Here is a 72,089-nt window from a genome sequence, read left to right as displayed (position 1 = left end):
ATTCAACATGTGGTTTAGCTCGTTCACATGGCCGTCTGCCCCCATTAATAAATGCCCGTTATTAATCTGTTTGATCATTTTTCAAACAGGTTGCAAATATCTGTAAAATAATCTCATTGATGTCAATGGGATTTATTTACAATCCTTTATCATCCGATTGCACCCATTTTGCTTCCTGTTCCGTTTTTTGGGACGGGAAAAAGAAGTTGCATGCAGTATTTTTTCTCCTGTCAAAAATAACAGAATAGAAATGAATATTATAAATTTAACATTGATTTCTATGGCAAACGGATGAGCCTTTAACCTCTTAAGGACCCAGGGCGTATGGATACGCCCTCACACCCTGGGCCTTAAGGACCCAGGGCGTATCCATACGCCCTGGCGTTTTCCGGTCCCTGCCGTGCGCCGGGCAGAGATCGGAACCGGATGCCTGCTGAAATGCTTAAGCAGGCATCCAGGGCAAACGCCGAGGGGGGCCATGTAGGCCCCCCATGTCGGCGATCGCCGCAAATCGCAAGGGAAATCGCCATTGCGATCTGAGGCAATACCGGGCTGATCGGGTCTCTGGGACCCGACCGCCCGGTAATTTTGCATGATCCCGGCTGTCACAGACAGCCAGGACCATGCTAACGTATAGGAGCGAGGTGGCAAGCCTCCTCCTCCTCCCATACCCTGCGATTCTTCGGTTAGTTAACCGACCAATCGGAGGGGGGGGGGGTTACTTCCTCCCGCCCTGCCCGGCCCCTTGAAGTCCGGAGAGGACGGGAGGATGAACAGAGGACGCGGCGGGGGATGGGGGAGTGCTGGGGACCGGCCCCGATACTTACCTTGTCCCTGAAGACCCGGATCCAGACGATGAAGATGGCGGCGGCGGCGACAGGTGAGTTCCTCTTCGGCCGCGGTCGGGCCCTTTACAGCAATGCACGTCGCCGTAAAGCGACATGCTTTGCTGTAATGGGACCCTGTATACTACAACTCCCAGCATGCCCAGACAGCCCTTGGCGTCTGGGCATGCTGGGAGTTGCAGTTTTGCAACATCTGGAGGTCCACAGTTTGGAGACCACTGTGCCCTTCCAGATGTTGCAAAACTACACATCCTCAGCATGCCCTTACTGTCCAGGCATGCTGGGAGTTGTAGTTCTGTAACATCTGGTCCTTCAGATGTTGCAGAACTACAACTCCCAGCATGCCTGGACAGTTTTGGCATACTGGGAGTTGTAGTTTTGCAACATCTGGAAGGGCACAGATTGGGAACCACTGTATTAGTGGTCTGCAAACTGTAGTCCTCCAGATGTTGCAAAACTACAACTCCATGCATGCTGGGAGTTGTAGTTCGGCAACATCTGGCTCTAAAGATGTTGCCGAACTACTACTTCCAGCATGCCTGAGAATGTTTGGGAGTAGTGGTTTTGCAACAACTGGAGGCACACTGGTTGGGAAACATTGTCTGTTTCCTAACTCAGTGTTTCCCAACCCGTGTGCCTCCAGCTGTTGCAAAACTATAACTACCAGCATGCACTGATAGACTGTGCATGCTGGGAGTTGTAGTTTTGCAACAGCTGGAGGTCCCCCCCTGTGAATGTACAGGGTAAATTCACATGGGCAGGTTCTTACAGTGAGTATCAGGGTGCAAGTTTGCGATGCAGCAAATTTTGCGCGGCAGCTCAAACTCGCAGCGGTAAACTCGCTGTAACCCCCCGCCCGTGTGACTGTACCCTAAAAACACTACACTACACTAACACAAAATAAAATAAAAAGTAAAAAACACTACATATACACATACCCCTACACAGCCCCCCTCCCCAATAAAAATGAAAAACGTCTGGTACACCACTGTTTCCAAAATGGAGCCTCCATCTGTTGCAAAACAACAACTCCCAGTATTGCTGGACAGCCGTTGACTGTCCAAGCATGCTGGGAGTTTTGCAACAGCTGGAGGCACCCTGTTAGGGGTATTCCATGCCAGTGATTCCCAATGTCCACCCCTATGCAAATCCCTAATTCAGGCCTCAAATGCGCATGGTGCTCTCACTTTGGAGCCCTGTCGTATTTCAAGGCAACAGTTTAGGGCCACATATGGGGTATCGCCGTACTCGGGAGAAATTGCCTAACAAATTTTGGGGGGCTTTTTCTCCTTTCACCCCTTATGAAAACGTGAAGTTGGGGTCTACACCAGCATGTTAGTGTAAAAAAATAAATTGTTTACACTAACATGCTGGTGTTGCCCTATAATTTTCATTTTGACAAGAGGTAAAAGGGAAAAAAGCCCCCCAAAATTTGTAATGCAATTTCTCCCGACTACGGAGATACCCCATATGTGGGCGCAAAGTGCTCTGGGGGTGCACAACAAGGCCCAGAAGGGAGAGTGCACCATGTACATTTGAGGTGATATGCACAGGGGTGGCTGATTGTTACAGCGGTTTCGACAAACGCAAAAAAAAAAAAAAAACACATGTGACCCCATTTCGGAAACTACACCCCTCACGGAATGTAATGAGGGGTGCAGTGAGAATTTACACCCCACAGGTGTCTGACGGATCTTTGGAACAGTGGGATGTGCAAATTAAAAATTCCGTACAGCCCACTGTTCCAAAGACACCAGTGGGGGTAAATGCTCACTGTACCCCTTGTTATGTTCCTCAAGGGGTCTAGTTTCCAAAATGGTATGCCATGTGGGGGGTTTTTGCTGTTCTGGCCCCATAGGGGCTTCCTAAATGCGACATGCCCCCCTAGCAAAATTTGCTCTCAAAAAGCCAAATATGACTCCATCTCTTCTGAGCATTGTAGTTCGCCCGTAGTGCACTTCAGGCCAACTTATGGGGTACCTACATACTCAGAAGAGATGGGGTTTCAAATTTTGGGGGGTATTTTTTGCTATTAACCCTTGCAAAAATGTGAAATTTGGGGGGGAAACACATTTTTGTGATTTTTTTTTTTTTTTTTTTTTTACGTATGCAAAAGTCGTGAAACCCCTGTGGGGTATTAAGGCTCACTTTATTCCTTGTTACGTTCCTCAAGGGGTCTAGTTTCCAAAATGGTATGCCATGTGGTTTTTTTTTTTCTCTCCTGGCACCATAGGCGCTTCCTAAATGCGACATGCCCCCGAGCAAAATTTGCTCTCAAAAAGCCAAATATGACTCCTTCTCTTCTGAGCATTGTAGTTCGCCCGTAGTGCACTTCTGGTCAACTTATAGGGTACCGCCATACTCAGAAGAGATGGGGTTACAAATTTTGGGGGGTATTTTCTGCTATTAACCCTTGCAAAATGTGAAATTTGGGGGGAAACACACATTTTAGTGAAATTTTATTTTATTTTTTTACATATGCAAAAGTCGTGAAACACATGTGGGGTATTAAGGCTCACCTAATTCCTTGTTACATTCCTCAAGGGGTCTTGTTTCCAAAATGGTATGGCATGTGTTTTTTTTTTGCTGTTCTGGCACCATAGGGGCTTCCTAAATGCAACATGCCCCCCAAAACCCATTTCAGAAAAACGTGCTCTCCAAAATTCCCTTGTCGCTCCTTCCCTTCTGAGCCCTCTACTGCGCCCGCCGAACACTTTACATAGACATATGAGGTATCTGCTTACTCGAGAGAAATTGGGCTACAAATATAAGTATACATTTTCTCCTTTTACCCCTTGTAAAAATTCTAAATTGGGTCTACAAGAACATGCAAGTGTAAAAAATGAAGATTTTGAATTTTCTCCTTCACTTTCCTGTGAAACACCTAAAGGGTTAAAAGGTTGACCGAATATCATTTTGAATACTTTGGGGGGTGCAGTTTTTATAATGGGGTCATTTGTGGGGTATTTCTAAGATGAAGGCCCTTCAAATCCACTTCAAACCTGAACTGGTCCCTGAAAAATTGTGAGTTTGGAAATTTTGTGAAAAATTGGAAAATTGCTGCTGAACTTTGAAGCCCTGGTGGCTTCCAAAAGTAAAAACATGTCAATTTTATGATGCAAACATAAAGTAGACATATTGTATATGTGAATTAAAAATATATATATTTTGAATATCCATTTTCCTTACAAGCAGAGAGCTTCAAAGTTAGAAAAATTCAAAATTTTCAAATTTTTCATAAAATTTTGGGATTTTTCACCAAGAAAGGATGCAAGTTACCAAAAAATTTTACCACTATGTTAAAGTAGAATATGTCACGAAAAAACAATCTCGGAATCAGAATGATAACTAAAAGCATTCCAGAGTTATTAATGTTTAAAGTGACAGTGGTCAGATGTTCAAAAAATGGCCGGGTCCTAAGGTGTAAAATGGCTGGGTCCTTAACAGGTTAATGTCATCCGTTTGCACCCAGTTTATAATATCCATTATTACTTCGGAGCATGCCTCAGAAGAGGTGAAATCAGAAGACTCCTGCAGTGTTGTGGGACTACTACTACTCCCATCATGGAACAGACTTGTTTCCATGATGGGAGTAGTAGTTCCCCCAGCTGCAGGAGTCTGCAGGTGGCTGGGGAGACTACATTAGTGCTTGTACTACTAACCCCATCATGGAACAGAGTCTGTTCCATGTTGGGGGTAGTAGTACAGGGGCTGAGGGATTGATCGCACCTGGTCTCACTTCTGATTATAGTATAGAGTGTTTTTACCTTCATTTTTAAATCACCCACCGGGAGCCCTGAATGGGCGTTACTGAGGAGCCAATCAGGGCTCCTGTCAGAGTTTTTAAAATGAAGATTGTGAGTGGCAGCTGGTGCCATATCTATATTAAAAGCACTAAGGGGGGCAAGATATATAGCGCAATATATCTAGCCCCCTGATGCTTTTATAATATACCTTCCTACATTTATAATGTACCCCCGCAGCACATTTATAATTTACCCCCCAACAGTGCATTTATTATTGAGGTGTCCCGGTACAGGACCTTGTCTTGTCTCAGTCTTAAGTCCCCTCAGTTAGAGTCCCTCCATTCCACAGGGCTCTCCTGCAGGGCATAATGCATTGTACTCGCCTCGCATGATGCATTATAAAAGGTTTAGTGTATATTGGTTGTTATTCATAAAGTTATGTACAAAGTCATATAAATGTATAGGATGTTCCTGGATCATGTGATAATGTCATGTGATGTACCCAGAGTTCTCTGGGTTCAGGACCTCCAGGCTTGTCAGCTGTAGTCCAGCCTCTTTAGTATATAAGGGGCTGTAGTCTCTTAATTCTCTCTCTTGGTTCCTGCTCTGATCTCTTAGTTCCTGGATTTCAGCACAGCACCATCAGCATATCTCATGGTACCTAGGCCAAAGCCTACGGAACCAGCAGCCACTACAAAACCGTGAGTTACCAAGCTCGATCTACAAATTCCTAGTGACTACTATTCAACTCAAATCCTGTAATTAGTAGCACAGTGGCCTGCTTAAATCTCAAGACTACTAGTACCTGCAAAGCCTGTGAGGAACCTGCATCCTGGTTACCTCAGGAGAAACTGTATATTTGTAAAGACTGTTTACACAAGAATTTAAGTGTGGTGTCCCGGTACCGTATTGCATACTGTACCTAGTGTAGAGGTCCCCAAAGTCAGTAACTACGTTCAGGTAGGGTTCCTCAGGTGGGACAGCCCCTAGTCACCTCTCCTCAAGTCTATTTCTCTAATGTTAATATGTGTATGTAGTCAATAATAATATATATTTTATAGTAATGTATAGTACTTACCTTATTTAGCGTCGCAGGACCTTCGGTCATGTAACCATGCTAATAACCTCTATGGTATGTTGGAGGACCTTTGGAGGTCCTTGGGTTATGTATTACCCACAAGTCTTTGTAATGGTGATTGACATCAGTATGGACCAATTAGAACTAGTCCAGCCCCTGCCCATATAAGGGAGCTGCGTCCAATTACAGTGATCCCTCAACTTACAATGGCCTCAACATACAATAGTTTCAACATACAATGGTCTTTTCTGGACCATTGTAACTTGAAACCAGACTCAACATACAATGCTACGGACAGTCCAGATCTGTGAAACATGTCAATGGCTGGAAGAACCAACCAATCAGAATGGGCAATTGTTATGCTATGCGCTCCGGCCTCACACGCTGGCCGTGAGCGCATGGTCTCCTTACCTTCTGCTGCCGACGGGGCTGGGAGTCGCAGTGCGGGACGCACCCGCATGCGAGCCCCAGTCCGTCACTCTCCGGGTGTTTCCCCTGCCTCTGCTTCCGCATCTCTGCTTCAGCACGTGTGTCTCTGTCCCTTAGGGCATGCGCGCGCCGGAGCTTTAAGATTTAAAGGGCCAGTACGCTCATTAGTGTAACCACCTGTGTCTTGTTGATAAATTCCTCCACCCTCCTCAGTTCTCTGCCGGATCTTTGTTGCCTTGTGCCTAGTGAAAGCGTTCCATAGTATTGCCTTGCCGTGTACCAGATCTCCTGCTCTTGTGACCTTGACCTTGCTTCTCTGCCGCCTGCCTACTGAACTTCTGCTACGTCCCGACTACGCTACTGTGCTGCCTGCCCTGACCTACAGCTATCCTGACTACGAGTTGTCTCATCCCTTCTGTGCTTCGCATCTCCTCAGCCGCCTGTGTGGTCGAGCCATGCCGGGGGTAGCGACCTGCTTTGCGGCAGGCTCTGGTGAAGACCAGTGGCACCTTAGACTCCGCTCCCTGGCACGGTCCGAGTCATCTGCCACACAGGTCCAGCGGATCCACATACACCGGAGTTCCTGTCTTCAGAAACGTGAGTGTTAAAGCAATTTACTGGTAAAACACCTGTATTACTGAAGGGTATGCACTGACTGATGTCTGGTAGGGCCCCCTACAATACAGGAGGTATTACATGTTCTGTACACTTTAGGGGTACAGAACATGTAATGTAACAGGGTTACCTGCTCCTTTGGACACCAGGTGAGGGCGTCTCCATGTTACTTTTTTTAGGACATTGCCTGTACTGTACAGGACCTCAAAGAAGCTCCTGTCCTCTACATAGACCAGTGTTTCCTAAGCAGTGTGCCCCCAGCGGTTGCAACAGCTGGAGGCTCCCTGCTTGGGAAACACTGACATAGACAGTGATCTACAGCTTCCAGCAGCTCTTTCTTACTTTTATATGTAAGGACTTGCTTTATCTATATTAGTTATCTACTTATTTTTCTTTAATTCTCACTTTTTCTATTTCTGGATGACATTTTGCTAGCGTGACTACTGGACCGCAACTAAACCCCTAAATCCACTGGAACAGCGCACAATACTAAAAGACTCTAAATGCTAAAGTCCCAACCTTGGTCAATCTCCAAGGAAAGCAGTTGTTATGCTTAGAGACTGTTCTGTTATTGAAGCTTCCAGAAATTCTTCAGTAAAAGTTAATCCTGTTTCAGAAAACTCTCCAGTTGTGGACAATCTATTATTATATAACTCCCTATCGCTCTTGGGAAGGGTGGCGGTAGGAAAAGCGTTACTGAGGAGCCCCCAACCTGGCGTCACTAATAGCAAGGGTTAATAAGCACCCTTTAATTACCGCACAGCTATGCTCCCATACCCTACATCCCCCAGGCTATCACATAAGTAAAAGTTCCAGTTATCTCATAAATCCTGCTATGGACATTCCATTTATTTTCCTGCCGTTTTTGGTCCGTTGTTGGCAGGGCCTTCTATACAAAACCACCGCATCCTGGCGTCATGACAAATCAAGGGTTAACACCACCAGACCCTGCTGCACTGTTGCAACACCCCGGCACCACAAATCTTTTGGCGTCCTACGAACAGGATACAGGTGTGTGTCTTTAATAACTTTGCTTCCCCGACCACCCGCAACGAAAAACGGTGTATACCGTTATTGCAAGAGCCATTGTCCTCCCCCTATTCAGAACTGTGTATAAAAAACTGTCCGGGAGTATCGCAAGTAGCGATTAAAATTGTGCCCAGAAGTGTACGGGACTTTATTGCTGAAATTGTGCTTAGCCGGGGCACAAGAAAAAGTAAAGGGGGAGGAATACTGTATTGTGGCCATGTGTAAAATCAGGAACAAAGCCATTTTACATGCTCCGTTGCAGACCGTACCTGAAGGGGTTAAAGAAGGACCCTAGAAGCACACCAAAATGTCCTGCGCTGGTCTGCGTCCCGCCCCTGGGTGTGGACATTGTGTAGCTGTTCCTATGCCAAAGTGGAACTGTTATCTTTTGTTTGTGTTTGCCGGGGGACAGGAAGTCAGAGCTGCACCGATGAAGTCCTTCCAGCTGGTGGCCATTTTGTTGAAGCCTTATATAAAAGAAGCCACGCGGCCAGATCTATACAGTCCGGAGATGTCAGCAAGGTGTACGGAGATGGCGGAACCCACCGCAATATGTGAGGAGAGCAGCAAGATGGTGCCGGAGCAGCGGAAAGTTGCCGCGGCCGCTGAGCAACTCTTCCAAGAACTTGGAAGTAGTTGTCCCTTGGGGTTGAGGAGGCCTGCGACCTGCCCCTGCTACCAGAGGATGACGAGTGGTCAGCTACTCCAAAAGGGGCATCACCAGGGACATCAGCGGCGGCATCACCAGTGAGACTGTCCCCTCACCACAGGACATGAGGATCCTGGGCCGAGATTCCTACAGAAGAATCCGATGTAGGTACACTGGCCGAAGCCGCCTTTTCTTCTTTCTCAAGCCCAGAGAGAGTGATACCTTTGTCACAAGTAGCTCCAGCCAGTGCACAGCCAGCGATCACCCCCTCTCCCAAAATGGGTGTTCGGCAATGAACCTGCACTTATACAGTACATGTGGGATCACGTCCTTCCCCAGCCAGGGAAGTCCCATCCACCAGTCCCCACAGCTGAGGCAGAAAGGGCCCGCAGGGAGGCCGAAATCACCGGCATTATTGAGAAGTTAAAGGCCAGACATAGGGAGAGATATGGGCCGAAACGCCTCCCTTATGAAGTCCAGGCAGAGCAACATAGGGACACTAAAAAGCTGGAAGCTCTATATATTCGCATGCTTGACTATCCTCAAGAGGGTGAGCCACCCTTAGAGCGCCGACACGCCACAGTGCTCAAATTTGACAAAGCAAGAGGCTTTGGTACCCTCCAGGACTGCCAGCATGGAGGGACCATATCGGTCAACAGAAGGGCCGTTCAGCAGGACTACCTGCCTAAAAGATACCACTCCCAACAGCAAGGGGAGATTGTGGAGTACACCCCAGTCAAGAGTCTGCTGGGTGAATGGGCTGCAGCCGTAACTAGGCCCAAAAATCCAACGCAAATTCCATTCACCTATTTTCCATCTGATGATTGGGACGCAGATCCCCACGGGATTCGGCCGAAGAGGTCTACAGATGCCACTGTTGAGGAGGAGCAGTACCTGGCTGAGGTGCCCGTAATGGCTCTAAAATACCTGCAGAAACCAAGCTACATTTAATTTTTAATGGAGAATGTGCCCAGACCTACTCCCCCAGAGGAGGTGAGGCCTACTCAGTGGACACCAACATATGTGCCTAGGCCTACTCCCCCTGAAGAGGTGTGGCCTCATCTTCCGGCACCGACTGCTGTGCCGCGGCCTACTCCACTCAAGGAGGTGTGGCCGGACCCACCGATACCTACACTTCTTCCTGTGGCCTCAGCTGCCGAGGTCAACGTGGTGGTAAATGTAAACCCCACTATAGCCCAGTCAAGGCTAACCAATGTGACATATGGGATACTTATGTCACTCCTATGCGGGAACCCCAACCTCGTGCTCCAAGATACGTGTCCCAGGGATGGAAGCGCGCCGACCGGCGGGGTTGGGAAGCCAGGAAGAATATCTTCTGACATTATGTTGTTGCTTGCCATTAACTGTGTGGTACACCAGTACCTTTATTGTTTTACAGGTTTTCCAGTTTTGTAACCCGTTTAAGAGGAAGTGCCTGGCAGGACTATGCCAAGAAGTTCACCTGTCAAGCAACGTAACCACCATAAGTTTGTGCCCGGCCCCTGGCCGAGAGACTCCTTGCCTGAGGAGATCCTAGTAAGTTTGTACCAGGCGTAGCCGTGCCTTCCTTCAGAACTCTATGTAGGTGGACTGTCGAGCCTTACATGACCATTTATGTAAATAATATAATGATAATATATTTTTGTGCTCAAAAATTGGCACACCAACAGCAGGTAAATATGACCTGTATATCTCAAGTGTTCTGCTGCTGATATGTAACACCTGTATTCCAAACAAATAAAATGTCTGGTTAGAGTGCAGAGGTATAAAATTCCTGTACATAAGTACAAAATTCCTGTACGGAAGAAAATAAAAAAATATATAGTATATCTTCCAGGTGTTATAGTGTTTAATTAAGGGGCCCTCCCAGCTCCTCTGGGAGCAACAGTAAACACCACCCTTCACTAGCGCCGACAGGGAAACATACCAATGCGATATCAAGACTGACTTCACATTCATAAAAGTCCAGTACACAAGTGATAACATATGCTCACAAGAAGCTAGATCTTCCCCAGGAAACTATAGACCGGTAAGTCTAACGTGCATTGTGGGTAAATTGTTTGAAGGACTTATAAGGGATTACATACAGGAATACATAGGGGATAATTGTATTATAAGTGATAGCCAGCATGGGTTTACTATGGATAGAAGTTGTCAAACCAATCTAATTTGCTTTTATGAAGAAGTGAGTAGAAGCCTTGACAGAGGAATGGCTGTGGATACAGTGTTTCTGGATTCTGCTAAAGCATTTGATACTGTCCCTCATCTGACAGGTAAGATAAGGTCTTTGGGTTTGGAAACTTTAGTTTGTAACTGGATTGAACACTGGCTCATGGATCGTACCCAGAGAGTGGTGGTCAATGATTCGTCCTCGGTTATTAGCGGTGTGCCCCAAGGTTCAGTACTGGGACCGCTGTTGTTTAATTTATTTATCAATGATATAGAGGATGGCATTAACAGCTCTGTTTCTATCTTTGCAGATTACACCAAGCTTTGTAGCACGGTACAGTCTATAGAGGATGTGTATAGGTTACAAGATGACTTGGATAGACTAAGTGTCTGAGCATCCACTTGGCAAATGAGGTTCAATGTGGATAAATGTAAAGTTATGCATCTGGGTACTAATAACATGCATGCGTCGTATGTCTTAGGGGGGATTAAACTGGCAGAGTCACTGGTAGAGAAGGATCTGGGTGTACTTGTAGATCACAGACTACAACATAGCATGCAATGTCAGGCTGCTGCTTCCAAGGCCGGCAGGATATGGTCATGTATAAAAAGAGGCATGGACTTGAGGGACAGGGACATTGGTACGGCCTCGCCTGGAATATGCTGTTCAGTTTTGGGCACCAGTCCATAAAAGGGACACTGTGGAGTTGGAAAGGGTGCAGAGACGCGAGACTAAACTAATATGGGGCATGGGACATCTTAGTTATGAGGAGTGATTAAAGGAGTTACAATTGTTTAGTCTTGAGAAGAGACGTTTAAGGGGGGATATGTATATAAGTATATCAATGGCCCATACAAAAAATATGGAGAAAAACTGTTCCAGGTTAAACCCCCCCAAAGGACGAGGGGGCACTCCCTCCGTCTGGAGAAGAAAAGGTTTAGTCTCAAGGGGCGACACGCCTTCTTTACCATAAGAACTGTGAACTTATGAAACAGTCTACCTCAGGAACTGGTCACAGCAGGAAAATTTAACAGCTTTAAAACAGGGTTAGATACATTCCTGGAACAAAATAACATTAATGCTTATGAAGAAATATAAAATCCCATCCCTTCCCCAATATCGCGCCACACCCCTACCCTTCAATTCAGTGGTTGAACTTGATGGAAATATGTCTCTTTTCAACCGTACTAACTATGTAACTATGTAAGAAAAAATAGGTATATGACTATATCTCACAAACAAAGAAAATGAGTCTTAGGGATTGTAACATGTTTTATCTCAGTCCATACCACTGTAATGCACAAATGTCATGCACTAATATGTTCTTTTATCTTTACGTGTTCAGGATGCTTTTTACTGGCCAGAAGGTATTCCTGTAGCTAACTAAAAATACACATATCCAGTAAGGTAACAGTATGCTTAATTGTTATCTAGTTCCAGAGTACAAGGGGTAAGTGTATAGTACCGATAGACCCTAGTAGCTAAGGCATTGGGCAGAAAGCCTCAGGAAACCTAATCCGCAACCAGTGTATAAAAAATTGAAATAATGTGTGGTATTATTTCAAATGTATGTAAACAAAAAGGTAACAGTGAGATTAATTACAGTATGTAGAAACATTACAGTCATTATACATACTTCCAGTCAAGTATCAGTCAGAGATTTTCTAGTCAAAAGTCTATGTCAGTCAAATGTCAGACATCAATCGAACATCTTATGTCAATAAAATTTTCAGCTATAGACAGATGTGATAGCTATGATATAATTAAATTTCATGCACAGTCAGTAAATGCATAATCTCATAACTTAAAATAAAATAGAGATACCAAAGGTATAAAATTATACTCATTCTAACCAGTATATATTCTTTGTAAATAGGGAATAAGATGATCCTGTTCGTAAGTACTAGTATCATCCTGTTCTCAAACGATATTATATCCTGTTCAGGTTATATCCATTTCATGAGTCAATTCCAACCATCCCGTTTGTGTATCAGTTTTAGAGCATGTATCGACATTATCTAAATGCACAGAGACTCTATATGTATTCTCCATCATTTTGTTACCTTCAGCCTGAACTTGGACGTTTGTATTAGTGCTTCAGGACTGCATCCGGCGATATTGCCATTCCGTCCCTCTACCTCAGGGGACCTACGTCAAGGATGACTCATTTTAAGTAAGGGGGAGTGCGGGAGACGCTGAATACAATTACCCATACCTTGTCCGGATCTGCCCCGCCATTCTCCCGCAATTGTAGTTTTATTATCTGTTGAAATCTTCCTGTAACTGGCACTGGCGGGGCTTCGGCGCTTAACTGGCACTGACGTCAGCGCCGCTTATGAATATCCATCCCCCTCCCTCCAGTTCTCCCTCTCTTTGCCGCTCCTAACTGGGGGGATGAATATTCATAAGCGGCGCTGATGTCAGTGCCAGTTAAGCACCAAAACCCCACCTGTGCCAGTAACAGGAAGATTTCAACAGATAATAAAACTACAATTGCAGGAGAACAGCGGCGCAGATCTGGACAAGGTAGGGCTCATTTTAATCAGCGTCTCCCGCACTATCCACCAGTACCTGTGGATAGTGCGGGAGAAAACAAGTGACAGTTTTCCTTTAAGTCCCCTCAGTTAGAGTCCCTCCATTCCACAGGGTTCTCCTGCAGGGCTTACCCTTTACTCGCCTCGCATAATGCATTATAAAGGTATAGTATATATTGGTCGTTATTCATAAAGTTATGTACAAAGTTGTATAAATGTATAGGACCTTCCTGGATCATGTGATAATGTCATGTGATGTACTCAGAGTTCTCTGGGTTCAGGACCTTCAGGCTTATCAGCCAATGGGCTGTAGTCCATCCTCCTTAGTATATAAGGGGCAGTAGTCTCTTAATTCTCTCTCTTGGTTCCTGCTCTGATCTCTTAGTTCCCGGATTTCAGCACAGCACAATCAGCATATCTCAATTCATCTTACCTAGGCCAAAGCCTACGGAACCAGCAGCCACTACAAAACCATGAGTTACCAAGCTCGATCTACAAATTCCTAGTGACTACTATTCAACTCAAATCCTATAATTAGTAGCACAGAGGCCTGCTTAAATCTGAAGACTACTAGTCCCAGCAAAGCCTGAGAGGAACCTGCATCCCGGTTACCTCAGGAGAAACTGTATATTTGTAAAGACTGTTTACACAACAATTTAAGTAAAAGTTCCAGTTATCTCATAAATCCTGCTGTGGACATTCCATTTATTTTCCTGCCGTTTTTGGGTCGGTTATCGGCAGGGCCTTCTATGCAACACAACTGCATCCTGGCGTCACGGCAAATCAAGGGTTAATACCACCAGACCCTGCGGCACCGTTGCAACACCCTGGCACCACATTATGATATGTCACCGCAGCGCTATGTGTGCAAAGAATTCTATCAGCATCGGGCCAGCAGCCGGCCGCTTCACTGGCAGATGCGCTGCTGTTAGAATATTTTTCACACATAGCGTTGCAGAGGCATATGTATATAGATACGCTGGGGGGGGGGGGGCAGTCATATAGCGTTGTGTGGGCCCCCCAGTGCTTCTATATACATATGCCCCTGCAACTCTATGTGTGAAAAGTATTCTAGTATTCTATGATAGAATTCTTTTCACACATTCACACATAGCACTGCGGTGGCGTATCATAATAAATGCGCTGCTGGGGAGTACATTATAAATGCACTGCTGGGGGGTACATTATATATGTGCTGCTGGGGGGTACATTATAAATGCGCTGCGGGGGGTATATATATATATTTATAAATGCGCCAGCGGGGGTCATATCTTTAAAAACTGTGCTGCGGGGGGCATATTATAAATGCGCTGAGGGGCTATATGTCTGTCCCCCCCCCACAGCGCTTTTAATATAGATATGGCCCCCGCTGCCACTCACAATCTTCAATTTAATAACCCCACCGGGAGCCCCGAATGTCTCCTCGGTATCGGCCATTCAGGGCTCCCGGCGGGGGATTTAAAAATGAAAGTAAAGACACTCTATACATCACAGAGGAGCGGAGCATGCCGCCCCCTCCCCTGCTTAAGAACTTCTGATCGCATCGGGTCTTAGAAGTGAGACCCAGTGCGATCAATCCCTTATCCCCTGTACTACTACCCCCAACATGGTACAGACTCTGTTCCATGATGGGGGTAGTAGTACAAGCACTAATGTAGCCTCCCCAGTCGCCCGCAGACTCTCGCAGACAGGGAACTACTACTTGCATCATGGAAACAAGTCTGTTCCATGATGGGAGTAGTAGTAGTCCCGGCTGCGGGAGTCTGTAGGTGGCTGACTTTTCATACTAACGGATAAAAATTGATGCAAAAGGATGCCACAGAATGTAATCCGTTTGTATCAGTTTGCATCCATTATTAGTATGGTCCGTTTAGGAGGCAGTGACGGGAGAAAAGCGGGACGGAAGTAAACGGCTGTGTGAATGTTGCCTTACATTAAATATTTTGAACACTCCTGCACGCAGCAGAGTCCACCTTCATTATGTGTATCCTAAATGGTTAACAGTGTCCTATGTTATTTATTAATTTGCCTTTATAATGCTCATATGCCTTTAAATGTTGTTGCCAAGTCATGTAACCAGGGAAGGTGTCAGTGACCAGGTGACCTATGGGAGTCCTCCAAATTGCTCACTTATATACTTGGGAGGAGTTAGTTGGTTGAGTCTTAGTGCATGCTGAGTACTGTACAGTCAAAAGTGTCTGTTTTCCTAAGGGAGACCTAGGCCTAACCATGCAGCCACGCTTCAATCATCAAGTGCCCCTTCAGGTGAACGTCAAAGCCTGGTAAGCAACCACAGGGGTGAAGTCTAGTCAGTCATAGTCAAGTCAGTCAAGTCTGCTAAAGTCAGCGTAGGTCTGCATAATTCAGTCCAAGTCCACTACAAGTCCCAGCGAGCCCGCAAGTCTCCTAAGTCACTAGTCATCTCCTTGGGCCTAACTGAGCTGTAAAGACTATTCCATCTGTGTGCTTCGGTAGAACTGCCGTTGTTCTGTAACTTTGCATCGGAGTGATTAATTGCCCCGCGCCTGGCCCAGGAACCATTGGCCATACTTCAGGTGGTGTAGAGGATAACCACGCCCTGGCATAAGGAACACAAGGGTTTAATGCCATCTTCCCCTAGGGTAATAACGTCTGCCCTTTCACCGTACCCTCACCACATGTTTATTTGTGAGCATCCTTTTTTTTTTTACTTTTTAACCCTGCCTATACCTATGGGGAAGGGAGGGAGAGAGAGAGGGGGGGGCAGTGCAGCTCTGCATATACCTATGGGGAAGAGGGGGGGGGGTGTAGCTTGGCATATAACTATGGGGAAGGGGGGGTGTAGCTCTGCGTATACCTATGGGGAAGGGGGGGGTGTAGCTCTGCATATACCTAAGGGGGGGGAGGTGTAGATCTGCATATAGCTAAAAAGGGGGGCGGGGTGTAGCTCTGCATATACCTATGGGGAAGGGGGGGGTGTAGCTCTGCACATACCTATGGGAAAGAGGGGGGGTGTAACTCTGCATACATCTATGGGAAAGAGGGGGGGTGTAGCATAGCTCTGCATATACCTATGGGAAAGAGGGGGTTACCTGGCTACCTATCTACCTGCCCTTTTACTGTGCAGGACACCAAGGAGGGCATTATTACAGTTTGTGGGCCTATAGATGAAAAGATTGTGTAGAGGAGGGGAGGACACTGAAAAAATGCAGAGTCTTATTTTTCCTGCAGATGTTAAGAGATCCACATGGCGGTCTTATCCGGATGGAGAAGAAAAGGAAAGAGGATGCCGCTGATCAGAAAAAACTTAATTGCGAGTCCCAAAATTTAACTGTAATCACTTAAATGGTATACACATCCTGTGTACAGCTGATATATACCACCATATGGTCCTGTATATAATCACTTATACAGATCCTGTATAGTATACTGGTCTGTGTATAGTGGTTTTATTCAGTAAAGTATGACGGTATTATCCAGTTATTGTGTGGTGGTATATATTTACTCCTTGTATACCAGTATGATTGGTCATGGAAATGTATCTACCTTAAAGTGTTTCTTACATATATACATTTTTGTTTATTGTGCGTGGGATTTGGGTGGAATAGGGGCGTGGGAGAAGATTGACGAGCTGCAGAGACTAGCAGGGGCCCTTGCCTTTTTTTGGTGTTGTCAGTCCGCCCCTGGGGGGAGGGGAGGGAGGGGGTGTAATTAAGGGGGGGGGGGGGAGGAGGTGTAATTAAGGGAGGGGGTCCGTGCAGGATCCGCTGTATGTTCTGTGATCGCTGCTCCCGCCTGCAACAACCTCATTACTGCCAGCGCACACAAGTTTTTTTTTATTATTGCGTACTGCAGGATCCCAGTCCCGATGCAGCGCTCTAATCCAATGAATGAACGAAATAATATATTCTAGGGTTTAAACCCCTTTCATGTACATAATGAGTGTGGTGAGGTAATAAAGGGCAGGTTCAGGAGCTAAGCCAGCATCATATGTGGCAGGTACCAGCTGCATATTACAGCTGACACTCATTGGTAGCTGCTGGTATTGTACTGACAAAGTAAAGTCGGTTGGGAGATTTATTAAAACCTGTGCAGAGGAAAAGTTGACTAGTTGCCAATAGCAACCAATCAGATCGCTTCTTTCATTTTTCAGAGCCCCCCCCCCCCTTTTTTTTTAAACAAAAGAAACAATCTGAGTTGCTATGAGCAACTGGCCAACTTTTCCTCTGCTCAGGTTTAATAAATATCTCCCACTATGTCAATTTTACCAAAGTGTAAACAATATAAAAATTCGGAAGCCTCCCCTTCCACGAGTTGTATAAGCATGTTTTTCTTTTCAGGTTCACCCAACATTTTGGCACAGTTAAAATGGGTACATTAATAGAAAGGACTTGTTTTTTGCTGGACAAGTTGTACTTTTTAATGATGCCATGTTGGGGTTAATATTACGCTGTGTATGGTAAAATAAAAATAATTATGCAAAAACTTTTTATTGGTGCCATTTTGGAATATGTATAACTTTTTTATTCTCTTTTTTTTTTGGGAGGCAGATTAACAAAATACTGCAATCATGGCTTTTTTTATTTTTTTACAGTTTTCAACTTGGGGGAATAAAATCATTTAATTGCTGGGGTTGTTACAAACGTGTGATACCAAATACGTGTATTTTTATATGTTTTATGTATAAGAATGGGATATAAGGGGACAGCCATGGTAAGCCTGGGGGCCATCTAAAGGCCCCCGGCTAACATAGAAATGGGAGCCAGGGTTCACAGGAGCTGGGGCCAATGATGGAGGTTAGCAGCACTCTTCACATGCAGAGGTCATGATATGACTGCAGCACGTGAAGTGTTAAACTACTGGAGCGCACCTGGTAGGTAGAGCAGGAACCCAGCTATCATACTGATGGCCGAGCTCTTGTGATCTTCACACGGGAGAACCGTGCTGCCTTAGGCTATGGTAAGGCGGTGAAATGTCCGCACGGTAAATTTCCGTGCGGACATTCCACCAACTGTGGAGCGCTGGCATGACATGTTGGCGCGGACTCCGCAGAAAGAATAGACATGTCTATTCTTCCTGTGGCCTCCGGAATCGGGATAAAATCAGGAATATCTACCACTAAAATTCCACCATGTCCACAATGCAGCAAAATTCCATTGAAATCAATGGTACTCTACTGCTACGGAATGTCTGTGTTCCGAGATAATACGGCGAGCTAAAATAAATACCCTTAATTATCACCATAAAAGGGGTATCAGCGGTCATTAAGATGTTAAAGGTGAAAACAAAAAAATGAGGTTATTGATGGATCTATTAGATGGATGCTATTTTAGAACACAGGTAATGGCTGCTGTTGTTCCCATCTGCAATACCCTCTGGTTGACATATATGTCGGGAGTATTTCCTGGTGTAACTTTTAACACATGTGACGTAAAGATTCCCAAAGGCAGTGTTTCCCAACCAGTGTGTCTCAAGCTGATCGGGGCATGATGAGAGTTGTAGTTTTGCAACAGCTGAAAGCAACCTGGTTTGGTAACACTGCCCTTAGGCTATGTTCACATCACATTTTCCCTGTAAGTTTTGGGTATAGGTCAGAAACCTGTCAAAAAGGGTCGATGACATATAGGCTGAGTTTCTACTTGTTTTTTTGTTCTGCGTTTTTTTTTTTAAAAAGAATGCAAGTAAAAACGCCTGAAAAAACGGTACCTTGGCAATTTTTTTTTGTTACCCAAAATTAGTTGGGTACCAAGAAAAAAAAAAAAAGGATGCAGTAGTGATGGAAAAAATTTTATTTAACAAAATTTATATTTTATAACAAAATTTTAATTAACTGTTAATAAAGTGTGTGTGTTTCACTTTTTTTCTCTCTATTTTTAATTTTTTTTTAGGTAGTACTACTACTCCCAGCATGAAACAGACAGTTCCATGATGGGAGTAGTAGTACCTGTTATAATAGACATATCGCCCCGGGTGTCAGTCGTGACACCCGATGCGATCGTCCATAATATAGCAGAGATGCAGAGCGGCTCTATACAGCGCTCACATCTCTGCTCTGTACTCCGGCCAGTGATGTGAATAGAACATCACTCATTCATATTTTCCACCCAGAGTGGTGATTGGCCGGATGGTTGCAGCCAATCACAGCTCTCAGAGGGAAATATGAATGAGTGTGTGGCCGGCCGGAGTATAGTGCAGAGATGCGAGTGCTGTATACAGCCGCTCCATCTCTGCATTAGATAGGATGATCACAGCGGATGTCAGTAGTGATACCCGCTGTGATCTGTTCTTACCTGCAGGTACTACTGTGATAGCCTGGGGGGTGTAGGGTATGGGGAGTGTAGCTGTGCGGTAATCAAACGGTGCTTGTTAACCCTTGCTATTCGTAACGCCAGGGTGTGAGCTCCTCTATAAAGCTTTTCCTACCGCTGCCCTTCCCAGGAACGATAGGGAGGTAGATGATAATATGTTTGAGGTAGAGAATAATAGATTGTCCACAAACGGAGAGCTTCTGTAAACAGCATTAACTTTTACTGAAGATTTTCTGTACACTTCATTAACATAACAGTCTCTTAGCATAACAACGGCTTCTTTTGGAGATTGACAATGGTTGGGACTTTAGCATTAAGAGTCTTTTAAGGTATTGCGCTGTTCCACTGGATTTAGGGGAATTAGTTGCGGTCCAGTAGTCACGCTAGCATTAGCAGGAATTAGAGTAAAACTCATGATTTTTGGTTCTGCTGAGGCCGTAGGTTTTGAGGCCTAGCATGTCTTTGAAAGTTGCGTAGCACACCGTCCTGTTAGTCCGGCATCCACGAGAGCAGCAACCCAAGAGAACAATAATTGGAAGCAGCTCCCTTATATGGGCAGGGGCTGGACTAAAGCTAATTGGTCCATACGGATGTCAATCACCATTACAGAGAATGCTGGGTAACACGTGACCCAAGGACCTCCTAAGGTCCTGCAACATACCATAGAGGTTACTAGCATGGTCACATCACCGAAGGTCCTGCGACGCTGAACAAGGTAAGTACTATACATTTCTATAAAATATGGATATAATTATTAATATATACATTTATTAACATTACAGTAAGACTTAAGGAGAGGCGACTAGGGGCTGTCCCACCTGAGGAATCCTACCTGAACGTAGTTACTCTGACTTTGGGACCTCTACACTAGGTACTGGATACAATACCACCTGGCCAATCACAGCTCTCTGTAGGAAATATGAATAGGTGTATATATACGGCAGTGCAGGAGACCATAGAAGAGCGCCCGCTGCATCTATTCATTATACAGGAGGATCGCAATGGGCGATTTGTCAATTAGTACAGGTACTACAACTCCCATCATGGAACAGTGTGTTCTATGCTGGGAGTAGTAGTACTACCTAAAAAATGTAAAAAATAAAGAAAAAAAGTGAAAAACATACACACACTACATTTTTCTTATTGTCGGCTACATTTTTAGGTCCCCGCCCGCCCACATAAATTGATCCCTGTTTTAAAAATTAATAAAAATGTTGTTATAAAAAAAGATACATTTCGTTAGATACTATTTTTTCCTTCACTACTGTATCTTTATTTTTAATGGTAGCCTACGAAATTTTATTAAAAAAGATATCTCCATCACTTTTTTTGGATAGCTAAAGTCCAAAAAAAGAATAAAAAATGGCAAAGTTAAAACCCACATATCGTTTTTCTTGGCGTTTTTTTTCACTCTCATAGACTTCTATGGAAGAAAAACGCCACGATTTTGACTAAAAAAAAATCGTCAGTGGCTCAACATGCTGCAATTTTGGAAAACCGCCAAGGAGCTGAAAAATGCCACAAAGGAGTGAAAAAACGCCAAAAGGATTAAAAAAACGCCAAAGTGAAAAACACCAAGTGGAATAAGAAATTAGCGATTTCTCATTGATTTACATCTAACATCTGTCCGCACCGTTTTTTGGCCAAAAAAAAAACGTCATGCGGCAGAATTGGCGTTTTTCTTGGCATTTTTCCACAAAAAAAAAAAAACACATGGAAACTTAGCCATAGAGTGGAGTACTGACAGGGGCCCCTTGTATTTAGCATGTAACTAGATTTGGTCGATTTTCTGAACTCATTCATTGTGGTGGAATCAGTGTGGTCTGCTGCGCTTTGAGAGCCGAATGGACCACATATAGGGGGAGATTTATCAAAACCTGTGCAGAGGAAGAGTGGTGCAGTTGCCCATGGCAACCAATCAGGTTGCTTCTTTCATTTTCCACATTCCTCTAAAGAGGCCTGTGGAAAATGAAAGAAGCAATCTGATTGGTTGCTATGGGCAACTGCACCACTCTTCCTCTGCACAGGTTTTGATAAACCTCCCCCATAGTCACTGATACCAATGGGCCTGCACCCAGTAGCATCCATCTTTAACCGCGTACTAGCGCCTAAGCCAGAACCAAGAGTGGAACTCAGTGTCATGAAAACATCTGCACGTCTTAAGTGATATGGATTCACTTCCAGTTTTGACATTTCAATAGAGATAAATCCAGCCAAAATTGGAAGTAAGGCCATGATATTGTCCATAGTGATGACGCTTCACGTGACCACCTGTAAGAAAAGACATAAGGACTCAGCTTGGTATAAACGGCGTCGGGCGATGTTTGTTCAACATTAAACCGGTATTAATAATCCTATTGCCAAGTATTACTATGCCCGCGTGTTATAGCGCCATCTAGCGGCCAGCACGATCATTTGCGCTAGAACTTGAGGAACAGCCGGGAGAGCGAAGGGGAGGAGCGGTTCGGTTTCTGCATATGTTCGGAAATCTCACCTCACACCGGTCAGTGTTCCCGCTGTGAGGTGAAAAAATCAAACCCGTGAAAACATCTGCCGAAGCTAGAGCGGGGAGAAGCGAGGGCAGAGCCATTGGTTTGATTTTCACACCTCCGGTCCTACAGTTCTGTGTAGTGTGCGCTGGAGCAGGATCACCATAGTGACTGTATCGGCAACCTGCAGCCTCTCAGTCTCGGAGGCGGAACGTAAACGAGGTGATACCGGAAACCGGGTAGATGGTGGAGCGCTAGAATACTGGGATGAGCCGGAAGTAGGAAGAGATCCAAGCGTGATTCTACTGGGTGTATAGATTCTTTCCCCAATAAGTGTCGGTGCTTTGATGACTGTGAGTGGGTGAGGGCTCTGTACTGAGTACACTGATGACTGTGAGGGGATGAGGGCCCTGTACTGAGTACACTGATGACTGTGAGTGGGTGAGGGCTCTGTACTGAGTACACTGATGACCGTGAGGAGGTGAGGGCTCTGTACTGAGTACACTGATGACTGTGAGGAGGTGAGGGCCCTGTACTGAGTACACTGATGACTGTGAGGAGGTGAGGGCTCTGTACTGAGTACACTGATGACTGTGAGGAGGTGAGGGCTCTGTACTGAGTACACTGATGACTGTGAGGAGGTGAGGGCTCTGTACTGAGTACACTGATGACTGTGAGGAGGTGAGGGCTCTGTACTGAGTACACTGATGACTGTGAGGAGGTGAGGGCTCTGTACTGAGTACACTGATGACTGTGAGGAGGTGAGGGCTCTGTACTGAGTACACTGATGACTGTGAGGAGGTGAGGGCTCTGTACTGAGTACACTGATGACTGTGAGGGGGTGAGGGCTCTGTACTGAGTACACTGATGACTGTGAGGGGGTGAGGGCTCTGTACTGAGTACACTGATGTCTGTGAGGAGGTGAGGGCCCTGTACTGAGTACATTGATGACCGTGAGGGGGTGATGGCTCTGTACTGAGTACACTGATGACCGTGAGGGGGTGAGGGCTCTGTACTGAGTACACTGATGTCTGTGAGGAGGTGAGGGCCCTGTACTGAGTACACTGATGTCTGTGAGGGGGTGAGGGCCCTGTACTGAGTACACTGATGTCTGTGAGGGGGTGAGGGCCCTGTACTGAGTACATTGATGACCGTGAGTGGGTGATGGCTCTGTACTGAGTACACTGATGACCGTGAGGGGGTGAGGGCTCTGTACTGAGTACACTGATGTCTGTGAGGAGGTGAGGGCTCTGTACTGAGTACACTGATGACCGTGAGGAGGTGAGGGCTCTGTACTGAGTACACTGATGACTGTGAGGAGGTGAGGGCTCTGTACTGAGTACACTGATGACTGTGAGGAGGTGAGGGCTCTGTACTGAGTACACTGATGACTGTGAGTGGGTGAGGGCCCTGTACTGAGTACACTGATGACTGTGAGTGGGTGAGGGCTCTGTACTGAGTACACTGATGACTGTGAGTGGGTGAGGGCTCTGTACTGAGTACACTGATGACTGTGAGGAGGTGAGGGCCCTGTACTGAGTACACTGATGACTGTGAGGAGGTGAGGGCCCTGTACTGAGTACACTGATGACTGTGAGGAGGTGAGGGCCCTGTACAGAGTACACTGATGACTGTGAGGAGGTGAGGGCTCTGTACTGAGTACACTGATGACTGTGAGGGGGTGAGGGCTCTGTACTGAGTACACTGATGACTGTGAGGAGGTGAGGGCTCTGTACTGAGTACACTGATGACTGTGAGTGGGTGAGGGCTCTGTACTGAGTACACTGATGACTGTGAGGAAGTGAGGGCTCTGTACTGAGTACACTGATGACTGTGAGTGGGTGAGGGCTCTGTACTGAGTACACTGATGACTGTGAGGGGATGAGGGCTCTGTACTGAGTACACTGATGACTGTGAGAAGTTGAGGGCTCTGTACTGAGTACACTGATGACTGTGAGGAGGTGAGGGCTCTGTACTGAGTACACTGATGACTGTGAGGAGGTGAGGGCTCTGTACTGAGTACACTGATGACTGTGAGGAGGTGAGGGCCCTGTACTGAGTACACTGATGACTGTGAGGAGGTGAGGGCTCTGTACTGAGTACACTGATGACTGTGAGGAGGTGAGGGCCCTGTACTGAGTACACTGATGACTGTGAGTGGGTGAGGGCTCTGTACTGAGTACACTGATGACTGTGAGTGGGTGAGGGCTCTGTACTGAGTACACTGATGACTGTGAGGAGGTGAGGGCTCTGTACTGAGTACACTGATGACTGTGAGGAGGTGAGGGCTCTGTACTGAGTACACTGATGACTGTGAGGAGGTGAGGGCTCTGTACTGAGTACACTGATGACTGTGAGGAGGTGAGGGCTCTGTACTGAGTACACTGATGACTGTGAGGAGGTGAGGGCTCTGTACTGAGTACACTGATGACTGTGAGGAGGTGAGGGCCCTGTACTGAGTACACTGATGACTGTGAGGGCTCTGTACTGAGTACACTGATGACTGTGAGTGGGTGAGGGCTCTGCACTGAGTACACTGATGACTGTGAGGGCTCTGTACTGAGTACACTGATGACTGTGAGGAGGTGAGGGCTCTGTATTGAGTACACTGATGACTGTGAGGAGGTGAGGGCTCTGTACTGAGTACACTGATGACTGTGAGTGGGTGAGGGCTCTGTACTGAGTACACTGATGACTGTGAGGGGGTGAGGGCCCTGTACTGAGTACACTGATGACTGTGAGGAGGTGAGGGCTCTGTACTGAGTACACTGATGACTGTGAGGAGGTGAGGGCTCTGTACTGAGTACACTGATGACTGTGAGGGGGTGAGGGCTCTGTACTGAGTACACTGATGACTGTGAGGAGGTGAGGGCCCTGTACTGAGTACACTGATGACTGTGAGGAGGTGAGGGCCCTGTACTGAGTACACTGATGACTGTGAGGAGGTGAGGGCTCTGTACTGAGTACACTGATGACTGTGAGTGGGTGAGGGCTCTGTACTGAGTACACTGATGACTGTGAGTGGGTGAGGGCTCTGTACTGAGTACACTGATGACTGTGAGGGGGTGAGGGCCCTGTACTGAGTACACTGATGACTGTGAGGAGGTGAGGGCCCTGTACTGAGTACACTGATGACTGTGAGGAGGTGAGGGCTCTGTACTGAGTACACTGATGACTGTGAGGAGGTGAGGGCTCTGTACTGAGTACACTGATGACTGTGAGGAGGTGAGGGCTCTGTACTGAGTACACTGATGACTGTGAGTGGGTGAGGGCCCTGTACTGAGTACACTGATGGCTGTGAGTGGGTGAGGGCCCTGTACTGAGTACACTGATGGCTGTGAGGGGGTGAGGGCTCTGTACTGAGTACACTGATGACTGTGAGGAGGTGAGGGCTCTGTACTGAGTACACTGATGACTGTGAGGAGGTGAGGGCTCTGTACTGAGTACACTGATGACTGTGAGGAGGTGAGGGCCCTGTACTGAGTACACTGATGACTGTGAGGAGGTGAGGGCCCTGTACTGAGTACACTGATGACTGTGAGGAGGTGAGGGCTCTGTACTGAGTACACTGATGACTGTGAGGAGGTGAGGGCTCTGTACTGAGTACACTGATGACTGTGAGGAGGTGAGGGCCCTGTACTGAGTACACTGATGACTGTGAGGAGGTGAGGGCCCTGTACTGAGTACACTGATGACTGTGAGGAGGTGAGGGCCCTGTACTGAGTACACTGATGACTGTGAGGAGGTGAGGGCCCTGTACTGAGTACACTGATGACTGTGAGGAAGTGAGGGCTCTGTACTGAGTACACTGATGACTGTGAGTGGGTGAGGGCTCTGTACTGAGTACACTGATGACTGTGAGGGGATGAGGGCTCTGTACTGAGTACACTGATGACTGTGAGAAGTTGAGGGCTCTGTACTGAGTACACTGATGACTGTGAGGAGGTGAGGGCTCTGTACTGAGTACACTGATGACTGTGAGGAGGTGAGGGCTCTGTACTGAGTACACTGATGACTGTGAGGAGGTGAGGGCCCTGTACTGAGTACACTGATGACTGTGAGGAGGTGAGGGCTCTGTACTGAGTACACTGATGACTGTGAGGAGGTGAGGGCCCTGTACTGAGTACACTGATGACTGTGAGTGGGTGAGGGCTCTGTACTGAGTACACTGATGACTGTGAGTGGGTGAGGGCTCTGTACTGAGTACACTGATGACTGTGAGGAGGTGAGGGCTCTGTACTGAGTACACTGATGACTGTGAGGAGGTGAGGGCTCTGTACTGAGTACACTGATGACTGTGAGGAGGTGAGGGCTCTGTACTGAGTACACTGATGACTGTGAGGAGGTGAGGGCTCTGTACTGAGTACACTGATGACTGTGAGGAGGTGAGGGCTCTGTACTGAGTACACTGATGACTGTGAGGAGGTGAGGGCTCTGTACTGAGTACACTGATGACTGTGAGGAGGTGAGGGCCCTGTACTGAGTACACTGATGACTGTGAGGGCTCTGTACTGAGTACACTGATGACTGTGAGGAGGTGAGGGCTCTGTATTGAGTACACTGATGACTGTGAGGAGGTGAGGGCTCTGTACTGAGTACACTGATGACTGTGAGGGGGTGAGGGCTCTGTACTGAGTACACTGATGACTGTGAGGGGGTGAGGGCCCTGTACTGAGTACACTGATGTCTGTGAGGGGGTGAGGGCCCTGTACTGAGTACACTGATGTCCGTGAGGGGGTGAGGGCCCTGTACTGAGTACATTGATGACCGTGAGGGGGTGATGGCTCTGTACTGAGTACATTGATGACCGTGAGGGGGTGATGGCTCTGTACTGAGTACACTGATGACCGTGAGGGGGTGAGGGCTCTGTACTGAGTACACTGATGTCTGTGAGGGGGTGAGGGCCCTGTACTGAGTACACTGATGTCTGTGAGGGGGTGAGGGCCCTGTACTGAGTACATTGATGACCGTGAGGGGGTGATGGCTCTGTACTGAGTACACTGATGACTGTGAGGGGGTGAGGGCTCTGTACTGAGTACACTGATGTCTGTGAGGAGGTGAGGGCTCTGTACTGAGTACACTGATGACCGTGAGGAGATGAGGGCTCTGTACTGAGTACACTGATGACTGTGAGGAGGTGAGGGCTCTGTACTGAGTACACTGATGACTGTGAGGAGGTGAGGGCTCTGTACTGAGTACACTGATGACTGTGAGGAGGTGAGGGCTCTGTACTGAGTACACTGATGACTGTGAGGGCTCTGTACTGAGTACACTGATGACTGTGAGGGCTCTGTACTGAGTACACTGATGACTGTGAGGAGGTGAGGGCTCTGTACTGAGTACACTGATGACCGTGAGGGGGTGAGGGCTCTGTACTGAGTACACTGATGACTGTGAGGAGGTGAGGGCTCTGTACTGAGTACACTGATGACTGAGGAGGTGACGGCTCTGTACTGAGTACACTGATGACTGTGAGGGGGTGAGGGCTCTGTACTGAGTACACTGATGACGGAGGAGGTGAGTGCTCTGTACTGAGTACAATGATGACTGTGAGGAGGTGAGGGCCCTGTACTGAGTACACTGATGACTGTGAGGAGGTGAGGGCCCTGTACTGAGTACACTGATGACTGTGAGGAGGTGAGGGCCCTGTACTGAGTACACTGATGACTGTGAGGAGGTGAGGGCTCTGTACTGAGTACACTGATGACTGTGAGGAGGTGAGGGCCCTGTACTGAGTACACTGATGACTGTGAGGAGGTGAGGGCCCTGTACTGAGTACACTGATGACTGTGAGGAGGTGAGGGCCCTGTACTGAGTACACTGATGACTGTGAGGAGGTGAGGGCTCTGTACTGAGTACACTGATGACTGTGAGGAGGTGAGGGCTCTGTACTGAGTACACTGATGACTGTGAGGGGGTGAGGGCTCTGTACTGAGTACACTGATGACTGTGAGGGGGTGAGGGCTCTGTACTGAGTACACTGATGTCTGTGAGGAGGTGAGGGCCCTGTACTGAGTACATTGATGACCGTGAGTGGGTGATGGCTCTGTACTGAGTACACTGATGACCGTGAGGGGGTGAGGGCTCTGTACTGAGTACACTGATGTCTGTGAGGAGGTGAGGGCTCTGTACTGAGTACACTGATGACTGTGAGGAGGTGAGGGCTCTGTACTGAGTACACTGATGACTGTGAGGAGGTAAGGGCTCTGTACTGAGTACACTGATGACTGTGAGGGCTCTGTACTGAGTACACTGATGACTGTGAGGGCTCTGTACTGAGTACACTGATGACTGTGAGGAGGTGAGGGCTCTGTACTGAGTACACTGATGACCGTGAGGGGGTGAGGGCTCTGTACTGAGTACACTGATGACTGTGAGGGGGTGAGGGCTCTGTACTGAGTACACTGATGACTGTGAGGAGGTGAGGGCTTTGTACTGAGTACACTGATGACTGTGAGGAGGTGAGGGCCCTGTACTGAGTACACTGATGACTGTGAGGGGGTGAGGGCTCTGTACTGAGTACACTGATGACTGTGAGGGGGTGAGGGCTCTGTACTGAGTACACTGATGACTGTGAGGAGGTGAGGGCTCTGTACTGAGTACACTGATGACTGTGAGGAGGTGAGGGCTCTGTACTGAGTACACTGATGACTGTGAGGAGGTGAGGGCTCTGTACTGAGTACACTGATGACTGTGAGGAGGTGAGGGCTCTGTACTGAGTACACTGATGACTGTGAGGGGGTGAGGTCTCTGTACTGAGTACACTGATGTCTGTGAGGAGGTGAGGGCTCTGTACTGAGTACACTGATGACTGTGAGGGGGTGAGGGCTCTGTACTGAGTACACTGATGACTGTGAGGGGGTGAGGGCTCTGTACTGAGTACACTGATGTCCGTGAGGAGGTGAGGGCCCTGTACTGAGTACATTGATGACCGTGAGGGGGTGATGGCTCTGTACTGAGTACACTGATGACCGTGAGGGGGTGAGGGCTCTGTACTGAGTACACTGATGTCTGTGAGGAGGTGAGGGCTCTGTACTGAGTACACTGATGACTGTGAGGAGGTGAGGGCTCTGTACTGAGTACACTGATGTCTGTGAGGAGGTGAGGGCCCTGTACTGAGTACACTGATGTCTGTGAGGGGGTGAGGGCCCTGTACTGAGTACACTGATGTCTGTGAGGGGGTGAGGGCCCTGTACTGAGTACATTGATGACCGTGAGTGGGTGATGGCTCTGTACTGAGTACACTGATGACCGTGAGGGGGTGAGGGCTCTGTACTGAGTACACTGATGTCTGTGAGGAGGTGAGGGCTCTGTACTGAGTACACTGATGACCGTGAGGAGGTGAGGGCTCTGTACTGAGTACACTGATGACTGTGAGGAGGTGAGGGCTCTGTACTGAGTACACTGATGACTGTGAGGAGGTGAGGGCTCTGTACTGAGTACACTGATGACTGTGAGGAGGTAAGGGCTCTGTACTGAGTACACTGATGACTGTGAGGGCTCTGTACTGAGTACACTGATGACTGTGAGGGCTCTGTACTGAGTACACTGATGACTGTGAGGAGGTGAGGGCTCTGTACTGAGTACACTGATGACCGTGAGGGGGTGAGGGCTCTGTACTGAGTACACTGATGACTGTGAGGAGGTGAGGGCTCTGTACTGAGTACACTGATGACTGTGAGGGGGTGAGGGCTCTGTACTGAGTACACTGATGACTGTGAGGGGGTGAGGGCTCTGTACTGAGTACACTGATGACTGTGAGGAGGTGAGGGCTCTGTACTGAGTACACTGACTGTGAGGAGGTGAGGGCTCTGTACTGAGTACACTGATGACTGAGGAGGTGAGGGCTCTGTACTGAGTACACTGATGACTGAGGAGGTGAGGGCTCTGTACTGAGTACACTGATGACTGTGAGGAGGTGAGGGCTCTGTACTGAGTACACTGATGACTGTGAGGAGGTGAGGGCTCTACTGAGTACACTGATGACTGTGAGGAGGTGAGGGCTCTGTACTGAGTACACTGATGACTGTGAGGAGGTGAGGGCTCTGTACTGAGTACACTGATGACTGAGGAGGTGAGGGCTCTGTACTGAGTACACTGATGACTGTGAGGAGGTGAGGGCTCTGTACTGAGTACACTGATGACTGTGAGGAGGTGAGGGCTCTGTACTGAGTACACTGATGACTGTGAGGAGGTGAGGGCTCTGTACTGAGTACACTGATGACTGTGAGGAGGTGAGGGCTCTGTACTGAGTACACTGATGTCTGTGAGGGGGTGATGGCTCTGTACTGAGTACACTGATGACTGTGAGGGGGTGAGGGCCCTGTACTGAGTACACTGATGACTGTGAGGAGGTGAGGGCCCTGTACTGAGTACACTGATGACTGTGAGGAGGTGAGGGCCCTGTACTGAGTACACTGATGACTGTGAGGAGGTGAGGGCCCTGTACTGAGTACACTGATGACTGTGAGGAGGTGAGGGCCCTGTACTGAGTACACTGATGACTGTGAGGAGGTGAGGGCCCTGTACTGAGTACACTGATGACTGTGAGGAGGTGAGGGCCCTGTACTGAGTACACTGATGACTGTGAGGAGGTGAGGGCCCTGTACGGAGTACACTGATGACTGTGAGGAGGTGAGGGCCCTGTACGGAGTACACTGATGACTGTGAGGAGGTGAGGGCCCTGTACGGAGTACACTGATGACTGTGAGGAGGTGAGGGCCCTGTACGGAGTACACTGATGCCTGTGAGGAGGTGAGGGCCCTGTACTGAGTACACTGATGACTGTGAGGAGGTGAGGGCTCTGTACTGAGTACACTGATGACTGTGAGGAGGTGAGGGCTCTGTACTGAGTTCACTGATTTTTGTGGTAATTTCACTATCTACAATAAGAGATTTGGACTTTTTGTTCCAGGCATGGAGGGGCGCGCAACATATGAGGAGTACCCTTACCCTGTAGTCTTCCTTCCTCCATACGAGAACCCTCCTGCTTGGATTCCCCTTCAAGAGGTAATGACCAGAGTCTCTCCCTGGGTTTTCCTTAGCTGTACACACTAAAGGGGCTTTTTAACCATTTCCAAAACTTGTATAGGGAAGAGAATGAAAAAAAGTAAGTATACTCACCCCATTAACTTGCTGCCATTCCAACACCTCTGTTGCTCTTGAGTCCCCCTAGTAGAAGTGCTACAATGCCATTCCTGTATACCGAACATGTGACACTGCAGCCAATCACTGACCTCAGTCGACCCTTGCTTATTACCGCTGAGGGCAGTCATTGGCTGCATCATCATGTGTCAGTGTATGGCACACTACCCTCCCTATCTTTTTTAATAAATGGTCTCACAGCACCCACTGGACCACCAGGGATGGGATACAGACACCTTTAGACTCCACTGTCAGCTTTGACAGCGGCGATCTAAAGGGTTAATATGCCACCCACCCAACGCAATTTTATTTTGGACGGTATACGTTTCATTCTACAGCACAATTATTTTGAATTTAACCCCTTAAGGACTCAGCCCATTTGGACCTTAAGGACTAAGACAATTTTATTTTTACGTTTTCGTTTTTTCCTCCTCCCCTTCAAAAAATCATAACTCTTTTATATTTTTATCCACAGACTAGTATGAGGGCTTTCTTTTTTTCGTGCGACCAGTTGTCCGTTGTAATGCCATCACTTACTTTACCATAAAATGTATGGCGCAACCCAAAAAATACTATTTGTGTGGGGAAATTAAGAAAACCGCAATTTTGCTAATTTTGGAAGGTTTTGTTTTCACGCTGTACAATCTTTGGTAAAAACGACATGTGTTCTTTATTCTCTGGGTCAATACGATTAAAATGATACCCATGATTATACACTTTTCTATTACTGTTGTGCTTTAAAAAAATCGCAAACTTTTTCACCAAATTAGTACGTTTAAAATCCCCCTATTTTGAAGACCTATAACTTTTTCATTTTTCCGAATAAGCGGAAGTATGAGGGCTCATTTTTTGCACCTTGATCTGTACTTTTTATTAATACCACATCTGCTTATACAAAACTTTTATTAAATTTTTTCTAAAAATTTTTTTTGGATAAAATGTTATAAAAAAGCAGCTATTTTGGACTTTTTTTTTATTTTTTACGTTCACGCCGTTCACCGTACGGGATCATTTACATTTTATTTTAATAGTTCGGATATTTACGCACGCGGCAATACCAAATATGTATATAAAATAATTTTTTTTACACCTTTTGGGGGTAAAATAGGGAAAATGGGACAATTTACGTTTTTATTGGGGGAGGAAGTTTTTCACATTTTTTTTTACTTTATTTTTTTACTATTTTTATTTTTACACTCTTATAGTCCCCATAGGGGACTATTTATCGCAACCATTCGATTGCTAATGCTGTTCAGTGCTATGTATAGTACACAGCACTGATCAGCATTATCGGTTATCTTCCGCTCTGGTCTGCGGGAAGGCAGATCAGAGCAGAAGACTTCCGGAAGGCAGCGGAGCCAGTTGAGGGGACCTCCGTCTGCCGTGCCAGATGATAGGATCGCTGCGGCAGCGCTGCGGCCGATCCGATCATCCTGTTAAGTGACCGCGATGTTGCAGATGCCGTGATCTGTATTGATCACGGCATCTGAGGGGATAATGGCGGACATCTGCAGGATCGCGGGTGTCCGCCATTACCGGCGGGCCCCTGGCTGCGATCCACAGACGGGACCTGCAGCACATGATGCCGGCATCGCTCCGATGCCCGCGGTTATGCTCAGGACGTAAATGTACGTCCTGGTGCGTTAAGTACCACATCACCAGGACGTACATTTACGTCCTGTGTCGTTAAAGGGTTAATGGTCATATCTACAAACAAGAATGCGGCACTGCGGTGGGATCACGTTTCGCACCAAGTCTAGCTAATTTATGGGTCTTTATGAAAAATGTATACACACACTGTATAATAAGGTTGTTTCCTACAACAGATACAAAGATGACATTTTCATTGTGTGGGGTGGTACTAAAGAAGAATTAGTATATTTTGTGAAAGATCTCAACACCAAAACATGGAATCTAGAATTCACTCATAATTTATTTAATAACGATGCAGATTTCCTAGATGTCACAGTGTCACACAATAAATTTTACCAGCTGGAAACGCAAACTTTCTTTAAGCGCGTTGATAGCAACAGCTATCTGGACTATACCAGTGTACACTATGGGAAGTGGCTACAAAATATCCCATATGGTCAATTTGAAAGAATTTGACGCAATTGCACCAAAAAGGAGTCCTATATAAAACAAATCAATACCTTGGTAGAAAGAATCAAAAAGAAAGGCTACCCAAAATGAATGCGAGACAGAAAGCAGCTACATTAGACCAACAAACCTGCTTACGACCATAAGAATTTTTTTTTTAAAAAACAAATAGTAATAATTTTAAAAGAAATTTTTATTACATACTACAGTTCTGACTAGGGATGTCCCGATACCATTTTTGTAAGACCCAGTACGAGTACCGATACTTTAATTCTAGTACTCGGCGATACCAAGTATGAGTACTTATATTTTAAGGGGAATCTGACACCAGGGTGACCCGGTTTCTGGCGCTGCTTACTGTGCTGATATGTGGGTCCTTGTTGTGTACAATAGAGGCGGCTGCTGTAGTTTGAGCCAAGATTTCTCTCTTCATTGGGCAGAACAGGGATTTTGCATTGGCTATGAGACCGATGTACACATGGTGAGCAGCGGTAGAAACCGGGTCACCTGCACAATCTACCTATAAATTCAAGTTAGTGCAGGTGACTCTGCTGTAAGATTACATTTAATAGTAGGTAGTATCCCCTTGCAGATATTAGTAGCAGCCCCCCTGTAGACAGCAGCCCCCTGTAGACTGTAGGCCCCCCTTGTAGACATTAGTAAAGGCCCCTATTTAGACAGCAGCAACCCCCCCCCCTTTAGACAGCAGCATTGGCTCCTCCTTTAGACAGCAGCAGGGGCTCCCCCTTTAGACAGCAGCAGCCCCCCCCCTGTTTAGACAACAGCAGCAGGCCCTTCCCTCCCTTTAGACAGCAGCAGGGTCCCCCGTTTAGACACCAGCAGGCCCCCCTGTAGACATTAGTAGCAGCCACCTCCTTGCAGACAGCTCACCTGCGACTGTCCTCTGTCGGGTGCTGCCGCTCCATTGCCCTGTTCTCCCGTCCGCATCATGGTGTCCTATGGAGGAGCATGTGACATATACGTCGCTCTACTTCCTCCGTAGCGTTACGCTGGGTGCAGGGGAGGAGGAGTGACGTGTGTGTCACATGCTCCTCCATGGAACCCTATGATGCATATGGGAGAACGGGGCAGCTGAGCGGCAGCAGGTATTGGGGACATTAAACGAGTCCCTGATACCATGCAAATGGCTAGTATCGGCCCCGATACTAGTATCGGGACATCCCTAGTTCTGACCATAAAACAATCAGACAGATCTTATTGAAACATTGGGGCATTTTAAAATTAGCCCCCTACCTGAAAGATATAATTCCTGCAAAACCAAATATCACACTTCGCAAATCTAAATCATTAAAAAACATGTTGGCTCCAAGTAAATTAAAACGGGTCAAAAGGCAGACCATGGCTAACAGCTTTCTACCTGTTCCCCTGGGCTGTTTTAAATGTAATAATACTGTTTGCAAGTGTTGCCTAAATATTGCACATGGTAAAAAGGAATTAAAATCTGCAGTCACCGGTGAATTGTTTCAAATCAAGTCTTCAATGAACTGTAGTGCCAGTTATGTTATTTATCTTATGGATTGTCCATGTGGCCTCCAATATGTTGACTGTACCATCCAACCTTTTAGATGCTGGATTAACAAACACCGGGCCAATGTCACTAACGGCTACATGTAACAGTGTATCTAGACATGCTGTGAAACAACATAACCGTGACACACACCTAGGGGCACAAACCAGCGATTTAGCTCTCTGAAAAAGAGAAAATTATTGAATCTAAAAACGCTAGTTCCCTTTGGTCTTACATCTTTTACTTGTTCCACATCTTTCCCTCTCCCTCCCCCCCCCCCCCCCTATGTATTATTAATATACCAGTATTCTCTATTGCAGAATAGCCCCTAGTCAATTCTATTTACCGTATTTTTCACCATTTAAGACGCTCCGGCATATAAGACGCACCCAATTTTAAAGGAGGAAAATCTAGAAAAAAAAGATTCTGAACCAAATACTGTAGTAAAATATTTTATATCAGTATAGTTCCCCCACAATAGTTGGCAGTATAGTTCCCCCACAATGGTAGGCAGCTCCACCCCACAGACATACAGCTTCCAGCCATATACATAGTACGGCTGGAGGCTGTATGTCTGTACTGCTGCCCCCACAGTGTTCCGGTCACCGCTCCTCTGGCCCGGTGTCACAATCTACTGCTATGGCCTATGGACCATAGCAGTAGATGCCGGGACCGGAGGAGCGGTGACCGGAACACTGAAGATTACGCGCCGCCGGTCACTCACCCGGCCCCGGCCAGCGCACGTCTTCCTCCGGTCCTCCTGCACCTCTATGGTTGTACGCACGGGACGTCACTGAGGTCCTGTGCATACAACCATAGAGAGGCGGAGGATCGCAGGAAGACCGGAGGAGGACGCGCATCGGCCGGGGAATGGTTAGTGACCCGCGGACATCCTTATGTCCCAAAAAGATTTTTCGCCGTATAAGATGCACTAGATTGTTTTATTGCCACTACAAATATGTTATTTTCAATTTAATATGATTTGCTGTCACCGCAAGCTTTTATATATACTAAACTTTCCATTAGATTGCCACCGCTAGACTATTTTATTAATAGGAACTTGCCGATCCACCATGTTATCTGTACGACAGACCATTCATCCACTTAAGCTCCTGTGCTGAGCTCGGCTTACTGACACTATTGTCTTTGTTAAAAAATGATATCCATATACAATACTATCAGTCCATTGGAATCTAATATTATTATTTTAGCTCCGCACTATGTGCTGTATGGTATTTATTACTCAATATATTCCTCATCATGTCTCAGTTTTAAATAAAAAATTAGTGTAATACTCACCAACAGGCCTCCGCTATACCTTCTATTCAAGCTGTTACGCTGCCTCATATAGTCCTGGCCACCACGTTGAGGATACTCTCCTATATATCTATATATATATATATATATATAAAACTCAACGTGTGTGTATGTATGTATGTATGTTCCAGTATCACGTCCAAACAGCTAAAGATATTAACATGAAACTTGGCACACATGTTACTTATATGTCAACAACAAACATAGGATAGTTGATTTAACCCTTACTCACCCCCCCCCCCATTTGCCAGGGATTATGTTTAAAGTCCCATACAAGTCAATGGGAAATATATGTTACTGCATAACTTCCAAACGGCTGGAGATATTTTGATAATACTTGGTCACATGTTACTTATATATCCAATTAAAATATAGGAAAATATAGGCAGTCTCTGTGGAGTGAAGGGAGCGGAAACCAGACTGTAAGGGGTCAAGGAGAGAGTTCTCAGAGAGATAGCGGATAAGGCGGGAGTAGACCAGGAGTTTGGAGATAAAGGGGAGATTTGACACGGGTCGATAGTTGGCTGCACAGGACGGGTCCAGAGATGTTTTTTTCAATAGTGGGGTTATGATAGTGTTTGAAGGAGGAGGGAAAGATATATATAAAACTCAATGTGTGTGTATGTATGTTTGTGTATATATGTGTGTATGTTCCACAAAAACTTCCAAACGGCTAAAGATATTAACATGACACTTGACGCACATGTTACTTATATGTCAGCAACAAACATAGGATAGGTAATTTAACCCTTACTCACCCCCATTTGCCAGGGGCGGGGTTTATGTTTAATGTCCCACATAAGTCAATGGAAATATATGTTACTGCATAACTTCCAACTTCCAAACGGCTGGAGATATTTCGATAATACTTAGTCACATGTTACTTATATGTCCACTTAAAATATAGGACAGTTAATTTAACCCTTAACTACCCCCATTTGTGAGTGTCGGGGTTTTTGTTTAACGTCCCATGCAAATCAATGGGAAATGTATGTTCCCACATAACTTCCGTACGGCTGGAGATATTTCAATACCTGGTACACATATTACTGGTCGGGATATGAGGACGGGATGGGAGGTCGAGATAGGAGGTCGGGATATGAGGCCTGGATGGGATAGGAGGTCGAGAAATAAGGATGGGAAAGGAGGACGGGATAGGAGGACGGGATAGGAGGTCGAGATAGGAGGATGGTATAGGAGGTTGGGATATGACAAGAATATATAAGGATGGGATATGAAGTCAAAAGCTTCCTGCCCAACAAGGATTAGGAAGGAAAAACCGGGCGACGCCGGGTACTCAGCTAGTAATATATATTACCTTGTTACTGTTACGGTCCTCCATCCTGACTATATCCATCTGCCAGTAAGATCTGTCATGGGGCCCTCTTTACGTTGTAAACATCCGGCACTATGCTTATTCATTCATAAAATGATTTTGCCGTTTACACACTGACACTGCAAGCCTTTCATTCACAAACTTTTGTCACCACGTTTTAACTGATGCATATTCAATCCAGTAACTTAAACATTATACTTGCAGATGTATTTTTATATACATTTTTTATTATATCTTCTATTGAACGGATATTTGCATCCCTGTAAGCCTGAAGTTTTTACATACGGAAGAATTTTTGTCCGGAAGAATTTCACTCGTTTACATCCGGGTCAAATTACGTAACTAGTCACTTTATTATATAATGTTTTTAAATTAGCAATTGTTAACATTTGTCTTTATGTATTCCTATTATTTTATGTATGACATTTTTCCTATGATACGTTTCTTTTATATGGTCTACTAGCTGAGTACCCGGCGTTGCCCGGTTTTTCCTTCCTCATCCTTGTTGGGGAGGAAAATAAACAAAGGAGGAAGCTTTTGACTTCATATCCCGTCCTCATATATTGTTGTCATATCCCAACCCCATATCCCATCCTCCCGTCTCGCCCTCCTCCCGTCTCGCCCTCCTCCCGTCTCGCCCTCCTCCCATCTCGCCCTCCTCCCATCTCGCCCTCCCATCCCGTCCTAATATGTGTACCAGGTATTATTGAAATATCTCCAGCTATACGGAAGTTATGTGGGAACATATATTTCCCATTGACTTGTATGGGACTTTAAACATAAACCCCGCCCCTGGCAAATGGGGGTGAGTAAGGGTTAAATCACCTATCCTATGTTTGTTGTTGACATATAAGTAACATGTGTGCCAAGTTTCATGTTAATATCTTTAGCCATTTGGATGTTTTTGTGGAACATACATACACACATTGAGTTTTATATATATAGATTTATATGTACATTTATTGTGCCGGAAAATCACGCCCCCTTTTTATTGGCGCTTCTTTTTGAATATATATAGAAGCTATGAACCTGCTATGGCACACATCTGCAACTGAAAAAGAATAAGAAAATACCCGAAATGCATCTTGCTTAGGGATGTACATGTAGACTGTCTTTTATAAAAAATAAAATAAAAAATAAATAAAAAAAGTACGGTTTGCTTATCAAGATACCCATCCTTGCCTTTTATGGGATAGCGCCATTTTGGAGTTTTATTTTTCTTCCTGCTTTCTATACTGGGAGTAGTAGCTTTGCAACAATTGGAGACACACTGTTTGGAAAACACTGATGTGATAGGAATTAAAGGGGTATTACAGGAAAAAAACTTTTATATATATATATATATCAACTGGCTCCAGAAAGTTACAGATTTGTAAATGACTTCTTTAAAAAAAATCTCAATCCTTTCAGTACTTATAAGCTTCTGTAGTTAAGGTTATTCTTTTCTGTCTAAGTGCTCTCTGATGACACCTGTCTCTGGAAACGCCCAGTTTAGAAGAGGTTTGCTATGGCGATTTGCTTCTAAACTGGGTGTTTCCCGAGACAGGTGTCATCAGAGAGGACTTAGACAGAAAAGAACAACCTTAACTTCAGAAGGATTAAGATTTTTTAATAGAAGTAATTTACAAATCTGTTTAACTTTCTGGAGCCAGTTGATATATAAAAAAAAGTTTTTCCCTGGAATACCCCTTTAATCATTCCTCACTGATGGACTTGTATAACCTGTCTCTGTTCTTCTCTCTATGGAGAAGAGTTATCAAAACCTGTGTGTCAGCAACCAATCAGATCGCTATTTTTCAGAGGCCCTTGTAAAAATAAAAGAACTGATCTGATTGGTTGCTATGGGAAACTCAGCAACTCTTCCTCTGCACAGGTTTTCATAAATCTCCCCGATATCATTCAGGCTAGGTTAACATCATGATTTGTGCCTCGAGGCACGGATAAGTTGATAAACAGTCAAAATGACAGATCTGTGCTGGGACAGGCATTGCCCCATTCATTTTAATGGCCTGAGCTTGGTCCGCTAGTAACATACATGTATCCAAGTTTTGTCTCTGACTGAAAAGTGCTGCAAGTCACGCTTCTCCGTACGGACCAAAAGTATACACTCGGAAAATGACTTGTAGTCACGCTCAAGCCGTTGAAATGAGTAAGGCCTATGGCTGTAGAGCACAGGTACATCAGCATGCTATTTTGACAGTTTCCTGGCCCAAATTGTGATGTGACTCTAGCTTAGATCTGCAAATTTAAAAAGAGGCTTAACACCTTAAGGACTCAGCCCATTTGGACCTTAAGGACAATTTTATTTTTACGCTTTCGTTTTATCCTCCTCCCCTTCAAAAAATCATAACTCTTTTATATTTTCATCCACAGACTAGTATGAGGGCTTGTTTTTTGCGCGACCAGTTGTCTGTTGTAATGCCATCACTCACTTTACCATAAAATGTATGGCGCAACCCAAAAAATACTATTTGTGTGGGGAAATTAAAAAGAAAACCGCAATTGTGCAAATTTTGGAAGGTTTTGTTTTCACGCCGTACAATTTATGGTAAAAACGACGTGTTTTTTATTCTCTGGGTCAATACGATTAAAATGATACCCATGATTATACACTTTTCTATTACTGTTGCACTTAAATAAAATCGCAAACTTTTTAACCAAATTAGTACGTTTAAAATCCCCCTATTTTGAAGACCTATAACTTTTTCATTTTTTCATATAAGCGGTGGTATGAGGGCTCATTTTTTGCGCAGTGATCTGTACTTTTTATTAATACCATATTTGCTTTTACAAAACTTTTATTACATTTTTTATAAAAAATTTTTGGAATAAAATGTTATAATAAATTTTGGACTTTTTTTTTTTTACGTTCACGCTGTTCACCATACGGGATAATTTACATTTTATTTTAATAGTTTGGATATTTACGCACGCGGCGATACCAAATATGTATATAAAATAATTTTTTAACACTTTTTGGGGGGGTAAAATGGGACAATTTACATTTTTATTGGGGGAGGGGGTTTTTCAAATTTTTTTTTTTACTTTTATTTTTTTACTTTTATTTTTACACTCTTATAGTCCCCATAGGGGACCATTTATAGCAACCATTCGATTGCTAATCCTGTTCAGTGCTATGTATAGGACACAGGGTTATCGTCATCTTCTGCTCTGGTCTGCGGGAAGGCAGATCAGAGCAGAAGACTCCCGGAAGGCAGCGGAGCCAGGTGAGGGGACCTCCGTCTGCCGTGCAGGATGATCGGATCGCCGTTGCAGCGCTGCGGGCGATCCGATCATCCGGTTAAGTGATCGCGATGCTGCAGATGCTGTGATCTGTATTGATCATGGCATCTGAGGGGTTAATGGCGGACATCCGTGGGATCGCGGGTGTCCGCCATTACCGGCGGATCCCTGGCTGCGATCCACAGCCGGGACCTGCCGCGCATGATGCCGGCATCGCTCTGATGCCCGTGGTTATGCTCAGGACGTAAATGTACGTCCTGGTGCGTTAAGTACCACATCACCAGGACATACATTTACGTCCTGCGTCGTTAAGGGTTAAACACTGAAAAAAAACAACTACTCAAAAACAATTCTGGTAACCAAGTTATTGCCACTAAATCGCCATGTGCGCAAAAAAAAGTGAGTGGTCTTTTAAGACCAAAACATTCCACAAGTGCCCGCATGTTTATTGTTTGTTTTTTCTCTGTTACTTTCACAGCGCATCTCCAACTCAGATTACAACAATGAGCTGACACGCTTCCTCCCTCGCTCCATCCTTCTAAAGAAGCCCCCAGGGGCACAGGTTTGTGAGGAGTCTGATCACAGAGGATACATCCTCCACAAGTTTTATCTGGAGTTTCCCAACTCCACTATAAACATAATGGGGGAGATCTATCAAGCCTTGTGCAAAGGATCAATAGAGCAATTTCCCATAGCAATCAATACATTTTTTTTTAATGGGCACTGTCAGATCCAAAAACTTATGTGTTGTTACTGATGAAAATTAAAGACATTTTGTAATATGGTTGTTTAACATTTTTAAATATTTAATAAAGAAAATGGCTCCTGAAAATCCCACCGCTAGGGATCCCCATACCTAATGGGACACCAACCAGTCCTGCAGCAGCATCAGACTTGTCCATGAGTCGTGGACAGGGCTGTATTAGCAGACACGCCCCCTTCCCCTGAGAGGATTTCTAACACTGTGAGCTAATATAAAGAGGTATTTGTTATAATAATATAGGTGTTAGAGGCATTGAAATTAGTTGTACATGGTCAGGATTAGGTACTGAGTAATTTATTATATAACTTTTTTTTTTTTTTTTTTTTGGGGGGGGGGGGGGGGGGGGGTTGTCTGACAGGTATCCTTTAACCCCTTAAGGACCCAGCCATTTTACACCTTAGGACCCGGCCATTTTTTGCACATCTGACCACTGTCACTTTAAACATTAATAACTCTGGAATGCTTTTAGTTATCATTCTGATTCCGAGATTGTTTTTTCGTGACATATTCTACTTTAACTTGGTGGTAACATTTTTTGGTAACTTGCATCCTTTCTTGGTGAAAAATCCCAAAATTTGATGAAAAATTAGAAAATTTTACATTTTTCTAACTTTGAAGCTCTCTGCTTGTAAGGAAAATGGATATTCAAAATAATTTTTTTTTTTATTCACATATACAATATGTCTACTTTTATGTTTGCATCATAAAATTGACGTGTTTTTACTTTTGGAAGACACCAGAGGGCTTCAAAGTTCAGCAGCAATTTTCCAATTTTTCACAAAATTTCAAAACTCACTATTTTTCAGGGACCAGTTCAGGTTTGAAGTGAATTTGAAGGGTCTTCATCTTAGAAATACCCCACAAATGACCCCATTATAAAAACTGCACCCCCCAAAGTATTCAAAATCACATTCAGTCAGCGTTTTAACCCTTTAGGTGTTTCACAGGAATAGCAGCAAAGTGAAGGAGAAAATTCACAATCTTCATTTTTTACACTCACATGTTCTTGTAGACCCAATTTTTGAATTTTTACAAGGGGTAAAAGGAGAAAATTTTTACTTCTATTTGTAACCCAATTTCTCTCGAGTAAGCACATACCTCATACGTCTATGTAAAGTGTTCGGCGGGCGCAGTAGAGGGCTCAGAAGCGAAGGAGCGACAAGGGGATTTTGGAGAGTACGTTTTTCTGAAATGGTTTTTGGGGGGCATATTGCATTTAGGAAGCCCCTATGGTGCCAGAACAGCAAAAACACCCACATGGCATACCATTTTGGAAACTAGACCCCTTGAGGAACATAACAATGAATTAAGTGAGCCTTAATACCCCACAGGGGTTTCACGACTTTTCCATATGTACATTTATTTTTTATTTTTTTTTCACTAAAATGTGTGTTTCCCCCCAAATTTCATTTTTGCAAGGGTTAATAGCAGTAAATACTGCCCAAAATTTGTAACCCCATCTCTTCTGAGTATGGAGGTACCCCATAAGTTCCCCTGAAGTGCACTACGGGCGAACTACAATGCTCAGAAGAGAAGGAGTAATATTTGGCTTTTTGAGAGCAAATTTTGCTAGGGGGGCATGTCGCATTTAGGAAGCCTCTATGGTGCCAGAACAGCAAAAACATCCACATGGCATACCATTTTGGAAACTAGACCCCTTGAGGAACGTAACAAGGAATTAAGTGAGCCTTTATACCCCACAGGGGTTTCATGACTTTTCCATATGTAAAACATTTTTATTTATTTTTCACTAAAATGTGTGTTTCCCCCCCAAATTTCACATTTTTGCAAGGGTTAATAGCAGAAAATACCCCCCAAAATTTGTAACCCCATCTCTTCTGAGTATGGAGGTACCCCATAAGTGGACGTCAAGTGCACTGCAGGAGCACCACAATGCTCAGAAGAGAAGGAGTCACATTTGCAAACTTTGCTGAAATGGGGGGGACATGTCGCATTTGGGAAGCCCCTATGGTGCCAGGACAGCAAAAAAAAAACACATGGCATCACATTTTGGAAACTAGACCCCTTGAGGAACGTAACAAGGGGTAAAGTAAGCCTAAATACCCACAGGGGTTTCACGACTTTTGCACATGTAAAATAAAAAAATAAAAATTTCACTAAAATGTGGGTTTTCCCCAAAATTTTACATTTTTACAAGGGTTAATAGCAGAAAAGACACCACAAAATGTGTAAATACATTTCTTTGGAATAAGGACATACCTTAATTTTTTATGATTTTCGCTCCGCGGGTGCACACCAGGTCTTGGAGTGGGAAGTCAGTCAGGGGCCTTGAGCTTATTATAGCAGCCAGGATGTGGGACCCCCCCCCCTCAAGGAGCATTAATGGGGGGAGCACTGAGCCCTAAAATAGGGGAACACTATGGGGGACAACGGGCCGTAACTGGGGTAGACAGGTGGGGTACAGAGGCCCATAAAATGGGGTACAGTGGGCCAGAAAACTATAAATCATAAAATAATAAAACAGGATATGTTCCCAGAATGATGACCCAGAGCATAGCCAAAACTAAAAAAAATATGCCCGCCCAAAACCCTATGCTCTGAGTCATTATTCTGGGAATGTGATGTGTGTGGCCGTCCCTAACCTGTTGCCTCAAATGCGCACCCGCTCAGGTGGAGAGAGAGCACTGCGCATTTGAGGCAACATAAAAAGTCCCTGATGATAGTGACTCAGTGACCTATGACCCATTTCTGAAAAAAACACCCCTAGAGGTCTTATCAGGTTTTTTTTTTTTTTTTCAGTTTTTTTGGGCAATTTAGTGGTTTATGGGGGTTAAAATTTGGAATGTACTCTGGACTTTGTACATTGGTCAAATTATGGAAAATTAAAATGTAAAGGGAAAATTTAGTGCTCCATGGAAGTGTGATACTCCCTGAAGCAGCCTATGCAGAGGCCCGGATTATCTGGGCAAGTGTCACACTGATACGTGGTGTCCTTCCGCCTCCCCTTCTTGTGACACACTCTGCATCTTTTCTGGGATCGTCCCGACTTTCCACTGTGGGGGATCACACCTGGAAAGTGCTGGCCTGGGACAATCCTGGCGCCTACAACTCCTGACCCTTGGGAACTCAGGCCTGATCTTTCCCGGTCAGCAAAGATCAGGAACCTTAGGACTTCTTCTTGGTACTGGAGGAATGTCCCTGTGTTGCCAGCGTACTGGGATAGTACAAAAGCGTTGTACATGGCAACCTGTACCAAGTAGACCGCAACTTTTTTGTACCATGCCCGTGTTTTCCGCATGGCGTTGTATGGCTTGAGGACTTGATCTGAGAGATCAACTCCCCCCCATATACCGATTGTAGTCCAGAATACAATCGGGCTTGAGGACCGGTCCCGCGGTACCTCGCACAGAGACGGGGGTGCTGCCATTCCCATGAATAGTGGTGATCATAAGGACATCCCTCTTATCCTTATACTTCACCAACAACAGGTTATCATGGGTAAGGGCACGGGACTCACCCTTGGGGATAGGCGTCTGGACCAAATTTAGAGGTCCCACAAGCGGACGGTCCCACAAGCGGACGTGGATCTGGCGGCAAGGGATGTGAAGAGAGGGATGCTGGTATAAAAGTTATCCACGTACACGTGGTAACCCTTATCCAGCAATGGGTGCATAAGGTCCCAAACGATTTTCCCGCTAACACCCAGAGTGGGGGAACAATCTGGGGGTTCAATACGGGAATCTCGTCCCTCATATACTCTAAACCTGCAAGTGTACCCGGAGGTACTCTCGCAGAGTTTATAGAGCTTCACGCCATACCGCGCCCGCTTCGAGGGAATATACTGGCGGAAGATGAGTCTCCCCTTAAAACTGATGAGAGACTCATCTACCGAGAGGTCCCTGAGCGGTACATAGGCCTCCAAAAATTTGGCCCCAAAGTGATCGATGACCGGCCTCACTTTGTAAAGCCGGTCATGGGCGGGATCACCTCGGGGCGGACATGCCTCATTATCTGCATAATGCAGGCATTTCCGAATCGCCTCGTACCGCTTCCGTGTCATCGCCATACTGTAAAGCGGGGTCTGGTAGAGGACGTCCCCGCTCCAGTAATGACGGACACTTGTTTTTTTGTCCAGGCCCATATGCCACGTGAGGCCCCAAAATGTCCTCATTTCCGCCTGGCCAAAAACGAATCTGGGTGGTGGGCAATGAACTGCTGGGCGTACAAGTTCGTTTGCTCCACCAGTTTGCTCCACCGGCGGGGAAGTATGTAGTGTGGTGCTTGGTGTAATACTTTATATAACGGTGTGTGATTATCACTCACACACCGTTATAATGGAAAAAAATAAAAAAACACGCTGCGGCCAAAAAAAAAAGGGGTGGCGCACGCAGCGCCCTGAACCCCTAATAGGTCCCGGGTGACACTGATCACAGGACCCTAGGGGCCTATTAGGGGGTCAGGTGGGGGGGGGGGGGAATTATTTTTTTTTTTTTTTACTTTTAGGTTACTTTTACTTTCAGTTTACCTACCTTTCCCTAAGGGACACACTTTCCCTGCACTAGGGGGGCAATCTTCTCCTGTGAGGGGGCTCTGGATCATAGAGGGGGGGTCCCGGTCCTCTTCACACAGCTTTGCCCGCTTACTGAACTCGAGCGAGCCGCGCGCGCAAAGCTGCGTGAGAGGTCCGTTAACCCCTCCTCTGCCGCGCTGCTATTGGCCGGACGATCGCCGGCCAATAGCAGCGTTGCTGGGGCGGTGACAGTATTGTCACCGCTCCCAGCAACCGAAGGTGATTGGCGGTGTATCGTACACCGCTGATCACCTTCTTTTTTGTGGGTCATCGGGACCGAAGTGACCCGAATACCCGGAATCGGAGCAGATCGCTTGCGTGATTTCGCAAGCGATCTGTGACGATCGCCGATATGTGGGGGTCCCGGGACCCCCCTCGGCGTCTGCCCTGGATCCCTGCTGAAGGATTTCAGCAGAGATCCGCTTCCGATCTCCGCCGGGTGAGCGGTGGGACCAGGAAAAGACATGACGTATGCATACGTCATGGGTCCTTAAGACCCAGACCTGAAGAGGTTAAACATGAAAGCTGAAATCTGGTTGCTATGGGCAATTGCTTTTCTGCACAAGGTATAATATGTCTCCCTTCATATGCTTATTTTAGTAGGTAAAGGGGATAAGCAGCTTCAAATTTGCTTGGCGACATTGTATTATTATACAAGATTGTAGATGTGCACCATGTCTGTTTTTCTACCCGAATTCACACTGTGATTTCTATCCCCTCCTTTTTCTTTGTTTTAACATGTGCTGCACTCTTCCCCACCCCCTCAGCCCAACCCTATATAAGCAGTAGTTAGCTGCACATGGGCCATTTCTTTCCTAGCAGCCTCCCAGTCTGACTGGGAGAGCATGGTAAGTGAGCTATTACATCCCTGTTCACACTGGTGTGGTGCTGTGCGGTGTCCGTTGCTGCTGTGGCGCCGTGTCTGCGGGGGGGTGCGGCCCATAGACTGGTTTGAGTGGCATTGGGGCCGCTCTGCCGGTGGGTCGTTCCCCCCCTGTGGGCATTGGCGTCGCGGCGGTGGTGGTCGCCGCCCAGTGCTGCGCCATTTTATGTTAGGGACCCACTCTGGATAGGTGGCCTTGACGTGGAGAGTGGGCTTGTACTTTTTGATCAAAAATGTATACTAACAACCTGTTAGTTTTTGATATTATGCTGGGAAGCAATCAGATCATTATACAAGATTGTAGATGTGCACCATGTCTGTTTTTCTACCCGAATTGACATTGTATTATTGTTGAATGTTAATATCTGATGTGCATGGCGTCTTTAGAAGAGGTTACAACATTGTAAGGAGACTATATTTGTTAATAAGATTATAACAGTATGATTGTAATCCACATCATTGTCATAACAAAATATGCTACTATAGCCAGTAAGATGGCAATAATGGTATCCCTATTATCAGGAACTTACCATGCATGGTCTGCCCTCCCAAATAGAGCATTTCAAAAGAAATCTCTGACCTTTAGTACTGACTAATTATACAGGAATGCACAGATTTTATAACCCTGTTTATTTAATATAGGAATGTCTTAACCTATTCCTTATAGCTGGCCTAAATGTATGGCATGGCTGCCTGGAAGTTAAAGCGTACCTGTCAGATCCCACATAAAAAATTGTTAATATGTTACTCAGTACCTAATCCTGATCATGTACATCATCAAATTTTATGCCTCTAACACCTATATTTATTATAAAAGTAAAGGTTTTCATTAGCTCACAGTGTTAGAAATGCCATACACTTACATCATGCCTGTGCAGGATACCTATGAAGCGCACAAGCTAAGGATAATATATTTTAGTAACCCATTGCCTTACTTTAAGAACCCCCTTCAATTTCTCTCTCTCTCTATCTCTCTCTCTATCTCTCTCTCTATCTCTCTCTCTCTATCTCTCTCTCTATCTCTCTATCTAATAGATCAGTACATTTAATTTAGATTGAAGATATCCGAGACCTGAGCCCTCAAACATCCCCATAGGCAGAAAAAAAAAGGTTTAGAGGGTAGACATTTAAAAAAACTATTATTTTACTAATTATGTAAAGATGAGTAATGTTGTAGTCAATGTCATTGTCCCACAGAATAAAGATAACACCAGGAGGTGCACTGTGTAGAAATGAACCCCCAATCCTATACCCCCCCCCCCCCCCCCCCCCCCCCCCCCCAAGCTGAAAAATGTCAACACATTTTGATAATTCTGGGCCATTAAATGAGTGGGGGAGATTTATCTAAACCTGTGTAGAGGAAGAGTGGTGCAGTTGTCCATAGCAACCTGTCAGATTGCTTCTTACATTTTTAAGAAGGCCTTTGAAAAATTAAAGGGGTACTCAGGTGCTTAGACATCTTATCCCCTGATCACGGGAGTCCCGCCACTGGGGACCCCCGGGATCTTGCATGTAGCACCCCGTTTGTAATCAGTCCCCGGAGCGTGTTCGTTCCGGGTCTGATTACCGGCGACCACACGTCCGGCGGCATGTGACGTCGTCACGCCTCCGCCCCATGTGACATCACGCTCCGCCCCTCAATGCAAGCCTACGGGAGGGGGCGTGACTGATTACAAACGGGGTGCCGCGTGCAAGATCCCGGGGGTCCCCAGCGGCGGGACTCCCGCGATCAGGCATCTTATCCCCTATCCTTTGGATAGGGGATAAGATGTCTATGCACCGGAGTACCCCTTTAAGGAAAATATCTGGTTGCTCTGGGCAACTGCACCACTCTTTCTATACACAGATTTTGATAAATCTCCCTCTGTTATTAAAATATAGTATAAGAGGCTTGCGTTCAGTTTGCTGAATTCTATGTCCCTAGCATATCTAAGAGCATAAGACTGATTTTTGCTGATTCTCTTTTGTCACTGCAGCTTGGATTTAACATCAGAGGAGGAAAAGCATCCCAGCTTGGTATCTTTATATCAAAGGTATGGCTATAGTACTTCATATGAGGCGTTATTGTGATTATGAAAGTTGCAAGCTTTGGGGAAACATTGAATCCCCTAGAAGTGAACAGCAGAAGTCAGGAAACGTAGATGAGTATTAAGCTTCCCTTGACAGGCTGTGAGTTCAGGCACAACAACCACAGCAGGTAAATGAAAAAAATTCAGATACCAGGTCACAGCTGCTGGTCCTTCCTGAAAGGAGAATATCCTCTTGGATGTATAATGCTTAGGAAGAATGAGACTGCCATCACGTTCTCAGAATAAAGGGGATACCAGACCTGATGAAGGCAGCAAGCCTTGGAAATGTGTTGTCAATTTTTAATGAACTTTTAACAGATTATACACAACAAGGAAGCAATTACGTGCACTCGCTGCATGTACTGTATTCAGTCCTGGAGGCTGAAGTTACCGGGGGATATCCATGGATGTCATTGAAGTGCTCGAAGACAACGCCAGCCGTTTAGCACGGGGTACTGTGCGAAACGGCTTGCGTTGCCTCCGAGCACTTTGGTGACATCCATGGATATCCCCCACTAACTTCAGCCTCCAGGATTGAAGACACATTACATGAGATGAGTGCACGTAATTGCTTCCTTATTGTGGATGCTTCTTGATCTTCACACTTGGGCTGTTTTCACACTATGAGCATTCATCCGTTATTAAACGTCCGTTTTCTGTGTAAAAACGGATGTATAATAACGGATGAAATAACTGGTACTAACGGCTGAATAAATAAATATTCATCCGTTAAGACCCGTTATAACATCCCTCATGTATGGCCGTAACACCTCTGCCAACAGACTCCCACAGCCGGGACTACTACTACTACTCCCATCATGGAACAGACTTCTTTCCATGATGGGAGTAGTAATTCCCTGGCTGCGGGAGTCTGACGGTGGCTGGGGAGGCTACATTAGTGTTTGTACTACTACCCCCATCATGAAACAGAGTATGTTCCATGATGGGGGTTGTAGTACGGGCTGAGGGATTGCTCGCATCGGGTTTCACTGCTGAGACCCAATGCGATCCGAAGTTATTAACCTGTTAAGGAACAAGGGCGTACGCCTTTGCTACATGTTACTTAAGGACCAATGGCGTACCCGTACGCCCGTGGGAATTTCGGTCCCTGCCGCGCACTGGGCGGGGACCAGACAGGGGTGACTGCTGATATCTATCACCAGGCACCCCGTGCAAATGCCCAGACAAATACTACTGAGTTAGGTAACAGAACCTAACTGAAGGTTTTCCAACCAGTGTGCCTTCAGCTGTTGCAAAAGTACAACTCCCAGCATGCACTGTCAGTACATGCTGGGAGTTGTAGTTTTGAAACAGCTGGAGGTTTGCCCCCCCATGTGAATGTACAGGGTACATTCACACGGGCAGGTTTACAGTAAGTTTCATGCTTCAAGTATGAGCTGCGGCAAGTTTTTTGCCGCAGCGCATACTCCTAGCGGTAAGCTCACTGTAAACCGCCACCAGTGTGAATGTACCCTAAAAAACACTACACTACACTACACATAATAAAGGGTAAAACACAACATATACACCCCCTTACACTGTCCCCCCAATAAAGATGAAAAACATATTGTACAGCAGTGTTTCCAAAACGGAGCTTCCAGCTGTTGCAAAACAACAACTCCCAGCATTTCCGGACAGCCACTGACTGTCCAGGCATGCTGGGAGTTAAGCAACAGCTGGAGGCACCCTGTTTGGGAATCACTGGCGTAGAATACCCCTATGTCCACCCCTATGCAATCCCTAATTTAGTCCTCAAATGCGCATGGCGCTCTCTCTCTTCAGAGCCCTGTCGTATTTCAAGGAAACAGTTTAGGGCCACATATGGGGTATTTCCGTACTCGGGAGAAATCGCACTACAAATTTTGGGGGGCTTTTTCTCCTTTTACCCCTTATGAAAAAGAAAAGTTGGGGTCTACACCAGCCTGTTAATGTAAAAAATAAAATAAAATTTACACTAACATGCTGGTGTTGTCCTTTACTTTTTATTTTCACAAGAGGTAAAAGAAAAAAAATTTGTAACGCAATTTCTCCTGGGTACGGAAATACCCCATATGTGGGCGTAAAATGCTCGGCGGACGCACAACAAGGCTCAGGAGTGAGAGTGCACTATGTACATTTGAGGTCTAAATTGGTGATTTGCACAGGGGTGGCTGATTTTACAGCAGTTCTGACATAAATGCAAAAAAATAAATACCCCATTTTGGAAACTACACCCCTCATGTAATGTAATAAGGGGTACAGTGAGCATTTACTCCCAACAGGGGTCTGACAGATTTTTGGAACAGTGGTCCGTGAAAATGAAAATTGTAATTTTTCATTTGCACAGCCCACTGTTCCAAAGATCTGTCAAACTCCAGTGGGGTTTAAATGCTCACTGTACCCCTTATTAAATTCTGCGAGGGGTGTAGTTTCCAAAATGGGGTCACATGTGGGGGGGGGTCCACTGTTCTGGCACCACAGGGGGGCTTTGTAAACGCACATGGCCCCTGACTTCCATTCCAAACAAATTCCCTTTTCAAAAGCTTAATGGCGCTCCTTCTCTTCTGAGCATTGTAATGCGCCAGCAGAGCACTTGACGTCCACTCATGGGGTATTTCCATACTCGAAAGAAATGGGGTTACAAATTTTGGGGGTAATTTTCTCCTATTACCCCTTGTAAAAATGTAAAATTTGGGGAAAAACCAGCATTTATGTGAAAAAATATTTTTTGTTGTGAAATACCTGTGAGGTGTTAAGGCTCACTCTACCCCTTGTGTAGTTTCCAAAATAGTATGCCATGTGTTTTTATTTTTATTTTTTATTTTTTTTTCCTGTTCTGGCACCATAGGGGCTTCCTAAATGTGACATGCCCCCCAAAAACAATTTCAGAAAAACTCACTCTCCAAAATCCCATTGTTGCTCCCTCCCTTCTGAGCCCTCTACTGCGCCCGCTGAACACTTGACATGTGAGGTATTTTCTTACTCGAGAGAAATTGGGCTACAAATTTTGAGAGGATTTTTTTCCTTTTACCTCTTGTAAAAATTCAAAAACTGGATCTACAAGAACATGTGAGTGTAAAAAAATGAAGATTTTGAATTTTCTCCTTCACTTTGCTGCTATTCCTGTGAAACACCTAAAGGGTTAACAAACTTACTGAATGTAATTTTGAATACTTTGAGGGGTGCAGTTTTTATAATGGGGTCATTTGTGGGGTATTGCTAATATGAAGGCCCTTCAAATCCACTTCAAACCTGAACTGGTCCATGAAAATTTGGTGAAAAATTGGAAAATTGCTGCTGAACTTTGAAGCCCTCTGATGTGTCCAAAAGTAAAAACATGTCAACTTTATGATGCAAACATAAAGTAGAAATATTGTATATGTGAATCAAAATATAATTTATTTAGAATGTCTATTTTCCTTACAAGCAGAGAGCTTCAAAGTTAGAAAAATGCTAATTTTTCAATTTTTTTTATCAAATTTTGGAATTTTTCACTAAGAAATGGTGCAAGTATCGACAAAAATTTACCACTACCATAAAGTAGAATATGTCATGAAAAAACAATCTCGGAATCAGAATGATAGGTAAAAGCATCCCAGAGTTATTAATGTTTAAAGGGAAAGTGGTCAGATGTGCAAAAAATGCTCTGGTCCTACAGTGAAAATTGGCCTGGTCCTTAAGGGGTTAAGCAGGGGAGCAGGCAGCAAGGTCCGCAACCCTGCGATTGTATAGTGTGTTTTAACTCTCATTCTTTATTCCACCGCGAGGAGCCCTGAATTAGTGCTGGACGGTATACCTGTTCATACCGAATAATTAAATTTTTTTTCCTGTATGATATGAATTTTTCCCATACTAATGTCACCCGCAAGCTCTGCTCTCTTTGTCCTCCTGTGAGTTGCGGGCTGCCGGCGCTGGAACTCTGTACTACATATTCCTTGTGCCAGGGCTGCAAAAATAAACTTTAACTCTCCTTCCTACATTCCCCCATTGCTCCGGTAACGGCCTCATGCTGGGGATGGGAACGTCACAGATCCGTCAGCCTATCACAGGCCGCAGCGATGTCCCGCCTCGGCCGGTGATAGGCTGAGTGCACTGTCATGTAAGGAGTCGGCCTGAGGCAGGACATCACTGTGGACGGTGATAGGCTGACTGCTCTGTGACGTTCCCATCCCAGCATGAGGCCGTTACCGGAGCAATGGGGGATTGTAGGAAGCAGAGTTAAAGTTTATTTTGTTTATTCTTGCAGCCCGGGCACAAGGAATATATAGTACAGTACAGATTTCCAGCGCCGGCAGCCTGCAACTCACAGGAGGACGAGGAGAGCGGTGCTTGTCGGTAACATGATTAGTTCCCCGATGTGGGGGACAGCACAGCGCAGGGCTCGGCTGATAAACCTGGGGGGGGTTAGAGAAGCATACTGCCCAGCTCTACCCTGAATGGCCGATACTGAGGAGCCATTCAGGGCTCTCAGTGGGAGATTAAAAAATGACCATTGTGAGTAGCAGCGGGGGCCATATGTATGTTAAAAGTGCTGTGGGGGGCAAGATATATAGTGCTGCAGGGGGGGAGGGAGCAGACATATAGCCTATATATCTAGCCCCCCAGCGCATTGATAATATGCCCCCTGCAGCGCATTCATAAAGATATGACCCCCCACCGGTGCATTAATAAATATATACCCTGGCCGGCGCATTAATAAATATATACCCCCCATAGCGCATGTATGATGTACCCTCCGCAGCTCATCTATATACATATGCCACTGCAGCGCTATATGTGAAAAGCATTCTAGCAGCAGCTTCGGCCGGCCCAATGTTGCTGATAGAAATACTTTTCATACATAGGGCTGCGGCAGCATATGTATATAGATGTGCTTTGGGCAGATAACGCTATATGTCTGCCCCCCCAGCGCTTCTATATACATATACCCCTGCAGCGCTATGAATGAAAAGTATTTCTATTAGCAGCGCATAGTGCCAGCAGCCGGCTGCTGGCACTATGCACTACTACAAATAGATATACTTTTCATTCATAGCGCTGCAGGGGTATATGTATATAGAAGCGCTGGGGGGGCAGACATATAGCGTTATCTGCCCAAAGCACATCTATATACATATGCTGCCGGAGCACTATGTATGAAAAGTATTTCTATCAGCAACATCGGGCCGGCCGATGCTGCTGCAAGAATGCTTTTCACATACAGCGCTGCGGTGGCATATGTATATAGCTGCGCTGCGCGGGGGGCAAGTAATACATGCGCTGCGCGGGGGGCACGTAATACATGCGCTGCGCGGGGGGCACGTAATACATGCGCTGCGCGGGGGGGCACGTAATACATGCCCTGTGCGGGGGGCACGATTACACGCTCCGGGGACTGATTACAAACGGGGTGCCGCGTGCAAGATCACGGGGGTCCCCAGCGGCGGGACTCCCGCGATCAGGCATCTTATCCCCTATCCTTTGGATAGGGGATAAGATGTCTAAGCACCGAGAACCCCTTTAAAGACAGTGACAAAATGGAACTTATCAATTGAGTCTTTCCATTGTTCCTGTAAAATGTATTGCATTCAGCAAGTAAAACATTGCACTGATTTGACCTAGAAGAAAGTGTGTGCTTATGTATATATGTGTGTAGGTTTGTATGCTTGAGCAGGTGCTGCTAAATGAAATCACAAACCTTTACTTGTCTTTTCCATAGAGTAAACTGTGCTGGCATGTAAGTTGTGGGCACAGCCTCCTGATTCTCCCTTTGTCTCATCGTGGCATTCCAGTTGTTATGACTTCTCAGGACCTTTTGTGCAAAGCAACCAATACATAGGAAGATCTCTTACAGTAAATAACTAGATGTCCTCCTTTATTCATATGTAGCTGCACATTTATCTATATATGGGTATGTTCACACTGCAGAATCTCCGCTCACTGAATCCAGCGAGTGGAGATTCTGTCTGCCGGCCGCCGATTATACTTTGGCGGTAGGACCGCGCGGCACTGCGACTTCACCATTGACGGCTATGCAGTGCTCGCAGACTTTCGCGCTAAGAATGAACATGTTCTTTCTTTGAGCAAAACAATTTCAGCGGCGGAAGTGGGCGACTAAAAAACAGCGTGAACGGGTCTCGTGGAAGACCCATTCACACTATGGTAACGTTCACTGCGCGGAATTCCACGGGAGTTCTGCAGTGTGAACATGCCCTAATTGTGTTTTTTTTTTTACATTTATTTATTTATTTATTTTTTATCTGTAAATATAATAGTATTTTACCACTTCATGGTGGGGAACACACACTAAATAGGTGATGACTTTGTGGTGACATATTTCACAGATCTGCAATACTGCTGTGGTACCATACCTTATCTCTGTATGCCTCTGATTTGAAAAGTTTTATTTCTCACAAATTGCATATCGTCTTATGAGAAAATTATAGAATTGCATACCGTATTACAGAAGCATTGCATCTAGAGGTGCATATAATGCCTCAACATCGCTGGACTCAGCGTTTGCGGATCCAATGTTGAGAAATATATAGGGAATTTCTGTTGTACAGGGACTGTGTTCATGACCCGGTAATATATGACTGTTTTTATTTGTGTATATAGAGACATCTTTCAATCACAGGGAAAGCCATTGGGGAGCCAGCTGTCAGACACATGCGAGGGTTTCATTTATAATGTCTAGGACGGCATGAATGTTGTAACGCTTTTCCCTTTTAGGAGCAGCATATAGCAGTTTTCACAAGCTATGAGACTGCCAAAGATTGCCAAGTACAGAACCCAGCTGTTTGTGGAAATTCCATATACAATTAATGCAGCCATGGCTAGTGCTGGGCGGTATACCGGTTCATACCGAATACTGAAATTTTTGTCCTGCACGGTATGAATTTTTCCCCATACCGCAATACCGGTTGGGCCCCTCGGGAATGAATCATCAGCCCAGCGCTGCGCTGCGCTGTCCCCACATCGGGAAACTAATCGTATGTGACCCGCGAGCGCTGTTCTGCCCCCCCCCCCAATTAATTATCAGCCCAGCGCTGCGCTGTCCCCATTGGGGTAAATACTCACATATCACCCGCAATCGCTGCCCTCCTCGTCATCCTGTTTGTTATGGGCCGCAGGCGCTGAGACTCTATACTGTACGCTGTATCCCTATGACCGGGCTGCAAAAGGTAAACAAAATAAACTTTAACTCAACTTCCCCATCAGTCCGGACCAGCTTCCTAGGGAATGGAACGTCGGAGAGCCACCAGCCTATCACCGGCCGCAGCGATGTTCCGCCTCTGCCGGTGATAGGTTGAGCACACTGTCATGTAAGAAACCGGCTTCTTACATGACAGCAGGCTCAGCCCATCACCGGCCGAGGTGGAACATCGCTGTGGCCGGTGATAGGCTGATGGCTCTCCGTATTTACCCCGATGGGGACAGCGCAGCGCTAGGCTGATAATTAATTTGGGGGGGGGGGGGGGGGGAAGAAATACCATTATATACCGTGGCACCACCATAAGTTACAAAAATACTGTGATACACATATTTGGTCACACTGTCCAGCCCTAGCCATGGCCCCTTTCTCATGATTGGTGGGATCTAATCTGTTGGATACCCCTTAATCCAGTGTTTCCCAACCAGGGTGCCTCCAGCTGTTGCAAAACCACAACTCCCAGCATGCCCAGACAGCCTTCGGCTGTCTGGGCATGCTGGGAGTTGTGGTTTTGCAACAGCTGGAGGCACCCTGGTTGGGAAACACTGGATTAATCAGATGCATATCCCCTATGCTGTTTTTAGGGGATAACCTTTTATATGACAGTAGGTTATCAGGTTTATTCTGAGTTTAATCAACTGTTTCAAGATATCTTACGTGTGCAACTTGAAAGATGATGAAATCATTTGAGGTAGCTGTGATCTTTGTTTGTATAGGTCATCCCAGACTCAGATGCTCATCGTGCAGGGCTCCAGGAGGGAGACCAGGTACTTACTGTCAACAATGTGGACTTCCAGGATATCGAACACAGCAAGGTACTGGAAAATTAACTGATGTGCTGAGAATTGACTGTCAGTATTGGGTTCACCTATATACAGTATGGGAACAATAAATACATAATCACTTAGAAAAAGCCATTATTAGTGTATATTCACATGTCTAGGTAGTGGCACAGCAGTAAAGTGCAGTATTTTCCATTGAAGAAATAGGGCGTGATACAAGCTTGAGGTTCCAATAAGCCTTTGAACTTTGTTATTATGCCTTTTGAATATAATTTACACATATACAAATAATACTGAGTAAGCGCAGGAACATGGTTATTATATTGGTACTACATGTCCCATACACATGCAGGGCTGCATTTAGAAATCAGCTGAATGCCACAGAACTAGACTGACATGACACACCTTGTTTCATGGCTGAGATCCTGGAAGACACTGCACCTTTTTAACCCTGAATAGGCAAGATCTTTAGAGGCATCACTTATAATTATACACTTTAATGTACTCATCATTAATATTACATTCACATTAAAATGCAGGTTGTAGTCTCGTTGTAATTGGAACATTCTAATAAAGTTCACAGAAGTCTACGGTATAACTTTAAAAAAATAAAAATTTTATTCCTTTCTTTAGGCAGTGGAGATCTTGAAAACTGCCAGGGAAATCTATATGCAAGTCCGTTACTTCCCATACAGTGAGTATTTAGCAAACATCAATGGCTCAATATATATATATATAAAAAAGCAGTTTGTCTTTAACCCCTTAAAGGGTACCTTTCATCAAAAAAACTTTAGATATATTATAGATTAATGTATGCAGAATAACTTTCCAATAGCATGTTATTAAAAAATATGCTTCTTTCTATTTAATTTTCCACTTTGAAAAAAAGACCACTAGGGGTCTCCCTACCAGTCCTTTTTTTATAGATTTCAGACTCATGCAGGAGTCCTAAATCTCAGACTGCATCCGGGACACAGACAAGCGCAACATTGCTCCCTGGCAGTGAGCAGTGGTGAGTTTTGTGTGTGTTCCGGATACAGTCTGAGATTTAGGACTCCAGCATGAGTCTGAAATCTATAAAAAAGGACTGGTAGGGAGACCCCTAGTGGTCACTTTTTCAAAGTGGAAAATTAAATAGAAAGAAGTATATTGGAAAGTTATTCTGCATACATTAGCTATAATATATCAAAAGTTTTTTTGATGAAAGGTACCCTTTAACGACAATAGACATAAATGTACGTCATGGTGCCGTGGTACTTAACGTACCATGGCGTATATTTACGCTCCGCCATGACCACGAGCATCGGACTGGAGCTCGCGGCAGGTCCCAGCTGCTATCAGCAGTCAGGAACCCGCCGGTAATGGCCGCCCGCCGGATGTCCGCCCTTAACCCCTCAGATCTGCTGCAGTGCGGTCCTTTACATGGATGATCGGATCGCCCGCAGCGCTGCTGCAGGGATCTGATCATCCAGAGAAAGTTCTTTTTGTTTTTGGATTTCTTTTTTTTTCTATCCACAGTGCTCTCTGCTGACACCTCTGTCTGTATCAGGAACTCTCCAGAGCAGCATAGGTATTCTATGGGGATTTGCTCCTGTTCTGGACAGTTCCTGATACGGACAGAGGTGTTAGCAGAGAGAACTGTGGACAGGAAAAAAAAAAATCCAAAAGAACTTTCTCTGTAATATACAGCCGTTAATAAGTACTGGAAGGATAAACATTTTTTTTACTAGAAGTAATTTACAAATCTGTTTAACTTTCTGGCACCAGTTGATTAAAAAAAAAAAAAAAAAAGTTTTCCACCGGAGTACCCCTTTAAGTGTTCTAACTCATAATGTCTGTCACATACTATGCAGACATGTCAAAAGACCCCCAACGATCTGCAAGGCAGTGCGTTTCACTCCCCAACATGCCTCCATATGAAAGCCTATGTGATTTCTTACATTTTTGTAAACCACTGCATTTACCAAAAATTACTCCTTACTGCTGAAAAAAAATTTGTATTGGCCACTAGGTGTCTCACTTCCTCTACAAATTGCTGTCCACTACCTGTTGTCTAGCCATCTCTAGCACCAGAGAGATCATGACAGAAGATTTAATAGTGTTATACACAGAAGCAATCCTTTCTGTGCTACAGGGTGTTGCATTTGCTTTAGTTTTTTAGATTAGGAATTTTTTTTACATAACACAAAGCAAACCCATATGCAGAGAAATAAACTGGAAAAAACATCTATTCAGAGGGGAACAAAAAGGGAGAGAACCAAAAGTACCCCTATACATGCGGGATGGCATAATATAGCATCCAATACCCAAACTATAGTCAAACAGACTGTTTAATAAAGCAAGTGACATGTAAAAATATGTAGTATTTGAAGAAAAGCCTGAGAATTGGCTGCAATAAAAGGGGAAACAAATAGAGGGAAAAAGAATGGTGGGATATTATGAAAAAAATGACATTCTAAGAATTAACCTTGTTAATTGTTTGCTTTCCTTTTCTTACAAGGTTTTTAGTATTTCAACTCTTTCATTGGCTGCTAAAATATTAATTGGTTCCAGAACACGGTATTGTGAAACCATTGTATGTTGAGACCATAACTCAAAACTAGCATTTGGTTTCAAAGTTCCAAAAATGTCAACCCAATGCAAGAAAAAATTTAAATAAGAGAAAAAGATAACTACGGTAATACAGATAAAACTAGGCTTTACAAATAAGAGACTAGAAGCTATAAATTACTTTATACATAGAGGGCAGGAGGGTCCTGTACAGTACACAGTATACCTGGGATACAAATGAGCTGCCCTCACCTGGTGTCCAAAGGGGCAGCTAGTCCTGGCACAGAGAACCACTCTATACTATAGGGAAGCACTACCAGACAGCAAATCACTGCATGCACTTCAGTTTTACCAATCCCAATCCCCATTCTCATAGGTTGCATTGTCCAGCTCTTTGCTCAAGCCACGGCTTTAAACTCTTTCTGGCAATGTATGTTGAGTTTGGTTTAAAGTTACAATGGTCCGGGAAAGAATAAAACATTGTAACCTGAGGCCATTGTAAGTTGAGGGATCACTGCAGGTATGTTAGTGTTTCTTTTATATTATGGAAATTTGAAGTCTAGAAGTGATTCAGTTTGGTACATTAGACTTAATAACTTGTAACCTGATTTTGAAAGGGAATCTTTCAGCTGTATTTGCTGCTAAGAGCTGGAGACACTGTAGGAAGCAAGTTGTACATTTCCTCAAGCTGATGGTGGTTGCCAAACTTATTAAACCAGACAATTGTCAAGGAGGTATATATAAAGGAAGTACAGAAAACACGAGGGTTCTGTACCCAAGCGATACTGTTAAGTAGAGTCGGTAGGCCAATAGGTAGACAGGATGCTTTTTTACAGGATGCTTTTTATTTCGTACATAAAAAGTACAACTGGACAACGCGTTTCGGCATGCTATCACGCCTTCCTCAGGTCCACAATGAGGGACGTGCACAGACATTTTAGAGGGCAGGGGCTCAAGTGAAAAAGGGCACAATCCTGAAGTCAGCCTCAGCAGCCTGTACTTATGGAGCACTGATAATGTTGATCAACGCTATGTTATGGCCCAGTATTGTTCAGTGTTTGCAATCAAAAGATTTCAGGTATTAGTCTCCTATGGGAACTAAAATATAGTGAATAAAATGTAAAAAAATATATAAGGTAATAAATGTGAATAAGCCCCTCTCTTAATAAGTTTGAATCTCCCCCTTTTCCCATAAAAGTTAAAATAATAATGTAAAAAAAAATAAACATAAATATATGTAGTATCGCCACGTGCGTAAATGTCTGAATTATTAAAATATAATGTTAATGGTCAATGGCATAAACATTTAAAAAATGCCAAAGTCCATAATTACTGATTGTTGGTCAATTCATGTAGCAGAAAAAAATGCATAAAAGCAAACAAAAAAGGCCCACGAAAACAAAATAAAACCTATATAAATTGGGTATTGCTGTAATCGTATGGACCAACAGTGGAAAGATAACTTGTAATTTTTACTGAAAAGTGCCCTGCATAGAAACAGAATCCCCCAAGAGTTTAAAAAAAATGGGGAATTTTTTTTTTCTTTTGCCTCGTAAATAATTATCTTTTTTATGCTTTTACCGATGGCCACCACACAAATATATGCTTATTATGCTAGAACATGCAAGAAAAATATATAGTGTTCCCTCAACATACGATGGTAATCCGTTCCAAATGGACCATCGTATGTTGAAACTAGAGATGAGCGAATTTACAGTAAATTCGATTTGTCACGAACTTCGACTCGGCAGTTGATGTCTTATCCTGCATAAATTAGTTCAGCTTTCAGGTGCTCCGGTAGGCTGGAAAAGGTGGATACAGTACTAGGAAAGTCTCCTAGGACTGTATCCACCTTTTCCAGCCCACGGGAGCACCTGAAAGCTGAACTAATTTATGCAGGATAAGCCATCAACTGCCGAGCCGAGAAGTTCGTGACAAATCGAATTTACTGTAAATTCGCTCATCTCTAGTTGAAACCATCGTATGTTGAGGGATCCGTGCAATGTAAAGTATAGGACAGTGGTCTACAACCTGCGGACCTCCAGATGTTGCAAAACTACAACACCCAGCATGCCCGGACAGCCGTTGGCTGTCTGGGCATGCTGGGGGTTGAAGTTTTGAAGCATCTGGAGGTCCGCAGGTTGAAGACCACTGATATTGGAGGTTATACTCAAGTGTCCCCGCCGCTCCCGACTGTCACTGCTCGTCACCGCTGCCCTGGATGTCGCCTTCCATCACTGTCGCCGCATCCCTTGGGTGTCCCCCGACGCTCCGGCAAGGCCTCTGCTTCCCCGGCATCCTCGCTCTCCGTCGCCGCCATCACATCGCTACGCACGCCGCTCCTATTGGATGACGGGATGGCGTGCGCAGCGACGTGATGACGACGATGGAGAGCGCCGAGAATGCCGGGGATCCCGAAGAGGACGCGCCGGAGCCCTGAGGACAGGTAAGTGATAGTCAGCGGACCACACGGGGCACCGTAAACGGCTATCCGGTGGCAGCTGAAGCAGACTGCGCTGCCGGATAGCCGTTTATGCGATGGCCCCGTCATACAAAAGCATCGTATGTTGATGCTGCCTTCAACATGCGATGGACTCTGAGAGTGATCGCATGCTGAAAATATCGTATGTCGGGGCCATCCTAGGTCGGTGTATGTGCAAGGAGAAAGAAAGCTAGAAATTATAAATATTTACACACTACATTAATAACCTGTACAAAATAGCATAAAACAATGTTTGCTTCCAGTCCAGAATGAGGAGGGTGACCATGGTGGGACATTACAGCTTCATCAGGGACAGAAATTTTGTGCACACAGACGGAAATGCATTTTAGCAGTTAGCAATTCCCTAGTTATATCTTTTACAGGGAAAGCTGGTGGACAACCAATATGCTTGCTATGACACATAAGCAGGACTGTAGACCTCCAGAAGTTGCAAAACTACAACTCCTGTGCATGCTGGGATTTGTAGTTTTGCAACGTTTGGAGACCACTGATGTAAGCAATCAACAGGTTAAGCCTCAATGTCAGAGGTCACTGCTAGAAGCTGACCCCTGAACAGGTCCGGACTCACAGGAAGAAGTAACCTTCTCACCTTCCACTTCCCAGCTGTATGTGGTCACTGCCTCCATGGCCCACGGTACAGGGGGGGTTCAGAGAGGGAGGAGGTTCGGGAGCTCGGCAATGCTCGATCCTCTATCTCCTCTATGTATCATCATTCAGCCCTGCACTCGGCAGCAGCAGTGATAATGGGGGTATTTATCAAAGGATTTATGTGTCTTTTTTTAACGTAACTTTGGCGCAATACTTTGGCGCAGTGTCTTTTTGCGCCAAAGTTTGGCGCATCTTCTCCATTGTCATTTTTACAACTTTCTCAAAATCACACGGTCCTGTGTGTGATTTTAACTTTAGTTAGTAATTCATCATTTGCGCCAAAGATCGATCCCCATTCAAGTCAATGGGTTTTTTCGTTTACCCGTTATCACCAGTTATAGCCCGTCATGACTAACGTACGTTAGATGTGACGGGAGAAATAACGTGACATGCACAAATTTTTCGCCCATCACAATTAACGGACGTTATTTTTAACATTGAAGTTTATGGCCAACGGAGGTTAGTAAATACAACGGTTAATGCCCGTTATTATAACTGAATTTATGGGAGTAGTAATTCCCCGGCTGTGGGAGTCTGCAGACAGCTGGGAAGGCTACATTAGTGTTTGTACTACTACCCCCATCATGGAAGTCTGTTCCATGATGGGGGTTGTACAGGGGCTGAGGGATTGATCGCACCGGGTTTCACTTCTGAGACCGATGCGATCTGAAGTTATTAAGCAGGGTAGCGGGCGGCAAGCTCCGCAACCCTGCGATGTATCAGTGTTTCAACTTTCATTTTTAAATCCCCCGCGGGGAGTCCTGAATGGCCGGTACTGAGGAGCCAATCAGGGCTCTCAGCAGGAGATTTAAAAATGAACATTGGGACTGGCAGGGGCCATATGTATATTAAAAGATAGATATATACAGACTATATATGTCTCTCCCCCCCCTGCAGCGCTTTTAATATACATATGGCCCCTGCCAGTCAGCAGCATTAGATATGACCCCCGCCGGCGCATTAATAAATATATACCTACCCCCCGCCGGCGCATGTATATGTGCCCTCGCAGCGCAGTGCTTCTATATACCTATGCCACTGCAGCGCTATGTGAAAAGCATTCTAGCAGCAGCATCGGGCGCCCTATGCTGCTGATAGAAATACTTTTCATACATAGTGCAGTGCGGGCATATGTATATAGAAGCGCTGTGGGGGGGGGGGGGTCAGATAACGCTTTATGTCTGTCCCCCCAGCTCTTCTATATACATATATCCCTGTAGCACTATGAATGAAAAGTATTTCTATAAGGAGCTCATAGTGCCGGCAGCCATCTCCTGCCACTATGCGCTCCTATAGCGTTATCTGCGCCCCCCCCCCCCCACAGTGCTTCTATATATATATGCTGCTGCAGCGCTATGTATGAAAAGTATTTCTATCAGCAGCATCAGGCGGCCAATGCTGCTGCTAGAATGCTTTTCACATATAGTGCTGCAGTGGCATAGGTATATAGAAGTGCTGCGCGGCTACATGATAGATGCGCTGCGGGGGGGTCATATCTAAGGCGCTGCTGAGGGGGCTAGATATAGAGGCTATATGTCTGCCCCCATGCAGCGCTATACATCTTGCCCCCACAGCGCTTTCAATATACATATGGCCCCTGTTAGTCACAATGTTCAATTTTAAATCTCCCACTGAGAGCCCTGATTGGCTCCTCAGTACCGACCGTTCAGGGCTCCCGCGGGGGATTTAAAAATGAAAGTTAAAACACACCGTACATCGCAGGATTGCAGAGCATGCCGCCCACTTCCCTTCTTAATAACTTCAGATCGCAATGGGTCTCAGAAGTGAAACCTGGTGCGATCAATCCATCAGCCCCTGTACTACAACCCCCATCATGGAACACTGTTCCATGATGGGGGTTGTATTACAAACACTAATGCAGACTCCCGCAGCCAGAGAATTACTACTCCCATCATGGAAACAAGTCCGGTCCATGATGTAGTAGTAGTAGTCCCGGCTGTGGGAGTCTGTAGGCAGAGGTGTTCGGCCATACATGAGGGATAACGGGTCTTAACGGATGAATATTTATTCAGCCGTTAGCACCCGTTATTAACCCCTTAAGGACGCAGGACGTAAATGTACGTCCTGGTGAGGTGGTACTTAACGCACCAGGACGTACATTTACGTCCTAAGCATAACCGCGGGCATCGGAGCGATGCCCGTGTCATGCGCGGCTGATCCCGGCTGCTGATCGCAGCCAGGGACCCGCCGGCAATGGCCGACGCCCGCGATCTCGCGGGCGTCCGCCATTAACCCCTCAGGTGCCGGGATCAATACAGATCCCGGCATCTGCGGCAGTTCGCGATTAAAATGAACGATCGGATCGCCCGCAGCGCTGCTGCGGGGATCCGATCATTCAGAACGCCGGACGGAGGTCCCCTCTCCTTCCTCCGTGCGGCTCCCGGCGTCTCCTGCTCTGGTCTGTGATCGAGCAGACCAGAGCAGGAGATGACCGATAATACTGATCTGTTCTATGTCCTATACATAGAACAGATCCGTATTAGCAATCATGGTATTGCTATGAATAGTCCCCTATGGGGACTATTCAAGTGTAAAAAAAAATTTCAAAAAATGTAAAAGTAAAAAAAGTGAAAAATCCCCTCCCCCAATAAAAAAGTAAAACGTCCGTTTTTTCCTATTTTACCCCCAAAAAGCGTAAAAAACTTTTTTTTATAGACATATTTGGTATCGCCGCGTGCGTAAATGTCCGAACTATTAAAATAAAATGTTAATGATCCCGTACGGTGAACGGCGTGAACGAAAAAAAATTTAAAAAGTCCAAAATTCCTACTTTTTTAATACATTTTATTAAAAAAAAAATTATAAAAAATGTATTAAAAGTTTATATACAAATGTGGTATCAAAAAAAAGTACAGATCATGGCGCAAAAAATGAGCCCCCATACCGCCGCTTATACGGAAAAATAAAAAAGTTATAGGTCATCAAAATAAAGGGATTATAAACGTACTAATTTGGTTAAAAAGTTTGTGATTTTTTTTAAGCGCAACAATAATATAAAAGTATATAATAATGGGTATCATTTTAATCGTATTGACCCTCAGAATAAAGAACACACGTCATTTTTACCATAAATTGTACGGCGTGAAAACAAAACCTTCCAAAATTAGCAAAATTGCGTTTTTCGTTTTATTTCCCCACAAAAATAGTGTTTTTTGGTTGCGCCATACATTTTATGATATAATGAGTGATGTCATTACAAAGGACAACTGGTCGCGCAAAAAACAAGCCCTCATACTAGTCTGTGGATGAAAATATAAAAGTTATGATTTTTAGAAGGCGAGGAGGAAAAAATGAAAACGTAAAAATTAAATTGTCTGAGTCCTTAAGGCCAAAATGGGCTGAGTCCTTAAGGGGTTAAACGTCCGTTTTTTACACAGAAAACAGACGTTTAAAATAACGGGCGAACTTCATAGTGTGAAAGCAGCCTAAGACTCATTATTAGTGGCCTAAAATGGCCAGCAGCTGGTGCACATCAGAGGGGATAAGGTGCTACCTCCCCACCTTTGTGAAGATTTTGGTTTACCCAGCAGGGGACAGGAGATTGCTGGTATGATCAATCTGTGTAATCTTCCACAGTGTCCTGTGTTTCAGTCGAACATTTATAAAAAACTACAGAAACTTCCACTGATCTACTGCTCTCAGCGTTTCCTGTTCTTTGCACCGACATGCAGGAAATGCCCACTTAGCCAACCAGGACATGAGGTGGATAACGGCTGGTGTCACGGATTGGCTAAATGGGCATTTCCATTGTGTTGGGACAGAGGAGAGAAAGTGCGGACATATGGGAATGGCACTAGCTGCGGATCAGTTGCAGGCGAGTACAAACTTTGTTTAACTGGCACCCAGGGCACTTCAATATTAAATTTATCTTCCAGAGTATCCCTTTAAAGGGGTACTCTAGCCCTAATACATCTTATCCCCTATCCAAAGGATAGGGGATAAGATGTCTGATCGCGGGGGTCCCCTGCAATCTGTCATTCAGCACCCACTTTTGCGAGCTCTCCGCAGCACTTGAGGCTCAGTGTGCAGCATGACTACTACGGTATTGTGACGTCACTCCCTGCCCCCTCAATGTAAGTCTATGGGAGGGGGTGCCACGGCCACCACGCCCTCTCCCATAGACTTGCATTGAGGGTGCGGGACATGACGTCACATGGGGGGGGGGTGGAGTTGTGACGTCACGATACTCTGGCCCTGTGGTCATCACTCTGCACACTCTGAGCCTCCAGTGCTGCTGAGAGCTTGCAAAGGTGGGTGCTGAATGACAGATTGTGGGGGTCCCCAGCAATCAGACATAGTATCCCCTATCCAAAGTATTAGGGCCAGAGTACCCCTTTTAAGTCATGGGAAGAAATATCCTATTTATTGAAATATAAACATATATTTTTTTAGTTCAGACATGGAATTTCTTGGCTGCTATCATACAGAGGTTTTCTAATGCTAAGAAAAAGGAGTTGGGCTATTTTCCAGGATATAAGTTCCTGTTTGTTTAGCTTTTACCAGTAGCAGAACATTTTGCATTAGTTCCACTATAACATCTTTGCCTTGTGAGAACATTTCTGCTCTTCCTAAGATTTAGCTTTTAGTGGTTGTCAAGTGTGCATTAATGGGGTGGACTAGAAAAGGGACATATAGGGAGATTTATCATAACCTGTGCAGAGGAAAAGTGGAGCAGTTGTCCAAATTAATCAGATCGCTGCTTTCATTTCTAAAATGATCTGATTGGTTGCTGTAGACAACTGCTCCACTTTTTCTTCGGACACAGGTTTTGGTAAATCTCTATAGACCCTACTTGTAGAATTTCCAGTAAGTTTTGGGCCCTGTTCTGTTTTTACGTGAGGAAGTTCTGTACCAGAACTTCTGAAGAGGATTTGGACTCTGGCAGAAGATTAATTATACAGGGTAATAGTGCGGGTTATGCTGATCACCTTTCAAAATCCATTGCACTGCTCCAGACATATGTAGACAGATCCCAATCTGTAAATGTCTTTGTGCACCATTTCACCCACATTGGCCCGGTGATACAGCCCCTTCATAGGAGTTAGAAAGATTATTATCAGGGGCTGTATCACAGAGCAATACCACAGAGGGTGTGGAAATAAAAAAATTTAAAACTTGTCCAAGGGACTAAAGCGGAACACAATCTACTTGTTCCTCAAGAAAATCCACTTGTCCTGGTAGATAATAATTTCAACCAAAATAGTCTGTAAATAAGGTCTTTTAGTTGTTGCACTTAGTTTTTTCCTCCTCGTCCTATAATAGCCATAACTCCTAGTTTTCCATCTACAGACCCATGAGGCTTTTTTTTTTGCAGGGCCAAGTATACTTTGTAATTACACCTTTCCACAACTTATGCTCTGAAACATTTCTGAGGTGAAATAGAAAAAAATGGATATTTGAGGTTTTCTTTTTTTCACCATTAACCTTGTGGCAAACTTACATATTGTTGATACTTTAGGTCGGTCTGATTACAAACACCAAATTTGTTTAGTTTCCATCATGTTTTATAAACTTTTTTTTAACCTTTTTTAATTCCTGACCCCCTAACATTTTTATTTTACTGGGCTGTATGAGGGCAAATTTTTTTGGGTCGTAATATGCTGTTTGTATCGGTACCATATTGGGCATTGATCGGACTTTTTGAACACTTTTTTTTTTTTAACGCCATTTACCTTGCAGTATATAAAATGTATTTTTTTTAATAGTTCGGACAATTACGCACACGCCAGTACCAAATATGTTTATTTTTATTATGCTTACATATTTTTATATGGAAGGGGGGGGGGGGTGATATGAACTTTTAATATGGAAGGGGTTAATTGGCGTTTGTAAACTTTTAATAAACTTTTTTTTAGGAGGAATCGTTTAGATTCCTCATACAGATCAATGCAGTTCTATTGAACACCATTGATCTGTGTTCATTAGCCAGGCTCAATCAAATGCAGAGGTAGACAACCAGGGATGGTTAAAAGATCCCTTTAGACACTGCTGCCAACTTTGACAGTGGTGATCTTAAAGGGTTAATAGCTGGGCTATTAGCGGTGGCCCCGGCTACTGAAATCATGCTCGAGTCATGAGCCCACTCCATACACCCTGATTGCCGGTGTGAGGTGCAAACTTGCGTCCCATGCAAGTCTGCATCCGATCCTCACGTCAGTGTGCATCTCACACTTTAAGTCTTTCAAAAAAATAAATAAAAATTAAGTCGGTCTGGCCATGCTTGCCCAATACAGGGCTTAATCTATGAAAAATTCACTTGCCCGGAACTACATGTCCCAGGCGTCGGGTGAAAGGATTTCCGCATCTCTGATAGCCATCAGGGAGAATGGTGCACAAATAGGCTAGGGAACGCCCCTAGTGCCCCAAGAAGATCATTTGCATTTTAGGATTTGTCTAGATCTCTTGGGACTCGTGCAGCGAATTATGGAAAGGTATTGTGCATTTAAAATCGGTAACACCCACACCATTAACCTTTTTATAATCAGGATTGTGGTTTGTCACTGTCATATGTTCACACTATACAAGCAACAGAACATGATATAATTTTTTATTTTTTTTTCCCCCTCTAGATTACCAGAGACAGAAAGAACGAACTGTTCACTAGTGTCGTATGTTCCTCTACCTCTGCCCTCCAAATGATTGCTAAAAGAGAACTTAACCCCCCAGATCTGGCTCCTGGAATCATGGGTCTGTCACCATTGGGCATGCTTCTGTAACATACTATCTTATGCTGTTTAGCACAGTGTTTGATAATCTGTATGGCACACCATTAAACTTTTAATTGACACTATAACGTTTACTATCAGAAATGTGTGAGTAAAAGTCAATTTACTGATCCCTGGTATGAGTTGATCCTTAAAGAAGCACCTTGGTACTTTTATTTTTGATAGATATCGTACTAGACTGAATAAGATGGAGCTTCTGTATACTGTACTATTTTAGTTAATGTTTCAATTATGGGTTGTCTGCCATCTTGGTGCTCCTTTTCTTCTGGTACAGCCTTTATTTCCCATAATACTTCTGGTTTATCAGAAGGGGTGGGATCCCTTAGTCCTATAGAAGTGAGAGGGACAGCAGTTCTAGGTCAGTGATGTTACTCTCACTGCAGAGTCTCTTACGGTGGGTTCACTTCACAATTTAACCATCCTACTTTTTCTCACTATTTTTTACTTTCAAGCCGTACAAAACTGTATGCCAAGTCATAACCATTGACTTCCATTGAGTAACCATATGAAACACATGCATCAGTTTTGATCCGCATTCGATTTTTACCGATTTTATATCGGGGTAAAATAGTGGTTGACCAGGATTTTTATGCCCAGATTCTAAATCTATTTTACTGTATTAATCGGATGGTAAAATCGTGATGTGAACCCACCCTTAGTGATTAGTGGTTTTCCTGTGTCCCTGACTGGTAGAGAGCGGTAACAACATTTGGCTGCTCTTCCTGACTGGAAAACTAGGCTGGGCAAGGCTTGGTCATGAGGGGTGTGAGAGTTGCTATGAGGGATTTGATGGGTATACAAAGGGGAAGACTTATCAAAACCTTTGCAGAGGAAAAGTGGCCCAGATTGAGTCTTCAATTTTAAAAAAGGCCTCTGAAAAATTAAAGAAGCCATCTGATTGGTTGCTATGGTCAACTTTTCCCTCAGCACAGGTTTTTGATAAGTCTCCCCTAAAATGTATAAATTTGTGAGCAGAGATTAATATATAGTTATAAAAATACATTTAAAGAAAGCATAATAGCAATTTAACTGTTAGCCTGGGTTATTAGTAAATTTTACTACCTATAATAGCTTTGTCTTATGGAATTCATTTTTTTAAATAAAGGATTTTCCAACCATTTTCATGAAAATATGACAACTTACTACATTAAGCAGTGAACACTCACTGTAGGCCGGAAGAAAACTTTATGGCAATTGTCAATTACAACAATTAAAAACCATTTCATATTAGAAATAACAGAAAAATTATCAAAATTCAGTTGGCTGATAAGTAAAAATACTGTATCATATTTTGGCTACGAACAAATTGGCAAAAGAAAAAAAATGGGTAAAAATGTAAATATAAACTCTTTACTGTTATTATTGAAAGTTAAGACTTGTAAAAGGGAACCAGAGCTGTAGTTCCACTTCTGTAAAAAAACAATAAAGTGATGTAGGTCATTGAGATGAATCTTTCACTTCTTAAAGGGGTACTCCGCCCCTAGACATCTTATCTCCTATCCAAAGGATAGGGGATAAGATGTCAGATCGCCGGGGTCCCGCTTCTGGGGACCCCCGGGATCTACCATGTGGCACCCACCTTTAGCGGCTTCCAGAACTGCTGGAGGTCCTCAGGCTGAGTCCATCTCGACCACAGGGAGGGAAGATCGTGAGGTCACGACTCCGTCCCCGTGTCACGTCACACTCCGTCCCTCAATGCAAGTCTATGGGAGGGGGCGTGACAGCTGTCACGATCTTCCTTCCCCGTGGTCGAGATGGACTCAGCCTGGGGACCTCCAGCGGTTCCGGAAGCCGCTAAAGGTGGGTACCGCATGGTAGAGCCCGGCGATCTCACATCTTCAAAAAAAATGTCTAGGGGCGGAGTACCCCTTTAAAGCAGATCATCTACCTCAGGGGTCTCAAACTGGTGGCCCTCCAGATGTTGCAAAACTTCAACTCCCAGCATGCCCAGACAGCCGTTGAAGTTTTGCAACATCTGGAGGGCCACCAGTTTGAGACCCCTGATCTACCTTATTCATAAGTAGCAGAGAAAGCACCACAATAAACCTTGCTTAATTGACAAAGGCCTTCACATTAATCATTAATCTCCTACCAAGGAGAATTGTTATATTTAGTTAAGGTGATAATCCACTTTGGGAATGTAAAAGGCACAGAGCTGGTGACAATTGAACATCTCACAGTTCTGGAAAGTTTTTTTTTTTTTTTGTGGAAGACTTGGCAGATCAATCTATTGGCATGGTATCAGTTTTAATTTGTCACTTTGGTTCTTTTCACTAGTCTTCAGAGGAGAACAAAAAAAAACAGACGTGGCTTATTGTAAATAGATGACTAAACATGGAGGTTTAAAATGCTCTGGTCCTGAGCAGTTTTAGTGATAAAAGATGCTGTGGGTCTGGATCTATCTAAGGCCTTCCCTTAGATCAGTAAAGCAATGCTTAATGCCACGTATGAACTTCATCTGAACAGTTCATTTATTATTCTGCTTGCAGACCTTTCTACAAGTCAGCATTTTGCTGCACTGAGTCTTTGTTGTTCATCTTTTAACCATTTTGTCTTCCTAGTCGTCGCTGTCTCCTCGGTCGTCTTTATCTTCACACACCAGACTTTCGTCCACATGTTCTAGGGACTCCGCTCTCTGCAGGGACAGCTCATTAAGGGATATACGAGGTAACGTGTTCTGTTCTGGATTTAGCCACGGCTTAAACTCAGGATTGTTCTTCTTCTTCCAGGCTGGATACTGTAAGCATGCCTTGTGCAGTTTCCGTAGAATCTGGATTAACAAGGATAACAAACAAAATACACTGCTCAAAAATAAAATAAAGGGAGCACTTAAACACACTAACTCCAAGTCAATCACACTTCTGTGAAATCACACTGTCCACTCAGGAAGCAACACTAATTGAC

The 72,089-nt window shown here is 44.9% G+C and overlaps 2 protein-coding genes across 15 annotated transcripts in view; one reads left to right on the top strand and one right to left on the bottom strand.

The window, feature by feature from the left end:
- The first annotated feature begins 21,729 nt into the window (after positions 1 to 21,729).
- Positions 21,730 to 69,253, top strand: PDZD11 (PDZ domain containing 11). 13 transcript variants are annotated; one of them, XM_056538356.1, is made up of 7 exons: positions 21,732 to 21,885; positions 30,786 to 30,880; positions 41,018 to 41,101; positions 48,693 to 48,749; positions 56,673 to 56,771; positions 57,372 to 57,432; positions 69,030 to 69,253. In XM_056538356.1, exons 2-7 carry the CDS (start codon positions 30,788 to 30,790, stop codon positions 69,062 to 69,064), a joined length of 429 nt encoding a protein of 142 aa, XP_056394331.1. In that variant the 5' UTR covers positions 21,732 to 21,885; positions 30,786 to 30,787; the 3' UTR covers positions 69,065 to 69,253. The 13 variants fall into 13 exon arrangements, with proteins under 13 accessions (XP_056394339.1, XP_056394331.1, XP_056394335.1 ...); XM_056538360.1 differs by lacking the exon at positions 21,732 to 21,885 and adding an exon at positions 21,892 to 22,093; XM_056538358.1 differs by lacking the exon at positions 21,732 to 21,885 and adding an exon at positions 21,892 to 22,110.
- Positions 69,254 to 71,159: 1,906 nt separating this feature from the next.
- The window catches only part of LOC130290558 (START domain-containing protein 10-like), a 23,336-nt gene continuing 22,406 nt past the window's right edge, over positions 71,160 to 72,089 (bottom strand). For both annotated transcript variants that reach the window (XM_056538353.1, XM_056538352.1), the window contains exon 6: positions 71,160 to 71,955. In XM_056538353.1, coding sequence (XP_056394328.1) covers positions 71,743 to 71,955 — 213 coding nt within the window. In that variant the 3' untranslated portion in view covers positions 71,160 to 71,742. The remainder of the gene's footprint in view (positions 71,956 to 72,089) is intronic.

The sequence above is a fragment of the Hyla sarda genome, chromosome 9 (assembly GCF_029499605.1).
Source record: "Hyla sarda isolate aHylSar1 chromosome 9, aHylSar1.hap1, whole genome shotgun sequence".
Lineage (NCBI taxonomy): Eukaryota > Metazoa > Chordata > Amphibia > Anura > Hylidae > Hyla > Hyla sarda.
Note: the sequence above shows the minus strand (reverse complement) of the source record. Positions and strands in the feature narration are given on the sequence as shown.

Coding starts and splice junctions, on each gene's coding strand:
- PDZD11 (XM_056538356.1), top strand. CDS start 30,788: ATGGAGGGGCGCGCAACATATGAGGAGTACCCTTACCCTGTAGTCTTC. Junction 30,881..41,017: donor CTTGGATTCCCCTTCAAGAG/GTAATGACCAGA, acceptor TTACTTTCACAG/CGCATCTCCAACTCAGATTA. Junction 48,750..56,672: donor TTGGTATCTTTATATCAAAG/GTATGGCTATAG, acceptor TTGTTTGTATAG/GTCATCCCAGACTCAGATGC.